The sequence below is a fragment of the Salvia splendens genome, chromosome 11 (assembly GCF_004379255.2).
Source record: "Salvia splendens isolate huo1 chromosome 11, SspV2, whole genome shotgun sequence".
In the NCBI taxonomy this organism is placed as follows: Eukaryota; Viridiplantae; Streptophyta; class Magnoliopsida; order Lamiales; family Lamiaceae; genus Salvia; species Salvia splendens.
This window is the reverse complement of record NC_056042.1, coordinates 17,147,091-17,219,179: the sequence shown is the minus strand read 5'-3', so window position 1 is coordinate 17,219,179 and position 72,089 is coordinate 17,147,091. Positions and strand designations below refer to the sequence as shown.

At 41.4% G+C, this 72,089-nt stretch overlaps 2 protein-coding genes and 1 pseudogene across 3 annotated transcripts; 2 read left to right on the top strand and 1 right to left on the bottom strand.

Annotated features, from left to right (window-relative positions):
• Positions 1-11,644: 11,644 nt before the first annotated feature.
• LOC121755212 lies at positions 11,645-38,956 on the bottom strand (annotated as a pseudogene).
• Positions 38,957-46,824: 7,868 nt separating this feature from the next.
• On the top strand, positions 46,825-48,033 carry LOC121754532. The gene is made up of 2 exons (XM_042149872.1): positions 46,825-47,706; positions 47,941-48,033. Exons 1-2 carry the CDS (start codon positions 46,825-46,827, stop codon positions 48,031-48,033), a joined length of 975 nt encoding a protein of 324 aa, XP_042005806.1.
• A 1,547-nt stretch (positions 48,034-49,580) lies between these two features.
• LOC121755886 (probable prolyl 4-hydroxylase 3) lies at positions 49,581-56,323 on the top strand. Of its 2 annotated transcripts, XM_042151310.1 has the most exons (8): positions 49,585-49,938; positions 50,025-50,118; positions 51,291-51,388; positions 51,495-51,592; positions 53,299-53,428; positions 53,505-53,683; positions 55,498-55,583; positions 56,018-56,323. In XM_042151310.1, the coding sequence occupies exons 1-7, from the start codon at positions 49,742-49,744 to the stop codon at positions 55,569-55,571; spliced, it is 870 nt and encodes a 289-aa protein (XP_042007244.1). In that variant the 5' UTR covers positions 49,585-49,741; the 3' UTR covers positions 55,572-55,583; positions 56,018-56,323. The 2 variants fall into 2 exon arrangements, with proteins under 2 accessions (XP_042007245.1, XP_042007244.1); XM_042151311.1 differs by lacking the exons at positions 55,498-55,583; positions 56,018-56,323 and adding an exon at positions 55,221-55,473 and having other exon boundaries at positions 49,581-49,938.
• Positions 56,324-72,089: the final 15,766 nt, after the last annotated feature.

Below are 72,089 nucleotides of genomic sequence, written 5' to 3'. Positions count from 1 at the left end.
TGGGAGGCAGCACTACCACTGATCGAGTTTGCCTACAACAACAGTTTTCAGGCAACGATAAACATGGCACCGTACGAGGCATTGTATGGAAGAAAGTGTAGATCGCCGCTCTACTGGGATGAAGTTGGCGAGAGAAGAATACTCGGACCTGATGCGGTCGAAGAGATGGTGGGAATCGTTCGACAAATTCGTGAGAGGATAAAATAAGCTCAAGACAGACAGAAATCATACGCGGATGTCCGACGAACTGACTTACAATTTCAAGCTGGCGATAAAGTTTTCTTGAAGGTATCTCCGTCAAAAGGAATAACACGATTTGGCGTCAAGGGCAAATTGAAGCCGCGATTTATCGGACCTTACGAAATTCTCGAAGGGGTGGGCCCCGTTGCATATCGATTGGCGCTACCACCAAACCTTAGAAATGTGCACAACGTTTTCCATGTGTCGCAGTTACGGAAATACATGTTCGACCCAAAGCACGTGATCCGTTTTGAGGAAGTCGCGTTGAATCCAGACTTGAGCTATGAGGAGAGACCCCAATCCATTTTAGACCGAAAGATCCAGAATGTGAGGAATAAACTTGTTGCTTGTGTGAAAGTGCTATGGGAAAATCATGGGCATGAAGAAGCCACGTGGGAGAATGATGATAAAATGATGGAATTGTACCCAGAACTCTTTACTTGAGGGTAGCAAATTTCGGGACAAAATTTCTGTTAAGGGTGGTAGGATGTAACGCCCCACTTTTTGTACCCTAATTTGTGAACCCGAAAGTACTTGTTTTAATGCTATTGTTTTGCGAAGATCCGTGATCTAATTGTGGTGAATTAATTGGTGTTGGACTGAGATTTGTGAAATAAGTTACATCGCGAATCTAAATAATTTCCTTTCCGTGAGGAATATTTATTGGACTCAATTCCATGTTGGATCCGATAAATAAAATAAATAATATAATAGTCCAGTCCGTGATAAATAAATTGTGTACTGCACAATTTAAAATAAAATACAATGGGCTGTGAATCAAGCTAAACTAATTAAAATAAAATATCTTTAATTCTAATCTTAATTAAAGATTTTACACAGATATTTCCTGCTCCGTGATGGAATTTTTCCTCCTCCGTGATGAGATATTCATCATCCGTAAGCTGCAAATAAAATACCAAAAACAAATCAAATCTCAACTAAATCACGTTTAAGAAAAAAGAAGAGGAATTCGAAATTTGCATCCCCTAATCCCACGATGAAACCGCTCCCTCTATCCCCAAATCTCTCCCATATCTGCAACCCCCTCCCTTCTATAATATTCACGTCAAAATCATCCTTCCTCCTATTCATTCTCTGTAATCAAGAAACCAAGACTTCTTCTTCACAACTTCAACTCAAGGTAACAATTTCTCTGTTGGTTTATACCTAAATTGCTCCTATTTCAGAATCTAACATCAACGATTACTATCAACAGAAATCAAAAATTTGCAGCTTCAAGAACCATTTGTTTTTTTTCTCTCAACATCCGTCTGCAATTGAAGGTAAACACCTCTCCCATCCTATTTTCAATTTCATTCTACTGCATCCATACACATTACACCCTACGATTACCACAATCTGCAATATACATTCTAATCGAATGAATCGAAGCAAAATAGTCTAAAGAAACAAATTTTAATCAAATAAAGAACTTACCTTCGGGGAGGAAATCGGGGCTGCGCGGTATTGATTCGGGTCGATTCGGGGCTGTTCGGAGTTGTTCGGGGTTGCGCGGTATCTGTTCGGGGTAAATAGGGACTGCCCCGATTGAATGACGGCGACAGTGGTTTGCGGCATGTGCGAACGGCGCTGCGCCTCCTGCTGCGGCTTGACCGTGCGACGGCGGCTTCCGGCGGGGAGCACAGCAGCGCCTCCCGGCAGCGACGGTAACAGCAGCGACCTCCCGGCGACGAAGGCAGCGGCTGGCGGCAGCAGCAGCTCCTCCCGGCGACGGCGTGACAGCGGCCGACGACGGTGGAAGCCGACGCCAGATCGGAGAAGAACGACAGAAAATTTCAAAGGTGGAGAGCTCTGTTTTTTTCGACGGGAGAGAGAAGAGAGAGAAGAGAGAGAACCAAGAGTGAGAATGAGAGGATTTGTTTTTGGGCCTCTTTGTTTTATTTAAGATTTGGGCTACTAATTGGGTTCACCAATTAAATTGAAGACTAATAGTGGGCTGGGAATTAATTTAAATCCTTGGGCCAATGAATAACTTTAATGGTGAAGAATATTTAATCTCCGGTATAATTCGAAGAGGGAATAATTTTATCTTACGTCGGAAATAGTTAATTCGAAGAGAAATAATTGCGGGGTTTTAATTACGAGCTCAAATAAATATTGGGGTTAATTTCTACATTTGAAGGAAATTACGAGGAGCCGTCGGAGCGATTATTGGCGTAAGCGGTCGAATAAGCAAAAAACTGAGAGAACAAGATAAAAGACTTCAAGTAGAGTGCATACATTTTATTGATTTAATTGGAAAGTATGTTGATATATGTATTATTTAAATTCTAAAGGTGAGACTTTGCAAGGGAATCGAGATACCAAAGAGAATAAAGTGTAGAGAATTATTCAATTGAGGTGGGCTTTCTTTTAAATAAGGACAACGTCCTAAATATTTTATCGATGGAAATGAAACTGTATTTATCATGCTATGATTTGATTTTTACGTGCCGCAAACCCTACTTGGGCTAGTGTACACCTATGGTAGACCGTGTGCTAGCGTACGGGCTGGCCGGTCTAGTGGCTTGGTTTGTGGCCACATTCCAAGTCATGTATTGGCAGATATGATAAACGTCTATGGGAAAATGACTGATCAGTCGATGTTTGAAATGGAAATGATTTTGAGTGCCTCGGGCATTTCTAAAGCTAAACCCCGATGGTTACTTGTGAATGGCATGATAAATTACTCTTTATTGAAAATGTTTTCGGCATGAGCCACTGGGTATTCTTATAATACTCAGCCCTGCATGTGTTTTCCCTATGTGCAGGTTGAGCGGCGACGAGGATGTGGTGGTGTTGAGCAAGTGGATTTAAGATTTTAATGTGTCGTTGAACCTTGAGTGTCGTTGTGTCTTCACACATGACGTCACTCTCTCTCTTGGTCGTTTCCGCTGTGACTTTCTGTTTATTCATGTTTATTTGGGTCGACAACTTTAATTGTTAGGATAATGGATTTTCTGAATTTCTTGTTGGATAATATTAAACTCTTAGTTATTTAATTGGATATTAATAGTTGGTCCAACTTGTGTTGAAATCCTAATCTTTTCCGTCTGTGTATTAAATTCTTTTAATCACGATCGCCCGTATTTATTAACCCTAAAGGGCGGTCGTGACAATAGGGGTGCCCCAACGGCCAAGGTCTCGAACTACATTAGGGATGGAACTTGGGACAAGGCTACGCTACTCCAATTTCACAACCAGGCCGGAATGCCACAAGAGGTTATCACACAAATCCTTGATACTCCAATCGTTACGGGAGAACCGGACGTCCCTCGATGGAAGCTCTCTCTGCTCGGGGAGTTCTCGCTGGCTACTACTTGGGAGGTTCATTGTTTGGCAGGTTCAAATGTTCATCTACAACAACATGGCCAATGGACACATCAAGCCGAAGCATTGGAAGGGAGTGAAACTCGGAATGAATCACCCCGAGACAAGGGGGCTGAGACCGCTAGTCATGCCGGTTAAGTGGTACCCCCCGGAACGCACGTGGATCAAGCTTAACACGGATGGTGCATTCTTCGAGGCAACAAACAAGGGAGGAGGGGGAGTTTAGTTCGGGACCACGATGGGAAGCTACTAGCAGCCTTCTCAACCCCCCTCGTCGCCCAATCGGCTCTAGAGGCCGAGCTCATGGCCATACACCATGGGTTGGAGGTAGCGAAGGCCTTCAACCAACCCATATGGATCGAATCTGATGCGGAACAAGCTATTAAGTTGCTCAATGGTACTACTTGGGGGCCGGCACAAGTTCGCCGCGTCATGGCCCGTTTACATGGCTTCAAACGTAGACATATATTCCGTGCCACCTTCATACATAGGGAGGGCAACAATGTGGCCGATATGCTCGCCAAAATGGGAGTGGAACAAGATACTTTCCAACATATGTCTCCACATAATGTTCCAAGAATGATCAGAGCCATCACCCGAATGGATGAATTGGGAGTCCCCAATCTTCGGGTGAGAGATGATGACCGTGAGTAGCTCGAGGCTCGGAATGTGGCCCCACCGATCTTGCTTCGTACCGGACGCCGTAGAGTATGTGGGTGTCGGTCCATCCTCGGCTTGACCCCAATCTACTCTTGTGGTGTAATTGTAATAGGGTGTGATGTAAATTGCTTCTTGTTCCCCTAGCATTAGAAATATTGGTCCAATTGTTATCATTCGCTTGTAATGGTCTTTTGTTGATATATAGGGATAAGGGACCCACGAACCCTCCACCGTGAAGATGTTTGATTGAAAAAAAAAATATTGCTTGAGGGCGCCCCCGGTTGGCTCGATCGCTTGGAAGATATGTAGAGGAGCCGCCTCTAGCGTACTTTTGATCAAGGTGAGTCTCCCCCCGAAGGAGAGGTGCCGATCGGCCCACCCGGATATCCTAGCCGCTATCTTTTCCCAGAGGAACAAAAACATATCCGTACGCTTCACTCCTCGAAAAATAGGGACTCCAAGGTAAAGGAAATGGAAAGTACCTCGGGAGAAGCCCCCTTCACTCTGGATTGCATTCGTCCAGCTTTCATGGGCTTCGGCAATGTAGAAGTTGCTCTTGCCAAGATTGATTTATTGGCCCGACACCTCGGCATAGTGGTCAAGGCATGCACGCAACCGTCTAAGAGAAGTCGTGGTCGCTTGAGTGAAAACAATGATGTCATCGGCATAGGTGAGGTGGCTGATTTCCAAGCTCCCTCGGGGGGCTTTGAATGTCATTTCTTTGTTTCCAAGAATAAGTCTATCAAGTGATCTCGAGAGATAATCCGCGGCCAAGACAAAGAGGGCAGGGGAAATGGGGTCTCCTTGCCTAAGTCTGCGGGTGGATGTGAAGAAGCCCACCGGGGCTCCATTGATGAGTATCGAGAACCAACTTGACCCAATGCACCTCTCGATGAGTGCCACCCAAGTCTCCGGGAATCCCATTTGCATAAGAACCTTGAGAAGGAAGGGTCATTGTACCCGATCGTAAGCCTTAGCCATATCAATCTTGATTGCGACGTTCGGGGCTGGGGTGCTTCTTTGGTGCTCATGAAACATTTCCTGTGCAAGGAGCACATTGTCGTTAAGAAGCGGGGACTTTAGTAATCACCTTGTTGATCACGTTGGCAGAAATGGGGCGAGTCTCTTCGTGAGGAATTTAGTAATCACCTTGTTGATCACGTTGCACAAACTGATGGGCCGGTAGTCTCCCCAAGTTTCGGGCAATGGCTTTTTAGGAATGAGGACGATACTTGTGGCCGTAAAGCTTCGGGGGAGAAACACCCCACAGAAAACTTGCCTAACCGCATCCACCACATCTGGTCCCACGATACCCCAACACGTTTGGTAAAAGGTCGCTGAGAAACCATCCGGGCCCTGGTGCACTATTGCCCGAAATGTCAAAGACTGCTCGTTTCACTTCATCCGCATCTGGCGGTTTGGGAAGATCCTCCAATTGCTCCGAGACGGGAATTTGTTGCAAAAGGCCAAGATTTGGTTCCGCAAGCTCCGGATAGGTAGGTGCAAGGAGGTTTTGGAAGAACTCTACCTCGAGTCTTTGATTTCACGGTCATCCATGAGTTCCCTCCCATTGGCATTAATCTTGTGAATTCGCAACCGAAATCTTTTCTGCTTCACCCTACTTTGGTGGAAACGAGTGTTTTTATCTCCCTCCTCCAGCCATCTAAGAGCCGCTTTCTGGCTCCAGAAGTCTTCCTCCATCTTGAGGAGGAGGATGTACTCAGCTATCTGTTTGTTAATCTCCACTCTGTTCCGGGCTGAGGGGTTTTCTTCAGAGAGACCATGAGGTGGTCCGAGATGTTCCTCGCATCTTCGAGGTCCAGAGGGGGGTCCGGCATGGCCGGAGAGAGGACGAGGCGACAAGGAAAAGGGTTTGGGTGGTTGCGGGTGGTTGAGCTTGGGGTCAGCCGGGGAACGGAGAGTGGAGGACCGTCGGCCGACGTGGCCGAGAGGAGGTGGTTAGGTGGTTCGCCGGGGGGCCGTGGGGGTGTGGCCGTCGGTGGTAGTGGGCGGAGATGGTTAGGTGTGGTACAATTAGGGCTTGGAGGGAGGTTAACTCTCATTCGACCCACATCATGGGGTTTCCCCTCGTGTCAATGCAACTCTCCCTTTGAGGTTTATCCCCCGAGCTAAATATCATCCTAGAATAGAGCTTTGCAGTCACCAATGATCCACCGAATGTGTGGTTGGGCCATTGGCCATGCCGATGCCAATCTCCTCCACGTTGGGCTACTTCGACCCGAGACTAAACCAGCCAAAGGAGACTTCTTGATGCAATATTTGCTATATAAGTGACTGGCCCATAGAGAATTTTGTTCCCTGAAACTCCACCATAACTTGATATTGAAGGCCTTGAGGACATCTTCAAAGCGTCTGATCCCTAGCCCTCCTTCCGCTGTGGGAAAGCAAACTTGCTCCCAACCAATCCAGTGAGTTCTTTTCTTTCCTTCAACCGATCTCCATAAGAAGCGCGCGATTTGTTACTCAAGAAGCTTAAGGGCCCCTTTGGTTGGCTCGATGGCTTGAAAGACATGGATCGGAATAGCTTCGAGTGTGCTCTTGATGAGGGTGAGTATCCCACCGAATGAGAGGTGGCAGTGAGCCCATCCCGTGATCCGTTTTGAGATTTATTATCAGAGGAAAAGGAACATGTCCGTTCGCTTCGCTCCTTTGTAAATGGGAACTCCAAGGTATAGGAGGGGTTGCAGCCTTGTTGCCTTCCCGGTGAACATAAGTGAAACGGGTTTGACATTGCCTTTGTGCAAGGATAATACGCGCCATCGTGTGCCTCGTGTGCGCCGGTCCCATAACCTTCGAGTTGATGAGGGAGATGGCTTGGGCTGCGTCTGACTCAACCCAAGTGGGAAGGTCGAATTCGATAGCCCTCTGAACGCCCTTGAGGGTGTTCAAGAGGTCTGCTTCAAGATCGCACGAGGCATGCACGGGTCGACGAAGGCTGCTTTAAGCCTTCCGAGGTGGTCTCGGAAAATCTGTCCGCCAGCTGTCGTTCCTGCTTTGGAATTGGTCGTACTGCTCGTGTTTAACTTGATCCAAGGGTAGTCCGGCGGTCTCCATTTAACTTGTATCGCCACAGGGAGATGACAACTTCTTTCTTCCCTCGAGGGAGGGGCAAATGACATTCGCACACCTTTCCATTGGGTAGGGGCCAATCTTACCGTTACACATAAGGTTTCGAAGGTGCATCTGAATCTGCCAAACAACATTGAAAGGCTTGAACCGGATATCACAGTGTCGGCTCTTGTTACGCTCGGACCATAGGAACCACAGAATGAGACAGGGGATGATTCTGCTCAAGTGAGTTTTGGAGGATTGTCCGCATCTTTTACTCCAGATTTCAAGTCTGTCTGGGATTGAGTCATTGTTATGGAGGAGGCCCTAGTGTCCGGGGAACCAGGGGTCAAATTCTCTCCATACTTTCACTGCACCTTCGCCTTGGATGAAGAGGTGCGACAAGGATTCGGTCCCGGGCCTAGCCACACAACAGTTGCATTTTGAGGCGAGTTTGATGTTCCTCCATTGTAGCTTTGTGTCCACAGGGATGCGGTTAGAGAGAAGTCTCCAGATGAAGATAGATATCGAGGTGGACAAGCCCGCACTCCAAATTTCCTCAAGAGCTGGAACAATAGGCCGATGTGATCTGATAGTGTCCCATGCGGAGGAAAGGGTGAAGTTTCCCCGGTTCGAGAGGAGCCACCTCGGGGCATCCCGATAGCCTTCCAGAATCGGGGTGTTCAGAATATCTTCAATAAACGGCAGCGGCATGCCAGCCTGCTCATGAATACACTGAAGTTTTGCCAGGTCCCAGTCACTGTTACACCAAAAATTGCGGACACGGTCAACTGGAGAGCCTCTATCATCCAGGCAGAGCGATCTTAACGATGAATTTCCGAGCCAGACGTCATCCCAGAAAAGAATATGTCCATCACCTAACGCCCACCTGATGTGTGGATGTGCTTGCGGTCGTGCTTTGGCAAGCCTCCGCCAAGTGGGGTTGCATCTGCTCGAGATGTTTGACAGCGGGGAGGATTTCCGGCAGTATTTAGAGTTGAGGTAGGCCACCCACAAGGAATTATTTTCCCTAAATCTCCACCAGAGCTTGATATTGAAGGCTCGCAACACCTCTTTGAAGCGCCTAATCCCGAGGTCCCCTTCAGCCGTGGGAAGGCACACCTGCTCCCAACTGATCCAGTGCGTCTTCTTCCTCTCATTGGTTGACCCCCAAAAGAATCTCGCCAACATTTGATCGAGTTGCTTAAGGGCGGCGTTGGTCGGTTCAATTGCTTGAAAATATGAATTGGAATAGCTTCGAGAGTGCTTTTGATGAGGGTAAGTCTACCCCCGAATGAGAGGTGCCGGTGAGCCCAGCCGCTGATCCTCTTGGCTATCTTTTCCCGAATGAAAAGAAACATGTCGGTTCATTTAGCCCCCCGATAAATTGGGACCCCCAGATACAGGAATGGGAATGTACCTCTGGAAAAGCCACCCTCTCGCTGGATCATATCCGCACACTCTTCATGTTTTTCGTCAAGTTAGAAGTTGCTCTTGGAGATGTTAATTTGCTGCCCAGAGATAGCTTCATACTTCGCGAGGCAGAGCCGTAGTTGTCTAAGTGATCTAGCATCCGCTTGGGTGAAGATGAGGACGTCATCGGCATATGCGAGATGACTAACTTACATGAAGCGGCGCGTCGCTTTGAACACCATTTCTTTCCTCCCCAAAATAAGTTTATCCAACGCCCTTGAAAGATATTCGGCCTCTATTATGAACAGAGCCGGTGAGATGGGATCGCCCTGTCTAAGCCCGCGAGTGGACTTAAAAAAGCCCGAGGGGGCGCCGTTGATCAGAACTGTAATGCAGGCTTTCATAACACAAAATATCCTCATGTACTTGAGGGTACTGTAATGCTGGGTTTCATAACACAAAATATCCTCAAGTACTTTGTTGTTAGGATTGGTATACTGAAAATATATTTCGAGCATGTTGTACGGATAGAATTGCTTTTTTTTATTTTACGGATAGAATTGCTTGTATACAATAAACTCTACAATCCACTAACCAAATGCGAGAAGCGAGAATAAGTAATTTTATCGCATTAAGATTAGTCTTTCTTGCTATTTACTGAAAGATGAGGTTTAGGTGATTGTTACTCCCTCCGTCTGCCATTAGGAGTCCCATTTCATGACGGCATAAATTTTAAGAAATGTTAAAAAAATTGGGTGGAAAAAGATAGTGGAATGAGGGTCTCACTTGTATATATTACTTTTAAATGAAATGTGAGTAGAATGAGTTAGTGGAAGGTGGGACCCTATTACCATTTATGGTAAAGAGAACCGGGACTCCTATTCGTGGGCGGACTAAAATAGAAAAACGGGACTCCTATTCGCGGATGGAGGGGGTATTTCTTAATCATTGTTGATATAGAATTGAGCATATGATATTGATTATGCACTACTTTGATTTATCAAATGGTACGGATTTTTTACAATCCAAGAATCCTGATATCTTGGGTAGTGGTGATCAATGTCTAGAGGTTCTAGTATTGTTATTGCAATGAATCGTGTGTTGGGAGAGTCCAGTTTGATAATATCCTCAAGAGGTGTTTGAAAAATATTTTATTATTCAGAAACCCGGCCGGTTGGAATTTATTCCAGAGTAATAAATAAATATTTTGAACTATACAACTCTTGGAAAAAGATATTAATTAATTAAAGTCAAATAGAAGACTAAAATTAATTAATGGATATTTATATCTTAAACACGGGAAATAATAAATTAAAGTGGTAAAGCCCGGATTATTCGTAATTTAGGATTGGACGGGCAATCAATATTATTATACTATAGTGGATGATAATAATATTCTGTTTGAATTTGAATTAAATTGGGGCTCAATTTAATTAGTAAAAGTCCAACAGGTTTGGCCCAAATCCAACATCCCCTAATCTGACCCATAATAACTCTATATGAAAGCAGATTAGAAAGGAGATTAATAGTAATTTTAATAATAATTTTCGTGGTCCCTCTAGGAGTGGACGAAAAAGTCAGTTCTTCACAGAACTGAAATTCGGTCTTCTTTCTAATCAAGCCCTTTTCGATTATGACAAGATTTGCCCACTCAAAGGTAATTATCTGAGTTCGGGATACATATTAGAAGGTTCATGGTTGAGTACAAAGAACATCACGTGGAGAAGGTGCAAGCAATCGTCAATTCTTTAGAGAATCAAAACGGTAATTTTAAACCGTAGGAATTCATGAATTAGGGTTTAAATTCATTAAACATGATTTAATGTGCGTTCTTGTATGCAATTATGTGTTTAACATGTGAGTAATTAATCCCATAATCAGTCAAATAGATCTGTAGATCGGATTTATTTGTTTATGCATGTCTTCCGCTGTGCAAGGGGCACCAAACCACAGCAATTGTGACTCAAATTGGATCTCTAATTCAAAAGACTTGTTTACAAGGAGTGGGTATGTTTTTTTTTAAATTAACTCCTATATAAGGGAGGAAATTACAAATTAACTCATATACTATAGATAGGAGGAAATTACAACTGATGTCAAGAGGGCTCGAATTCGGCACCTCATGCAATAATGTCTAAGCTCCTTGCCGCTAGGACAAAGGCACTGGACAAGGAGTGGGTATGTTCATTGTGGGGGTGGTGCTATTTCGTGGAAGCAACAAAAAAGACATGTATTGCTCGTTCCACCATGGAATCGAAGTTTATTGCATTGGATAAATAGGGGAAGAAGCTGAGTGGCTAAAAAATTTTCAAGAATGTATTCCATGCTAGAGAAGCCAGTGCCCACAGTAGTGATACATTATGACATCAAAGCGACTATAGATAGAGCACAAAGTGACATTTATAATGGTAAATCTTGATATATTCGTCACCAACATAATATTGTTAGCTAAATTAATCGAGAGATAGTTAATTTTAAGTGGTAAAGGGAACGATCATAACTAGATTGCACTCAGAGAGGGGATTATTAAAGCAACGCAAAATCTGAAATTGGATAAGTAATGAAAGGACATTTTGAGTCAAGTACTCTTACACCCTAGAACTCTATAGTCTAGCTATTCTTTTTATTGTTCCTATAAAAAATGTCAAATTTCTTTAGAAAATGTAAATCACTTTTAATAAATCCAATTACACATCTTGCTTAAAACCAATATAAAAAAATAGGATCCACTTTTCACTAACTTTTTCTACCAATTTCTTTTACAAATTCAAATAATTTTTTAAAATCCGATCCAGTTGAAAATGAAACATTTATTGGCGGATGGGGGGAGTAATGGTTTAAGGAATATGACTGTGTATACTATTAGCCTTCTGGATCGAAAAATTAAGGAGAAAAAAATTGTTGTAAGTCCGTGTACCAACAAAATAACGAGATTTGAAACAAACTTTTGAATTACTTTGAGATGAGAAATCCTAAAACACAAAAGTGACCTAAATCCGGTTGAGCTCGTGTGAAGAGACACCAAATTGGAAATAATGTTACATACGACTGAGTCATACAGAATGGGGAGAAAACATGCCTCTCTATAAATTCCGGACAAGTAAATCCTAATATTGTGAGTAAAACTCTATTTCCAAACCCTTTTATCAGTGTGGTTCAGATTCAAGATGTATACACAACTGTGCAAGAGAAAGTATAAGAATGGGTCTTGATTTATGTGGTCAATGCATCAGGCAGGCTGCTCGGCGCACCTAGCACCTTACCGCTGACATCGGGAAAGGTCTCCTGTCCTGGCAAAGGTTTTACCTTTCCGTTGGAATCTATTCTCACTGGATATTTAAGAATGTGGCCTTGTAATGGAGTGAATTGCTCTGTCATGTATCGCCTCCAGTTATCTTCTGCGATGCCATTGACGTGCCTAACACACTCCAAGCTTTCGGGTTTGTTGAAACACTCCTTAATGTTTCCAAGGTGCTCTGCCCATAGTGACATTCTATATCCATATACCTTAGGAATTCATTTACGATTAGGATAGATGATTTTTGTGAAGAATATAAACATAAACGGGAAAATACACTAGTTTGGAGTAATAACATAGTTTTGCGCTGCTATTAGATTAATAACTCATTAATACTTTATATAAGTCGTAGTTATTGGATCTTTGCCATTTTAGCTTAAAAGTAATTTGTTTATTCAGAGAGATAATAATGGGAATGAGGGGGCATCCATAATTTTAGTTTAGAAACGTTGTGCTAACCTGGCCACATGGATGTTCCTTTCTCTTGCTCCATGTGTAGTGAGGCTGATAAGCGCCCATGGCTATCTCCGTGTCTCTCGAACCAGCCATAGACCGTTGGTTTATGTTGGCGGAACCAATTATTACATACTCGTCATCCACTACCATTCCCTTGGCATGTACATATATCATGAAACGCCCATATCTCATTGCAGGTAATTCCTGGTAGAAGGTATATTTCAATTGAATGATCAAAAGCTTTTTCTTGAAATAATGAGATGTTAGGAGCATTACTGCATTTGAGGTCTGGCAGCTCATATCTGGTTCTTGTTTTTCAATGTGATCTTCATGATTGCCAAGGCAATAGAAATTAAGACAGTCAGTTGGGTGCGCATCTATTTGAGTCGTGTTGATTTCTCGAGCAATAATAGCGTACATCATCTGCATTGTTTGCCCCTACAAGAGTGGAAATCATAACAGCTAGATTTGAGATAGCTAAACTTCTATCTTTAACCATCTTTTTAACCCTAAGATATACTTGCCAATAAAGAATTTCTTGTACGAATGCACTGCTAGGAACACCCTATGGCCACATAGGGATGACCACGTACACGGTAAATCTCTCATTAGCCCTTATTTTACTGCTAATCTTTAGTGCGAGTTCAATAGGAATTAAGTTGTCCGCTCCTAAACAAAAGCAAAATGACATCATGTAAAAATAACCATAAGAAAAAGGTCTCCAATAATTGTCAATGTTAAAGAACTTCTAAACATCACTTATTGTACCTAAATTAGACACCTAAGTTGAATCAGCTAATTTATTCAAATGTATCCGGAATCAATTCATGGTATAAGATACAAGGATGTCAATCGCGTCGGCCCAACGGTCTTGGGCCAACCCTACTCGGGTTGCTGCAAGTTCAGGCTAATCAGATTGTTGTGATAAGGATCTTTGTGATGCTACGACCGGTGTCCAATACACAAAATATTTTTTATTGTAAAATTTGAATTTTCTAATTTATTTATCTACGTCTCCAAAGAATATGCACTTTTCGGCACGGGTTTTAATGCAAAATTAGTACAGTAAGAGAGGGATAGAGAGAAAAAAATAATTAATGTATTGTTAGTGGGAAATGGGTCACACCTCATTACAGAGAAAAAAAGCTTTCAAAATTGGAAAGTGCATATTCTTATGGGACGAACTAAAAAAGAAAGAGTAAATATTCTTGTGGGACGGAGGGAGTATTATATTAATAGAAGTATAACATATTTATATTTAATATTATATTATATTGCATGGTTATATTTTTTTAGTTATTTATATTATACGTGTCGAATTAGATGTCAAACAAACTATACCTTTGACAATTGGTGCAACTAGGTCCTACTTGAGTTGCGGGTTAATCGGGCTAATTAGATTTAGATTTATCGGGCTAGAAAATTTTAACAAAACTTATTAAATTTGATGGGCTATTCGGGCTAGCACACAGATTGCGTTTGTGCTGTCATCCCTAGATATAAATATTCAAGTAAAGTAAATTCTACCTGCGCTTTTGTAGTTCGGCCAAGCAAATGATGATCCAATGAAATATTGATTTTCAATGTATATAGAGTGTTGAGCAGATCTTATTGCATGGATATATGCCATTTGAATGCTTTTATCAATGACCAAATTCTTGGCGCATACTAGATTCTGCAAGAAAGAGAATTTTAAGTTTCATATATGTTGTAGTAGAAAAAATATAACAAGCATTGTTCTTGCTGATTAAAAAGCTTCTGCAAAGATGAAATGCAAGAAAACAAACATGGAAGTTTAGGCAATACTTGTTTCTTAGCTGCATGGACACTTTTTGGAAATCCCTTGAGTGATCCTGAATCTATAGATCGGAAAACCTGCACCGTCAAAATAAACAATCGAGATCAGCAAGTTTTATTTACTTATTCGAAAAAGAGAAACGATGAAAAGCAGTCTAGTCTAGTCTTTTAACCTGAACATGCCAGTTTTCTGGATAATCTTCTGCGGTAACCCATAATGAAGGATCATCTCTTGGGACATTTTGGGAAGGGCTATTTATCCAAGAAATACGTTCAATCTTAATTAAAGCATCATCATGCCAACGCGATATTTTTTTAAACCGACTTCCAAACTCAGCCCATTTAGTGGCTTTTTTCCACCTTTGCTCAAAGTTCATAAGCACATCATAAGCGGTCGGCCCTTCAATTTTGCAATGTAAATCGTGCCATGGTTGACGTGGAGCCATCTTTCCTGGCTGTTTTAGAATTATGGTTATAAAACATTGTATGAAGATATACCAAGGTGGAACTTAAGATATGCATCTCCGAGTGTGCGTTCACAGCATAGATAAATGCATTGTTGATAGTATGAAAAGATAAGCAGTTGTCTTACGGGAAATGTAGGATTATGAAAATCATCCTTAAAGACTGTGTCGAGATCACCAAATAACCGGTGCTGAGGAGTATCATATCGTCCATCACACATGTCTAGACCGCCAAGAAATGCAGTTATCTTTCGGTTATTGCCATGGCTTCGACTATCAACAATCAAACATTTTTTATGGTGAGTATAAAGGGTTCCGACAACCTGATTCAAACACAAGAATGTGCAAGTTCTCACTCTCTATTTTCTATAAATAACTAGATTTCTTACGCAAATGAGAAATAAATATTGCAGAATGTCTTGTTATCTCATTGATGACCAAAACCATACAATTATCTGTTAAGCATATCTTTGATATGTTCTAATCTAGAGCACGGTAAACATACAATTATCTTCGAACTTTTGCAAAACAATAGAAACAACGAGAATACAACTATAAGATATTATTAGTGTGCGCTAGTGAAGATCAATCCCAAGCATGACAACTGAACTTTTATGGGTTTGGAAGTTGTGATAGTTTTAACTATTGCAAGAGAATGGGACTTACCTATAATAGTAGCATATAAAATTAATCACAAATTAAGTTTTGGACTACTTAAAGCACAATATTTTACATAGAATAAAGCATGCCTGTTGCTTGAAAATGCTAAGCTGACTGCTCACATAACGAGGGGCCAGAACACATGTAACAGAGGAGTGCTTGAAAAATTTCCGAGTTTCTTCATCATGAGTTTGCATCACCCCTTCCTTCATCAAAAAATAGGCTCTGTTAGCTAAAGCTGTGTATATAAATTTTTGCAGAAGGAAAACACATAGAAGTAATTATAATTTTCTGACCGTTTCAATAAAGAACTTTGATGAATCCGCGAATTTCTGATGTTTGTAAATACTGGTAGAAGATAAAGACTACGACACAAAGAATTTACGTGGTTCGATTTACTGAAGTAAATCTACGTCCACGGGAAGAAGGGAGGGCAAGATTGTATTGCTTGATCTGGGATTACAGCTTACAACACAGACTTGCTATATGATCTTTTATCTCTAGAGTTAGTAAAAATCCTGGTCTATCAGATCTAAGTTCTATTTATATATTGAACTGAGATCGTGGCTTGCATCACCACCCTAAGTCGTGGAGGTCATGGAGGTCATGAGATCCTGCATGGCCACTAACTAGGCAGTGGCTTACATCATCAGTAATTATGTCGTGGATGTCGTGGAGGTCATGAGAGCCTGCATGGGTCCACCACTAGATAGATCGTGTAGTGGAGGTCGTGGCTCCCAGTTCGGTATTGCCGAGCAGCTTTTGCCGATGCTGAGACCGAACTGCTGAACTATTGCCGAGCAGCTTTGTAGAGCTTGATTGGTTGGCTTTTACCGAGCTATAGGCTGGGGCCGAACTCTTTGGTAACGCCGAACTGATACTCTTTCTTGGGCTTTAGGCTGATGGGCTTGTTTAGTACATACTCCATCACTACCCCCCCCCCGAAAAGCGAAGTGAATTACTTCGGCATTCTGGATAAAGGTACGGGGTAAGTTGATGTTTGTCCTCGGTCTTATGAAGTGAACTCTTCTTTGACCGGACTCGTCTTTGGTCTGATGAAATAAACATCTTTGACCGGACTCGTCTTTGGTCTGATGAAATAAACATCTTTGACCGGACTCGTCTTTGGTCTGATGAAATAAACATCTTTGACCGGACTCGTCTTTGGTCTGATGAAATAAACATCTTTGACCGGACTCGTCTTTGGTCTGATGAAATAAACATCTTTGACCGGACTCGTCTTTGGTCTGATGAAATAAACATCTTTGACCGGACTCGTCTTGTGTCCTAATTTGGCGAGTTTTATCGCTCGGATCGGACTTTCCGTTGTCCTAATTTGGGGATCGGACTTTCCCTTGTCCTAATTCGGCGAGTTTTATCGCGTGGATCGGACTTTCCCTTGTCCTAATTCAGGCAAGTTTTATCGCGAGAATCGGACTTTCGTTGCAGTTCGTTTCAGACGAAGTGCTTGATTCTTAAGCTGAATTGCGGTCTTGTATCCTCTTTAGAAGCTTGGACTTCACAATCGTTGGCTTATTGCAGCTCGTTTCAGACGAACTGCTTGTTTAAGCTGAATTGTGGTCTTGTATCCTCTTTAGAAGCTTTGACTCACAATCGTTAGCTTATATATGTTCTAAAAAGGGGATCAGCCTTCGAAGAACAAGATACCTCAGCAACATTTGTAAGAGACGACACGCACATAGACAGACAAAACGCACATAGACAAAACGCACATAGACAAAAAGACCAAGCAAACCAAAGAAAGCACATTGACCGAACAGGACTCAAGACTGACTGACTGACCGGACTGTCTCTTACAAATGGAACTTCTTGAGGTTGGAAATGTGCCATGTTCGGGGTACCTGTTCTCCTGACATGTGAGCCAATTTGTAAGACCCTTTGCCGAGGACTTCTGACACCCGATACGGACCTTCCCATGTGGGTTCGAGTTTGCCCAGCTTTTCTGCTCGGCTTACTTCGTTGTTTCTCAAGACGAGATCTCCCACTTGAAATTGCAGCTTTTTCACCCTTTGGTTATAATACCGGGCTACTTGCTCCTTGTACTTGGCTGCTTTTATGCATGCCAATTCTCTTCTTTCTTCGGCAAGATCTAGCTCGGCTCTCAGTCCGTCGTCATTCATTTCTGCTGAGAAATTTAGAGTTCGGGGACTGGGTATGCCGATCTCCACCGGAATCACGGCTTCAGTGCCGTACACAAGACTGTACGGAGTTTCACCGTTGGAGGTTGTGGGTGTAGTTCGGTAGGACCATAGGACTTGAGGGAGATTTTCTACCCATTGTCCTTTGGCTTGTTCTAACCGAGCTTTTAACCCTTTCACCAGGATACGATTTGTTACCTCCGTTTGTCCGTTTGCTTGTGGATGAGAGACCGAAGTGAACCGCTGTTGAATATTCAGCTCTTGGCACCAATTTTTGAACGTCTTGTCGGTGAACTGAGTCCCGTTATCCGAGATGAGGATGTGGGGTATGCCAAATCGGCACACTATGTTCTTCCAGACGAAGTCCAATGCCCTTGAGCTCGTTATCGTAGCTAATGGTTCAGCCTCCACCCACTTCGTGAAGTAGTCCACGGCAACGATAAGGAATTTCATTTGCCGAGGAGCTTGTGGTAGTGGTCCCACTATGTCTATGCCCCATTGCATGAAAGGCCAAGGGCTTTGCATAGTGTATAGATCGGTCTGCGGCATCCTTGGGATATTTGCATGAATTTGGCACTTCGTACACTTCTTGACGAGCTGCACTGCCTCTTGTACCATGGTTGGCCAATAATATCCCCATCTCAGAACTTTTTTAGCTAAAGCTCTGGCTCCGATGTGGCTACCGCACGATCCTTCATGAACTTCTCTGAGGATGTAGTCCGTCTCTTCTGGTCCTACGCACCGCAATAACGGCTGGAGGTAAGACTTTCTAAAGAGGACTCCTTCATGAAGTTCGTACCGAAGTGCTCGGCACGTGATCTTCCGAGCTTCTCTCTTATCCTCGGGCAACTGTCCTTGATCCAGATACTGCAAGACCGGCGTCATCCAGTTCGGCGAGCTGGATACTGAATGTACCTCGGCTTCATCAATGCTTCGATGCATTAATTCTTCCGCCCTTGAGCTCGGATCTGAGGCCAACTTACTTAAGGTATCTGCTCGGCTATTTTCCGCTCTGGGAATGCGGATTATCCGAAAATAGGAGAAACTTCGGCTGATGCTTTGCGCTTTGTCCAAATACTTCTTCATTCTCTCGTCACGAGCTTCACTTGTACCCAACATGTGATTTACTATGACTTGTGAATCACAATGGATTTTGAGAGACTTGATACATAGACTTTGCGCTAGCTGGAGTCCGGCAAGGAGGGCTTCGTATTCGGCTTCGTTATTAGTGGTTGGGAATGAGAACCGAAGTGAATAGGTTACCTCGTGTCCATCGGGAGCGATAAGCAGAATACCAGCTCCACTTCCCGTTTTATTCGAAGCTCCATCTACGAATCCGCTCCAGCAGTCCGGCGGCTCCTCTTCGGATTCCAAGGGCTGTGCTAGTTCGGCATTGGCAGAATTTTTCTGTTCGGCAATGACAGGGATTGCTTGATCGAACTTGGCCTCTGCAAGAAAATCTGCCAAGGCTTGTCCCTTGATGGCTTTCCGAGGTAGGTACTCGATTGAGTGTTCTCCCAGCTCTATGGCCCATTTGGCGATTCTGCCTGATGCTTCTGGCTTGGTCAAAATTTGCCGAAGAGGCAGATCGGTTAAGACGCATACCTTGTGAGCATAGAAGTATGGCCGCAGTCTCCTTGCTGCATTTACTAACGCCAGAGCAATTTTTTCCAGAGGTTGATACCTTGTTTCTGGACCTCTTAATGCTCGGCTTGTAAAGTAGATGGGAAACTGCTTTAGGCCTTCTTCTCGTACAAGCACCGCGCTAATGGTTTGATCGGATGCCGCTAAGTATAAGAAAATCACTTCGGCATCTGTTGGAGCAGAGAGAATTGGAAGCTCGGCTAAATAACTTTTGAGCTCGTCAAAAGCCTTTTTCTGCTCGGCTCCCCACTCAAACTTTGGTGCCTTTTTTAACACTTTGAAGAACGGCAGTTGCTTTTCGGCTGCTTGGGAAAGGAATCTATTCAATGCGGCTAGACATCCAGTTAGTCTTTGCACATCGTGTATGGACTTCGGCATCGCCATGTTCTGAATAACCTGAACTTTTGAGGGATTTGCCTTGAGTCCGTCCTTTGAAACCCAACAACCCAGAAATTTTCCCGAATCTACCAAAAAGGTACATTTTTGGGGGTTGAGTTTGAGGTTGGCTTTTCGGAGCACGTCGAGAGTGGATTTGAGGTTGTCTTCGTACTCCGAAGTGCTTTTGCTTTTGACAACTATGTCGTCGACATACACTTCAACCTGTTTTCCGATTAGGTGCCGAAAAAGCTTGTCTACCATCCTTTGATAAGTGGCTCCGGCATTCTTTAAACCGAATGGCATCTTTTTATAAGCGAAAATGCCGAAATCGGTAATGAAAGCTGTTTTCGGAGCGTCACTCTCATCCATCAACACTTGGTGATATCCTTTGTATAAATCAAGAAAACAGAAAATTTCGAAGCCGATCAAAGCTTCTACTTTTTTATCTATATTCGGAAGGGGATAGCAATCTTTAGGACAGTGCTTGTTTAGATCGGTAAAATCTATGCACATCCGCCATCCTCCTCCTTTTTTCTTGATCATCACAGGATTGGCCACCCAAGAAGGATATTTCACCTCGAATAGTACATCCGCTTTTAGTAATTGGCGGACTTCGTCATGGATGACTTGGCTTCTTTCTGCCGCAAAGAGTCTTTGCTTCTGTTTTACCGGCCGGATTGAAGGATCAATATTTAACCGATGAGTGATTACCTCGGGGGGCACTCCGGTCATGTCCAACGAAGACCATGCAAAGACATCTTTGTACTCCTTGAGGAGCTGAATGGTCTTTTCCCGGAGTAGAGGCGTTCCTGCGAAGCCGATCTTGACCGTTCTGGATGGATCATCTTCATATAACTGAACGGTCATTGAGTTCGGCTCTGAAGTGACTTCGGTCATCTCGCTTGCCTCTGACTCCGGTTGCTGTGATTGCTATGCTTGATGGTGCCGAACTGATTGCTCGGCACTTTTAAGCGCAATCTGCAGACATTCTTTTGCTCTCTTTTGATCACCTCGGATGACCGCTATCCCACCTTTAGTGGGGATCTTGATGGTGAGGTGATAAGTAGAGCAAACGGCCCGAACTGTGTTGAGCCAGTCTCTCCCCAGGATGATGTTGTACGGGGACCGAGCTTTCACCACAAAGAACTCGATCATCGTATTGGAGCTTGTAGGCGCTTTTCCCACCGTGATCGGAAGGCTGATAATACCTTCAGGGCGGGTGTCCTCCTGGGCGAAACTTTTCAGAGGAAGTGGAGCCGGACTGAGCCGAGCTGGATCCACTTCCATTTTATCGAAACATTCTTTAAAAAGAACGCTGACTGACGCTCCTGTATCCACAAATACTCTGTGGATCAGTTTGTTTGCCACTCCGGCTCGAATGACAATAGCGTCTTGGTGAGGAGAGATGGCTGGGACGGGATCGGCATCTGAAAATGTAATCACTTCGTCTTTCTTCAGCCTTTTATGTGTCGGCTCCTCTTGATTGGAACCTCTGCGTTCTGCTTTTAGGGACGACTTAGTCTTCCCGGCAGGGAGAGCATCAATAGTCTGGATTACTCCATCATATTGCGGCTCGTCGTCGTCTTCGGGATCTTCATGCCTTTTCGGATCCTGAGGATTGCAGTTCGCACCTCTCTGCTTTTTGTTCTTTTTCGGCTGCTTGCTTTGGTATTTTTTTAACGTTCCTGTTTTCACAAGAACATCAATACCTGCAGCCAAATTTCGGCACTCCTCGGTATACTGCTGAACTATTGCCGAGCAGCTTTGTAGAGCTTGATTGGTTGGCTTTTACCGAGCTATAGGCTGGGGCCGAACTCTTTGGTAACGCCGAACTGATACTCTTTCTTGGGCTTTAGGCTGATGGGCTTGTTTAGTACATACTCCATCAAACTTGCTGTGGGAAGTCTTATCGTCCCAAACCAAGAGCAAAACCCTGACCCCTTCTTGAGATTTGTATTTGAGTAAATCTCTGAGAGTCAAGTTGCCACCATTAGGCAATGGCCTGGTAGGCTCTCTGACCAACCTGACCTTATGAAAAATGGACTAGCCCACAATATACACCAAGTGATGCGCCTCCAATATGGCATGGCATATGTCCTCCCAGCATTTAGCATGCTCAAAGGTTTCCCAGGTGGGCAGGTTGATATGGGGCAGCATCCCATCAATGACATGTGATGGGGTACGAACTAAACCCTAATGGCAAGCCCAATAACAGTGACGGCCCATCAGCCCAGAGCCCAAGAAAGAGTATCTGTTCGGCACCAAAGAGTTCGGCACGACCAAAGAGTTCGGACTCAGCCTACAGCTCGGTAAAAGCCGACCAGTCAAGCTCTCCTCTCAGATCGGCAAGAGCTGATCGGTAAAGTCCAGCAGTTCGGTCTCAGCATTCGACCGAACTAGGAGTTAGTGGACTCATGAAAGGCCTCCACGACCTCCACTATACCCACGATCTATTTAGTGGTACGAAGCAGTTATTGAGCAGTTATTGCTCACCCACGATCTTGTTAGTGGGGCTGCAAACCACGATCCTAGTTCAATGTATAAATAGAACTTAGATCAGATAGAAAAGGGTTAAGCTCTCTAGAGATAAAATAGCATATAGCAAGTCTGTGTTGTAAGCTGTAATCCCAGATCAAGCAATACAATCTTGCCCTCCCTTCTTCCCGTGGACGTAGATTTACTTCAGTAAATCGAACCACGTAAATTCATTGTGATGGAGTATGTACTAAACAAGCCCATCAGCCTAAAGCCCAAGAAAGAGTATCAGTTCGGCGTTACCAAAGAGTTCGGCCCCAGCCTATAGCTCGGTAAAAGCCAACCAATCAAGCTCTACAAAGCTGCTCGGCAATAGTTCAGCAGTTCGGTCTCAGCATCGGCAAAAGCTGCTCGGCAATACCGAACTGGGAGCCACGACCTCCACTACACGATCTATCTAGTGGTGGACCCATGCAGGCTCTCATGACCTCCACGACATCCACGACATAATTACTGATGATGTAAGCCACTGCCTAGTTAGTGGCCATGCAGGATCTCATGACCTCCATGACCTCCACGACTTAGGGTGGTGATGCAAGCCACGATCTCAGTTCAATATATAAATAGAACTTAGATCTGATAGACCAGGATTTTACTAACTCTAGAGATAAAAGATCATATAGCAAGTCTGTGTTGTAAGCTGTAATCCCAGATCAAGCAATACAATCTTGCCCTCCCTTCTTCCCGTGGACGTAGATTTACTTCAGTAAATCGAACCACGTAAATTCTTTGTGTCGTAGTCTTTATCTTCTACCAGTATTTACAAACATCAGAAATTCGCGGATTCATCACTGGCGCCGTCTGTGGGAAAACAGAGAACCAAATCTGTGATAAAGCGAATTTTTGATCCTTTTTCCACCACTAAAAAAAAAAAAAAAAAAAAAAAAAACGCATACCAGATCACATAACACCCGTGCCTCCGTCCGTGATAACCATGAGGAAGCTAATCCAGCAGCCCATAGGCCTGGAAAGCAGCCTCGTGAGACATCTACCTCCGGTTCTCACGAAAAAGGAACAAGCCACTCCAGGAGTCATCGCACCGAGTCTTCCCAGCAGCCCGATTTAAATGAAGCTGTCAAGCTGTTCTTGGCCGAGAAGCAGGAGGAGTTCTTAACCTTCCTGCAGAAGAGCCAACAGCCGGAGAAGACAACGGCGGATTCTCCCTCCTCATCCAGACATGAAAGTCACTACCGCAGTAGTGACGTGTCTTCCAGGAGAAAGAATCCTCAACCACGACATGTTCCTGTTCCTCCTCGGTACCGGAACCACAGGAGAACTCCATCTCCTCCGTACCGAAGAGATGTCGGGTTCGCCATGTACGGAGCATTAAAGACTCCGTTCTCGGACGATATCACCCGAACTCCTTTGCCGCGGAACTACCGGACACCGTCAATGACTTATGACGGGCTAGTGGATCCTCATGACTTCTTGGGATGCTATCAATATAATATGGCGAACCAGGGTCTCAATGAGGTCCATATGTGCAAGCTGTTCCCCGAGCTGCTCATCGGGAACGCCAGAAGGTGGTTCGACAGCCTTCCTCAAGGCAGCATTAGATCCTACCGAGATCTAATGGATGCTTTCCATAGGAGGTTCTTTCAGAAAGCGGAAGCCCGAATTACTTCGGCTCAGCTGCTTTCTATACGTCAAGGTCGCGACGAAAAGATCAGCGACTTCCTGACGAGATTCCATAAGGAATGCCTACAAGTAGATAATCTCAATGATCTACTTGTCATTTCGGCATTCCAAAATGGAATCCTGCCCGGAGCTCTCTACAGAAAGCTCGTGGAGTGCGGTCCGCAAACAGCTCAAGAAATGTGGGACATTGCGGACCAGTTTTCCCGTGCGGATGAGGCAGACCGTCGAAAACGGTCTTTAGACAGCTCATCCCGAGAAGAGAAAAAGAAGCCCGATCAAAGCGGCCAGATGCTTCCTCGCCGAACTCCTTTTGAAAGAATTCAAAGGGCACCGGTACAAGGCAGATTGGGACCACGTCTCAATCCTGAGAAGCCGCCCGCTCAGTTCGTACCATTAAACAAGTCAAGAACGGAAATTTTCGAACTACATTCCGATATGTTCGAAAAACCAAAGCGGATGACGAAATCAGCCGCGCGGCGACCTCAGGATCAATATTGCTCCTTCCATCAAGCCCACGGTCACGATACCGAGGAGTGCCGAAATTTGGCTGCAGGTATTGATGTTCTTGTGAAAACAGGAACGTTAAAAAAATACCAAAGCAAGCAGCCGAAAAAGAACAAAAAGCAGAGAGGTGCGAACTGCAATCCTCAGGATCCGAAAAGGCATGAAGATCCCGAAGACGACGACGAGCCGCAATATGATGGAGTAATCCAGACTATTGATGCTCTCCCTGCCGGGAAGACTAAGTCGTCCCTAAAAGCAGAACGCAGAGGTTCCAATCAAGAGGAGCCGACACATAAAAGGCTGAAGAAAGACGAAGTGATTACATTTTCAGATGCCGATCCCGTCCCAGCCATCTCTCCTCACCAAGACGCTATTGTCATTCGAGCCGGAGTGGCAAACAAACTGATCCACAGAGTATTTGTGGATACAGGAGCGTCAGTCAGCGTTCTTTTTAAAGAATGTTTCGATAAAATGGAAGTGGATCCAGCTCGGCTCAGTCCGGCTCCACTTCCTCTGAAAAGTTTCGCCCAGGAGGACACCCGCCCTGAAGGTATTATCAGCCTTCCGATCACGGTGGGAAAAGCGCCTACAAGCTCCAATACGATGATCGAGTTCTTTGTGGTGAAAGCTCGGTCCCCGTACAACATCATCCTGGGGAGAGACTGGCTCAACACAGTTCGGGCCGTTTGCTCTACTTATCACCTCACCATCAAGATCCCCACTAAAGGTGGGATAGCGGTCATCCGAGGTGATCAAAAGAGAGCAAAAGAATGTCTGCAGATTGCGCTTAAAAGTGCCGAGCAATCAGTTCGGCACCATCAAGCATAGCAATCACAGCAACCGGAGTCAGAGGCAAGCGAGATGACCGAAGTCACTTCAGAGCCGAACTCAATGACCGTTCAGTTATATGAAGATGATCCATCCAGAACGGTCAAGATCGGCTTCACAGGAACGCCTCTACTCCGGGAAAAGACCATTCAGCTCCTCAAGGAGTACAAAGATGTCTTTGCATGGTCTTCGTTGGACATGACCGGAGTGCCCCCCGAGGTAATCACTCATCGGTTAAATATTGATCCTTCAATCCGGCCGGTAAAACAGAAGCAAAGACTCTTTGCGGCAGAAAGAAGCCAAGTCATCCATGACGAAGTCCGCCAATTACTAAAAGCGGATGTACTATTCGAGGTGAAATATCCTTCTTGGGTGGCCAATCCTGTGATGATCAAGAAAAAAGGAGGAGGATGGCGGATGTGCATAGATTTTACCGATCTAAACAAGCACTGTCCTAAAGATTGCTATCCCCTTCCGAATATAGATAAAAAAGTAGAAGCTTTGATCGGCTTCGAAATTTTCTGTTTTCTTGATTTATACAAAGGATATCACCAAGTGTTGATGGATGAGAGTGACGCTCCGAAAACAGCTTTCATTACCGATTTCGGCATTTTCGCTTATAAAAAGATGCCATTCGGTTTAAAGAATGCCGGAGCCACTTATCAAAGGATGGTAGACAAGCTTTTTCGGCACCTAATCGGAAAACAGGTTGAAGTGTATGTCGACGACATAGTTGTCAAAAGCAAAAGCACTTCGGAGTACGAAGACAACCTCAAATCCACTCTCGACGTGCTCCGAAAAGCCAACCTCAAACTCAACCCCCAAAAATGTACCTTTTTGGTAGATTCGGGAAAATTTCTGGGTTGTTGGGTTTCAAAGGACGGACTCAAGGCAAATCCCTCAAAAGTTCAGGTTATTCAGAACATGGCGATGCCGAAGTCCATACACGATGTGCAAAGACTAACTGGATGTCTAGCCGCATTGAATAGATTCCTTTCCCAAGCAGCCGAAAAGCAACTGCCGTTCTTCAAAGTGTTAAAAAAGGCACCAAAGTTTGAGTGGGGAGCCGAGCAGAAAAAGGCTTTTGACGAGCTCAAAAGTTATTTAGCCGAGCTTCCAATTCTCTCTGCTCCAACAGATGCCGAAGTGATTTTCTTATACTTAGCGGCATCCGATCAAACTATTAGCGCGGTGCTTGTACGAGAAGAAGGCCTAAAGCAGTTTCCCATCTACTTTACAAGCCGAGCATTAAGAGGTCCAGAAACAAGGTATCAACCTCTGGAAAAAATTGCTCTGGCGTTAGTAAATGCAGCAAGGAGACTGCGGCCATACTTCTATGCTCACAAGGTATGCGTCTTAACCGATCTGCCTCTTCGGCAAATTTTGACCAAGCCAGAAGCATCAGGCAGAATCGCCAAATGGGCCATAGAGCTGGGAGAACACTCAATCGAGTACCTACCTCGGAAAGCCATCAAGGGACAAGCCTTGGCAGATTTTCTTGCAGAGGCCAAGTTCGATCAAGCAATCCCTGTCATTGCCGAACAGAAAAATTCTGCCAATGCCGAACTAGCACAGCCCTTGGAATCCGAAGAGGAGCCGCCGGACTGCTGGAGCGGATTCGTAGATGGAGCTTCGAATAAAACGGGAAGTGGAGCTGGTATTCTGCTTATCGCTCCCGATGGACACGAGGTAACCTATTCACTTCGGTTCTCATTCCCAACCACTAATAACGAAGCCGAATACGAAGCCCTCCTTGCCGGACTCCAGCTAGCGCAAAGTCTATGTATCAAGTCTCTCAAAATCCATTGTAATTCACAAGTCATAGTAAATCACATGTTGGGTACAAGTGAAGCTTGTGACGAGAGAATGAAGAAGTATTTGGACAAAGCGCAAAGCATCAGCCGAAGTTTCTCCTATTTTCGGATAATCCGCATTCCCAGAGCGGAAAATAGCCGAGCAGATACCTTAAGTAAGTTGGCCTCAGATCCGAGCTCAAAGGCGGAAGAATTAATGCATCGAAGCATTGATGAAGCCGAGGTACATTCAGTATCCAGCTCGCCGAACTGGATGACGCCGGTCTTGCAGTATCTGGATCAAGGACAGTTGCCCGAGGATAAGAGAGAAGCTCGGAAAATCACATGCCGAGCCCTTCGGTACGAACTTCATGGAGGAGTCCTATACAGAAAGTCCTACCTTCAACCGTTATTGCGATGTGTAGGACCAGAAGAGACGGACTACATCCTCAGAGAAGTTCATGAAGGATCGTGCGGTAGCCACATCGGAGCCAGAGCTTTAGCTAAAAAGTTCTGAGATGGGGATATTATTGGCCAACTTTGGTACAAGAGGCAGTGCAGCTCGTCAAGAAGTGTACGAAGTGCCAAATTCATGCAAATATCCCAAGGATGCCGCAGACCGATCTATACACTATGCAAAGCCCTTGGCCTTTCATGCAATGGGGCATAGACATAGTGGGACCACTACCACAAGCTCCTCGGCAAATGAAATTCCTTATCGTTGCCGTGGACTACTTCACGAAGTGGGTGGAGGCTGAACCATTAGCTACGATAACGAGCTCAAGGGCATTGGACTTCGTCTGGAAGAACATAGTGTGCCGATTTGGCATACCCCACATCCTCATCTCGGATAACGGGACTCAGTTCACCGACAAGACGTTCAAAAATTGGTGCCAAGAGCTGAATATTCAACAGCGGTTCACTTCGGTCTCTCATCCACAAGCAAACGGACAAACGGAGGTAACAAATCGTATCCTGGTGAAAGGGTTAAAAGCTCGGTTAGAACAAGCCAAAGGACAATGGGTAGAAAATCTCCCTCAAGTCCTATGGTCCTACCGAACTACACCCACAACCTCCAACGGTGAAACTCCGTACAGTCTTGTGTACGGCACTGAAGCCGTGATTCCGGTGGAGATCGGCATACCCAGTCCCCGAACTCTAAATTTCTCAGCAGAAATGAATGACGACGGACTGAGAGCCGAGCTAGATCTTGCCGAAGAAAGAAGAGAATTGGCATGCATAAAAGCAGCCAAGTACAAGGAGCAAGTAGCCCGGTATTATAACCAAAGGGTGAAAAAGCTGCAATTTCAAGTGGGAGATCTCGTCTTGAGAAACAACGAAGTAAGCCGAGCAGAAAAGCTGGGCAAACTCGAACCCACATGGGAAGGTCCGTATCGGGTGTCAGAAGTCCTCGGCAAAGGGTCTTACAAATTGGCTCACATGTCAGGAGAACAGGTACCCCCGAACATGGCACATTTCCAACCTCAAGAAGTTCCATTTGTAAGAGACAGTCCGGTCAGTCAGTCAGTCTTGAGTCCTGTTCGGTCAATGTGCTTTCTTTGGTTTGCTTGGTCTTTTTGTCTATGTGCGTTTTGTCTATGTGCGTTTTGTCTGTCTATGTGCGTGTCGTCTCTTACAAATGTTGCTGAGGTATCTTGTTCTTCGAAGGCTGATCCCCTTTTTAGAACATATATAAGCTAACGATTGTGAGTCAAAGCTTCTAAAGAGGATACAAGACCACAATTCAGCTTAAACAAGCAGTTCGTCTGAAACGAGCTGCAATAAGCCAACGATTGTGAAGTCCAAGCTTCTAAAGAGGATACAAGACCGCAATTCAGCTTAAGAATCAAGCACTTCGTCTGAAACGAACTGCAACGAAAGTCCGATTCTCGCGATAAAACTTGCCTGAATTAGGACAAGGGAAAGTCCGATCCACGCGATAAAACTCGCCGAATTAGGACAAGGGAAAGTCCAATCCCCAAATTAGGACAACGGAAGGTCCGATCCGAGCGATAAAACTCGCCAAATTAGGACACAAGACGAGTCCGGTCAAAGATGTTTATTTCATCAGACCAAAGACGAGTCCGGTCAAAGATGTTTATTTCATCAGACCAAAGACGAGTCCGGTCAAAGATGTTTATTTCATCAGACCAAAGACGAGTCCGGTCAAAGATGTTTATTTCATCAGACCAAAGACGAGTCCGGTCAAAGAAGAGTTCACTTCATAAGACCGAGGACAAACATCAACTTACCCCGTACCTTTATCCAGAATGCCGAAGTAATTCACTTCGCTTTTCGGGGGGGGGTAGTGATGGAGTATGTACTAAACAAGCCCATCAGCCTAAAGCCCAAGAAAGAGTATCAGTTCGGCGTTACCAAAGAGTTCGGCCCCAGCCTATAGCTCGGTAAAAGCCAACCAATCAAGCTCTACAAAGCTGCTCGGCAATAGTTCAGCAGTTCGGTCTCAGCATCGGCAAAAGCTGCTCGGCAATACCGAACTGGGAGCCACGACCTCCACTACACGATCTATCTAGTGGTGGACCCATGCAGGCTCTCATGACCTCCACGACATCCACGACATAATTACTGATGATGTAAGCCACTGCCTAGTTAGTGGCCATGCAGGATCTCATGACCTCCATGACCTCCACGACTTAGGGTGGTGATGCAAGCCACGATCTCAGTTCAATATATAAATAGAACTTAGATCTGATAGACCAGGATTTTACTAACTCTAGAGATAAAAGATCATATAGCAAGTCTGTGTTGTAAGCTGTAATCCCAGATCAAGCAATACAATCTTGCCCTCCCTTCTTCCCGTGGACGTAGATTTACTTCAGTAAATCGAACCACGTAAATTCTTTGTGTCGTAGTCTTTATCTTCTACCAGTATTTACAAACATCAGAAATTCGCGGATTCATCACATTGTGTCGTAGTCTTTATTCTCTACCAGCATTTACTAACATCAGAAATTCGCGGATCCATCACTGGCGCCGTCTGTGGGAAGCAGAGAACAAAATTTGTGATAAAGCGAATTTTTGCTCCATTTTTTCCACCCAAAAAATGCATACCAGATCGCAGAGTACCCGTATTCCTGCCCGTGAGAACCAGGAGGAAGCCAATCCATCCCATAGGTCTGGAAAACAGCCTAGGGATAAATCCACCACCAGTTCTCATGGCGAAGGAACAAGCCGCTCCAAAAATCGTCCCACTGAGTCTTCCCAGCAGCCCGATTTGAATGAGGCTGTCAAGCAGTTTTTGGCGGCGAAGCAGGAGGAATTCTTAACCTTCCTGCAAAAAAGCCAAAAGCAGCCGGAGACGAAAACGGCGGATTCTCCTTCTCCCTCCGCACAAGAAAGTCACTACCGCAGTAGTGTCGCATCTCCCAGGAGAAAGAATCCCCGTCCCCAACATGTTCTAGTTCCTCCTCGGTACCGGAATCACAGGAGAACTCAATCTCCTCCATACCGACGAGACATCGGATTCGCCGTGTACGGAGCACTGAAGACTCCGTTCTCGGACGACATCACCCGAACTCCCCTACCACAGAACTACCGAACTCCGTCGATGACTTACGACGGGCTCGTGGACCCTCACGATTTCTTGGGGCGCTATCAATATAACATGGCGAACCAGGGTCTCAACGAGGTCCACATGTGCAAGCTGTTTCCCGAGCTGCTCATCGGGAACGCGAGAAGGTGGTTCGATAGCCTCCCCCAGGGCAGCATCAGATCTTACCGAGATCTAATGGATGCCTTCCACAGGAGATCTAAATAAGCACTGTCCCAAAGATTGCTATCCCCTTCCGAACATAGATAAAAAAGTAGAAGCTTTGATAGGCTTTGAAATTTTTTGTTTTCTTGATCTGTACAAAGGATACCATCAAGTTTTAATGGATGAGATTGACGCTTCAAAAACGGCCTTCATTACTGATTTCGGCATTTTCGCTTATAAAAAGATGCCATTTGGTTTAAAGAATGCCGGAGCCACTTATCAAAGGATGGTAGACAAGCTTTTTCGGCACCTGATTGGAAAGGAGGTCGAAGTGTATGTTGACGATATAGTCGTCAAAAGCAAAAGCACTTCGGAGTACGAGCACAACCTCAAGTCCACTCTCAACGTGCTCAAGAAAGCCAACCTCAAACTTAATCCCCAAAAGTGTACCTTTTTGGTAGATTCGGGAAAGTTTCTGGGTTGTTGGGTTTCAAAGGACGGACTCAAGGCAAACCCCTCAAAAGTTCAAGTTGTTCAAAACATGGCGATGCCGAAGTCCATACATGACGTGCAAAGGCTAACCGGATGTCTAGCCGCACTGAATCGATTCCTTTCTCAAGCAGCCGAAAAGCAACTGCCGTTCTTCACGGTGTTGAAAAAGGCACCAAAGTTCGAGTGGGGAGCCGAGCAGAAAAAGGCCTTTGACGAGCTCAAAAGTTATCTAGCCGAGCTTCCTATTCTCTCTGCTCCAACCGAAGCCGAAGTAATATTCTTATACTTAGCGGCATCGGATCAAACCATCAGCGCGGTGCTTGTACGAGAAGAAGGCCTAAAGCAGCTTCCCATCTACTTCACAAGCCGAGCATTAAGAGGTCCAGAAACCAGGTATCAACCTCTGGAAAAGATTGCTCTAGCATTAGTAAATGCAGCAAGGAGACTGCGGCCATACTTCTATGCTCACAAGGTATGCGTCTTAACTGATCTGCCACTTCGGCAAGTGTTGACCAAACCAGAAGCATCAGGCAGAATCGCCAAGTGGGCTATAGAGTTGGGAGAGCACACAATTGAATATCTACCTCGGAAAGCCATCAAGGGACAAGCCTTGGCAGATTTTCTTGCAGAAGCAAAGTTCGATCAAGCAATTCCTGTTATTGCCGAACAGAAGAATTCTGCCAATGCCGAACTAGCACAGCCCTTGGAATCCGAAGTAGAGCCGCCGGACTGCTGGAGCGGATTCGTAGATGGAGCTTCAAACAAGATGGGAAGTGGAGCTGGTATTCTACTTGTCGCTCCCGACGGACACGAGGTAACCTACTCACTTCGGTTCCTATTCCCCACTACTAATAATGAAGCCGAGTACGAAGCCCTCCTGGCCGGACTCCAGTTAGCGCAAAGTCTGCTCGTCAAATCTCTCAAAGTCCATTGTGATTCACAAGTCATAGTAAATCACATGTTGGGTACAAGTGAAGCTCGTGACGAGAGAATGAAGAAGTATTTGGACAAAGCGCAAAGCATCAGCCGAAGTTTCTCCTATTTTCGGATAATCCGCATTCCCAGAGCGGAAAATAGCCGAGCAGATACCTTAAGTAAGTTGGCCTCAGATCCGAGCTCAAAGGCGGAAGAATTAATGCATCGAAGCATTGATGAAGCCGAGGTACATTCAGTATCCAGCTCGCCGAACTGGATGACGCCGATCTTGCAGTATCTGGATCAAGGACAATTGCCCGAGGATAAGAGAGAAGCTCGGAAGATCACGTGCCGAGCACTTCGGTACGAACTTCATGAAGGAGTCCTCTTTAGAAAGTCTTACCTCCAGCCGTTATTGCGGTGCGTAGGACCAGAAGAGACGGACTACATCCTCAGAGAAGTTCATGAAGGCTCGTGCGGTAGCCACATCGGAGCCAGAGCTTTAGCTAAAAAAGTTCTGAGATGGGGATATTATTGGCCAACCATGGTACAAGAGGCAGTGCAGCTCGTCAAGAAGTGTACGAAGTGCCAAATTCACGCAAATGTCCCAAGGATGCCGCAGACCGATCTATACACTATGCAAAGCCCTTGGCCTTTCATGCAATGGGGCATAGACATAGTGGGACCACTTCCTCAAGCTCCTCGGCAAATGAAATTCCTTATCGTTGCCGTGGACTACTTCACGAAGTGGGTGGAGGCTGAACCATTAGCTACGATAACGAGCTCAAAGGCATTGGACTTCGTCTGGAAGAACATAGTGTGCCGATTTGGCATACCCCACATCCTCATCTCGGATAATGGGACTCAGTTCACCGACAAGACGTTCAAGAATTGGTGCCAAGAGCTGAACATTCAACAGCGGTTCACTTCGGTCTCCCATCCCCAAGCAAACGGACAAACGGAAGTAACGAACCGGATTCTGGTGAAAGGGTTAAAAGCTCGGTTAGAACAAGCCAAAGGACAATGGGTAGAAAATCTCCCTCAAGTCCTATGGTCCTACCGAACTACACCCAAAACCTCCAACGGTGAAACTCCGTATAGTCTGGTGTACGGCACTGAAGCCGTAATTCCGGTGGAGATCGGCGTACCCAGTCCCCGAACTCTAAATTTCTCCTCAGAAATGAATGACGACGGACTGAGAGCAGAACTAGATCTCGCCGAAGAAAGAAGAGAATTGGCGTGCATAAAAGCAGCCAAGTATAAGGAGCAAGTAGCCCGGTATTATAACCAAAGGGCGAAAAAGCTTCAATTTCAAGTGGGAGATCTCGTCTTGAGAAACAACGAAGTAAGCCGAGCAGAAAAGCTGGGCAAACTCGAGCCCACATGGGAGGGTCCATATCGGGTGTCAGAAGTCCTCGGCAAAGGGTCTTATAAATTGACTCACATGTCAGGAGAACAAGTACCCCGAACATGGCACGTCTCCAACCTCAAGAAGTTCCACTTGTAAGAGACAAAAGTCCGGTCAGTCCGTCTCGTGTCTAGTTCGGTCATAGGGTTATATGTTTTTATTTGTTTGTTTTTTACTTGTACCTTTTACTTGTCGTTTTTTAAAAAAAAGTTTAAAGTGTTTTTCTTTCGTCTTTTTCATTTTTTCTCTATGTGTTTTGTCTCTATGTGCTTGTCGTCTCTTACAAATGGTACCAAGGTATATCGTTCTTCAAAGACTGATCCCCTTTTTAGATCGATTATTAAAGACTATTGTGAGTCCAAGCTTCTAAGGAGGATATAAGACCACAATTCAGCTTAACAAGCAGTCCGTCTGAAACGAACTGCAATAAGCCAACGATTGTGAGTCCAAGCTTCCAAGGAGGATACAAGACCACAATTCAGCTTAACAAGCACTTCGTCTGAAACGAACTGCATTAAGCCAACGATTGTGAGTCCAAGCTTCTCAGGAAGATACAAGACCACAATTCGGCTTAAGAAATAAGCACTTCGTCTGAAACGAACTGCAATAAGGGAAAGTCCGATCCACGCGATAAACCTCGCCGAATTAGGACGACCAAGTTCGGTCAAAGAAGTTTACCTCATAAGACCGAGGACGACCATGTCTAGTCAAAGAGGTTTACTGCATAAGACCACTTCGGTTAACTGGGAAAGTCCGATCCACGCGATAAAACTCGCCGAATTAGGACAAGGGAAAGTTCGATCCCGGCGACAAAAATCGCCAAATTAGAACACAAACCAAGTCCGGTCAAAGAAGTTTCCTTCATAAGATCAAAGACGAGTCCGGTCAAAGAAGCTTACTTCAAAGTCCAAATACGAGTCCGATCAAAGAAGCTCACTTCATAAGACCGATGACGAGCACGATGAAATTGTTTCGCTGAACTGTAAGTAAGCAGTGATAAAAGCGAAAGGAAAAAATTTCATTTATTAAATCTCGTTCGGCAGACAATTCAGCTCCCCTACGAGAAGGCATTACGCCATTACAAAGGACTATTCTACTGTCCTCGGTTGCTAAAGTTAAGCCACCTATCTGCAAAATCCTCTGGAAGCCGAGTTCGGTTGTTCCGAGCAGATGAAGAATAAGCAGGTCGACGAGATGCTATCCTCGACCCAACACCTCTTCCGCGAGCCCCAGAAGCTCTAACCCCTCGGCGATGAAGAGTCTCTGCAATAAGCATCTGCTGATCTTGCTCGCTCATAGTCACAACTCCTCGGCGAATTTCAGTCCGTCCCTGTCTTGACGATTCCGGTTGCTCCTGAGCCCGTTCTCGTCTTGACGTTTCCGGCTGTTCCGGAGTTCGTTGTTGACTTGGAGTAGGATTTTGAACAAGGGAACCAGAGGCTTGATCTGGAGTGCGAGCATCTGTTGGCGGGAAATGCCTAAGGAATCTCTCGATTGAGGGACGCCGGGAAAGAATGATGTCGTACCGAGAAGCCCAGCGCCGTAATGATTTCACAACTTGTTGGCAAGCCGAGCTCTCCAGCGCATTGTTCCTCCGGAGTACATGATATTCCTCCCACAGTTCGTCAACTCGACTCTGAACATCTGATATGGTCACTCCCCCGCGCACACGGATGTAATCCTCGTACGCAGTCCTCTCAGCAATGGTCGTATTCAGCTCGGCCTCCAGATCCTTCTTATCGGACTCTAAGTCCTTATTATCGGCCTCCAGCTTCACTAAACGAGCCAGAAGCTCGTCATTCTTCGTCTGATCGGCTATAGCTCTTTTCTCAGCTTCGTCTAAAGCCGAAGAGTACAGCCGTTTCCAGTGAAGTATCTCCATCTCCTTGAGTACAAAGCAGCTATATTAGTTCGGCAGCTGTACCGAGCAGATAGTAAAATACAACAGGAATAAAGGCGAGTACGAAAAGCTATACGAAGACAAGTGTAGGGAATTTTTCATTCACAAGGAAAATTTTTTACACTAGGAGGGCTTCAAGGCCATTTTACAAGGAAGAAACTAGACTAAGAGAAGGGAGACGAAATCATACTCCGCCAGCTTCGTCTCCGGCTCCTCGGTCTGGTACAGCTTCTTTCTCCTGAGCTACCTCAGCCTCGGCCTCGCATCCTGCCGGCCTCGCCTCCGCCTCCTGATCGGCTTCCTTCTCCGGATGCCCGGCCCGCTCGACTTCGGCCTCCTGCCCCAGCGGCTCGGCCTCACCCTCTCCGTTGTAAGTCGAAGCGGGTGAAACGGGTCCCACGGAGGCAAAGATAGCCTCCAGGTTCTCGTCCCGATCAGCTCGACAACTCCGGACTCGGTCTGCAGAAAGCAGGACCGAGGATGAAGCGAGCTCCTCAAGGAGCGGCAGATTCTGAAGCCGAGCTGCTATCTCTCGGCTGTACAGAGGCAGCACGACGTCGGCCCCCTGCTCGCCCTTATCGGTAATTAGCCTTACCAGACTACCGACAAAGGCCGAGAACTGGCTGCTCAAAAAGAGTTTCTCCGTGTAAACACGGAGAGCCTCCCCCTGGGCAGCCACGGCGGCTGCCTCCTTCTGAGCCTCCCGGTGCTTCGTCTGCTCTCGCAGGATGATGAGCTGGTTTTTGGCTGACCGAGCTTCATCCTGAGCCGAGATCCTAGCAGCTCGGGCCCTCTCAAATTTGGCCTCAGCCTGTTCGGCCAGACTACGAGCAAGATGCAACTTCTTCTGCATCTCCTCGTAGTCGTGGGATGCTTTGGAGAGCTCCACGGAGACGAGCTTCGCTCTCTGAAGATGAACAAGGAAAAAAGTCAACAGAAGGGCCATCAAAAAATGTGGAAAAGAAGCCAAGTCAGAAAGCTTACCTCCACAAAATTCGTCGGCCATTGAAAAGACTCAGGGACGTGTTCCGGGATGTCTGCAACCACCTCGGAGATGACCAGGTCTTTCCCCGGCACTCTTGGGGACTCATGAAATTTCCCCTTCCCTTTAGCCGAAGACGGCTCCGGCTCTTTCGGATCCGAAGAAGAGGTTTTTTGCCTCTTCGGATTCTTTTCGGCTTCAGACGCCGACCGAGGGGCTCTCTGCCTCTCCGGCCCCACAAGCTCGGAGGATTTGCGGACGGCCTTGTTCAGCAAGTTCACTGTCAAAAAACAAAAAAAAACAAAGTCAGATTTTCTTCGTTAAAGCAGTAGAGCATAAAGAAAGAGAAAGCCTCACCCTCGGCCTCTTCGTCCGAAGACGAGATGTCGAACATGACGTCGCCCTTGACGAGCTCAGACTCCGTGTATTGTTTCCTAACTATGGGAATCTTGTTGAGCTCGCCATCGAGCTCGTCCAACGGTTCAGGCCGAGGATGACGGATAACGGACTTCGGCCCTCTCCAGGGAAAACTAGGAGCCGCGGTTCTATCATAGTAGAAGAAGCGGTTTTGCCACTTCGGCCACTTCGTTTTACAAAAGGCCCTAAAGGGCTGTACAGGGATCAAGTAGAACCAAGACCCCTTCCTCTTAAATTGAAAGAATTTAAGGATCGCCTTCAAAGACAAATCCCTTCCTAACCTACGGAGTTCGGCAGCGAAGGCCGACAAGTGCCTCCAAGAGTTCGGAGTCACCTGGCCTAAAGGAAGCTGAAAAAAATCTAGTAAATCTATAAAGGCAGAAGGGAGGGGGAAACGAAGCCCGCATTCTAAGCAGGCCTCGTACACGGTGGCGTAACCCTCCGGCGGGGAGTCAGCCCTATGATCACCGTCAGGTACCACCGCCTTCCCCCCAGGAAAAAAGTATTTTTCGGGTAGGGATATCACAGTATCCTTACTCAAAATACTATGGAAATACTCTACGGTCTTCTCTCCGGACTCTGTCCGGCCAGAAGACCCCTTACCGCCTCTCCTACCGCTACCCGACTCCGAAGAAGAAATAGAAGCCATTTTTCTTACTTTTTGAAGGTGAAGAAAGTCTGAGGAAGCTCTTGAAAGTGGAAGAAAATTTCTCGAGAAAGAGAGAGTATAGAAGACGCAACAGCAAAAGTGTTCAAATGAGGAAGAAAGAGCATATTTATCAGATTCGGGAAAGATTTCGAAATCGTTGCGCTGTTTCGAATCCCACCTTTTTCAGGATTCAACGGCCGGATTTTACTGTCGCATTTAATGCAGGCACGCGCAAGGCACGTCCCCTGACGTCAGCCTCCCCCTTACCGTTATCCAGAATGCCGAAGTGACTCACCTCGCCGAAGTGATTCACTTCGCTTTTCGGGGGGGGTAGTGATGGGGTACGAACTAAACCCTAATGGCAAGCCCAATAACAGTGACGGCCCATCAGCCCAGAGCCCAAGAAAGAGTATCTGTTCGGCACCAAAGAGTTCGGCACGACCAAAGAGTTCGGACTCAGCCTACAGCTCGGTAAAATCCGACCAGTCAAGCTCTCCTCTCAGATCGGCAAGAGCTGATCGGTAAAGTCCAGCAGTTCGGTCTCAGCATTCGACCGAACTAGGAGTTAGTGGACTCATGAAAGGCCTCCACGACCTCCACTATACCCACGATCTATTTAGTGGTACGAAGCAGTTATTGAGCAGTTATTGCTCACCCACGATCTTGTTAGTGGGGCTGCAAACCACGATCCTAGTTCAATGTATAAATAGAACTTAGATCAGATAGAAAAGGGTTAAGCTCTCTAGAGATAAAATATCATATAGCAAGTCTGTGTTGTAAGCTGTAATCCCAGATCAAGCAATACAATCTTGCCCTCCCTTCTTCCCGTGGACGTAGATTTACTTCAGTAAATCGAACCACGTAAATTCATTGTGTCGTAGTCTTTATTCTCTACCAGCATTTACTAACATCAGAAATTCGCGGATCCATCAACATGCGCGTCTTGATAGAGCGTGACCTTCCCCCCATGGCTCAATGGGAAGAAACTCTCCCTCAAGCCATAATAGCTAGCTTGGTAAAGGGGATTCTGATGGAAGGGGGTGAACTTTAAGTTCACCCTAATTGCAGAATCATGTTTTGGACATGACGTCCCTACAATCTGAAACCATTCATCTACCAGCTTCCCTGAAGCAATTCTCTCAGCTGACACAGAGGCAACGCCAATAAGGTCCGCCCCAAACACGTCGTTGTCCTTCACTTGGAACTCAACCTAAATTAAATTAATTGCTCCCATTTTAATTACCAGAGTATATGCTGCAAAAACTTTTGATTATATTCTAAACCTGAGAAACGGGATGAGCTAGGGATCTTGAAATGCTCATTCCAAACGGGATCCTGCGAATTGGCGAGGACGCGGGTGCGGGCAACCACGGCGCCGCCGAGGCAGACGGTCACGTAGGGGTCGCTTGTTATGATATTGCGGTGATAGTAGCGATCACGCCGCTTGTGGGTCATGAAGGGGCGCCGGCAGTCGAATACAGTTAGGAAGCAGCGGAGGCGCTCCGAGACCAAATCCATATTGGGCAGGCATTGAGCTTCTATGATTTCAAGCTCCAGGTCGCCGTGGAGGCAGATCACCATACCGGCACCCTCGCCCACCATTTATTGTAAGCTAGCGGTTGCCGGCTAAATCACACTATTTATTATGGGCAATCAATAAATATTACTCCCTCCGTCCCTTAAAATTTGGTACCATTTGACCCGGCACGGATTTTAAGAAATGTAATACTCGAAAGTAGATTGAAAAAGGTAATGGCATGTGGGTCCTACTTTTATATATTAGTTTTAAAATAAAATGTGAGTAAGAATAGGTTAGTGGAATGTATGTCCACTACTAAAAAAGGTAAAAGTGAGAGATGACAAATTTTTAGGGACGGATGAAAAATGAAATAAGTGATAAATTTTCAAGAAACGATAGAGTAGTGAAATTTGAGGGGCAGGCGGTGGAAAATGGACAGGTGGGAGACTCCTTTTATAGTACTCCCTCCGTCCCGGGCTACTCGCCCCTTTCCTTTTCGGCACGGAGATTAAGGAATGAGTGTATAGGAAAGTCAAAAATGACGGCTGTAGGTGAAAATTTTTACTAAAAATTGAAAGAGTGCAAGTAACTTGGGACGCCTAAAAAGGAAATAAGTGCGAGTAGCTTGGGACGGAGGGAGTAGTATCTTATAATCTCATCTCCCAACTCACACCATTTTTTCAATTTTTGTTCTTTAGTATTAGTTCTAACTAATATTCCTCGTAAAAGTCAATTAATATTTACTCTATCCATCCCATTAAAGATGATCTAGTTTTCCTTTTTAATTTATCTCATTTAAGATGATTTATTATTAAAAATAAGAATCTATTTATATCTACTTTATTCCTTCTCTCTTACTTTGTTCTCTACACCAAACAAATAAAATAAAACTGCATAAAATCCCATGTTGCTCAAGGAAATGGTCATCTTCCTTGGGATGGAGGAAGTATTTTTCTTTTTTCATCATTTATGTTAATAAATAGTTCATTTTATTTATACTATTTTTTATAAGTAGACCACACATTCCATTAACACATACTCCCTCCGTCCGCCAATAGATATCTCACTTCTTTCTGGCACGGATTTTAAGAAATGTTAAAAAAAGTGAGTGAAAAAAAAGTTAGTGGAGTATGAGTCTCAGTTGTATTTATTAGTTTTAAAAGAAATGTGAATTGAATGAGTTAGTGAAATGTGAAACTCTATTACTATTTATAGTAAAACTGAATGCGAGGCTCTTATTCGTGGCCGAACTAAAATGTAAAATTGGGACTCAGTTGTATTTATTAGTTTTAAATTAAATGTGAATTGAATGAGTTAATGAAATGTGAGACCATGTTACTATTTATAGTAGAACTGAACTGGGACTCTTATTCGCGGCCGGACTAAAATGGAAAAATGTGACTCCTATTTACGGACAAATGGAGTATCACACATATTTTATTATAAAATCAGGATTTGTTTGGTTTTATGGGTTGGATATAACAAGATGATCAGATAGAATTTATGGGCGAAATGAAGATAATGTGAGATAGTATATTTAACGATGTTTGGTTTACAAGATACACTACAAAAAAATGCAAGTTAATGACGGAATTAGTGACGGTAGCAGAAATTTCAAGAATTAGTGACGGATAAATGACTGAAAAACGTCAGTCACTAATTGGTGACAGAACAGTCCGTCGCTAATCTGAATTTACCATGGAAGTCACTTTTGATTTCCGTCATTGTTACTTTAGTGACGGATATTTCCGTCCCTAATATTTTTTAGTGACAAGCTTTTTATTGACGGACCCATCGATAATTTATCTGTTACTATTTCCGTTAAGTGTGTAAATCTCGCTAATTAGTGACGGATAATTCTGTCACTAAATTGCGAGTTTTTTTGTAGTGATAGTTCTTAAAATTAAGGCTGACAAAATCACGAAGCAAAGGGAGAAGAGACAAGGATCCCCTATTGTCCCATCAACCACAGCAGAAGTTGTTGTGAATCCAAACGCAGACACTTCTGTCACTAAATTGCGATTTTTTTTGTAGTGATAGTTCTTAAAATTAAGACAGACAAAATCACAAAGCAAAGGGAGAAGAGAGAAGGATCCCCTACTGTCCCATCAACCGCAGCAGAAGTTGCTGTGAATCCAAACGCAGAGCCTTCTTTTAATTAGTTATAGTATTTTTGTTGTAGGAATCACATTGATTATTATTGTTTAAATTTTGTAGAAAGTATTATTCCAACAAAATTAATAAAGCTCAGTTAACAATTTCTATGCACCTTCTTATATTGTTTCTTTTTTGTTCATTTTCACAATTGTTTTTAGCGATGCTCGTACAACCGTTATCTTATCATATCATTAAGGATACTTTGTCTGCTATACCCAAAGAATTCTAGAGAAAGATGCTCCTCCTTCTCTCTACCAATCTCACCTCCGTTTGATAATCTGGCCCTCCCCACCCAAGGGATTCCTTCACCCGCCGTCTCCCAACACCTCTCGTCGTCAACCTCCACCCCGGTGCGTCATCCCTATCTCTCGCGGGACCAGCCATCCGTGTCCGCCTCTCAGCCGGCCATGCCGGATCCTACCTTGAGCCCCATCCCGGCCCCGCCGGATCCCGACACGGCAAGTACTATCCCGGACCAGCTCATGGTCTTCCACTCGAATGATGCCTCAAACCCGAAGCTTTCGGCCAAAGATCTGAAAATGAAGAGTAAGAAGAGCCGGGTTAGCGCGAGAAAGAGCACACCGGCTCCCCCCACCAAAGGTCATGGCCGGAAAAGGTTCGTGCCTTCACCACTCCAGGAGGACAAGCAACTTCGGAAGAAACTCACCTTCGGATCGGATGATAGCCCCGTCATTGAGGCCGCCGATATGAGCTCCGACCATGACAATCCAAGTTGTAAGTCACTCTCGTTCCCATCTTGTCCCAATGACGTCTTGGAAGCAAAAGGGCCGGAAAACCACCATTTGGCCCACACTCCTCCGGAAGGAGACCACATGGAGCCGGTGGCCCTTGCGATCTTGCCGGCAGGTGCACCGGACCCCCCCTCCGACCAAGGTCCCGCCGTGAATGAGACGACCGTTGGGGAAGGTGACGCCATGCTCACTTGCGTATCCCAAGAGGGTGGGGCTGAACCATGTGCTCCAAAAAGTACCTTGGAGAGTGGGTTAGTCAACTTACCCGAAATGTGCATAGAACCAAAATACCTTTCCGAAAACGCCTTTGTCCCTTACCAACAAGAGAAACCATGTGAAGATTCGTGCCACCCCCTCCCAATGCAGCAAATGAAGCCAAAAAGGAATGATATCTTGCAAGTACTCTCTTTGGAGGCGGCGGAAATCCTTGATTCCGCGGCGGCACAACCCCTCCTCTCTGGCCCGCCGCCGGAAACTGCCTTCCTGTCGATGGAAACCCCGCTCCTCCTTGAATTCCAAAAAGAGATCACTCCCCCCACCCCCTTATTTGTTGATGGCCCCACCCTCTCCGACTTCCCTCCACTTGAGCGAGGGAGAACTAGGAAAATCCGGGACAACTTTGAAAACGGCGCGTCGAGTGATGGGGTGAGGCCGTCTTGGCCGAAAGACAAGATGGAATCCAACTCCGTGCGGGCCACGATGGCTCTCGCGGCCCCGACCATGACCCCGACAAGCTCCGAACGGCCCAACGCCACCTTGGGGACCCCTTGGGACAAATTTACCCCAATGAATGTAGATGGTTTGGCCGTAGGACCTCAAGGGGATGGCTCAAGTGGAAACCACCCCCCCAACGAGATCATTAGGCCGATGAATCACACTCAAGGGCGAGAAAGCGGGGCGGCCGAGAAGGTACCCATCAAGCCGATTACCATGGCCGACATGGTTCGAGGGTCCCCAAACCCCGAAGGTCCGCAAGCCTTCCTCCCAGAGAACATCCAAAACATTGGGTTTGCCACCACATCTAACGGCATCCCGGCCATCTACTTCTCCGGGGTGGAGATTCAAAAGTTGGCTACAAACCTAGGTCACGCCATTGTCGGTAAGTTCTCCCACTCAATTCCGTCATCACATCAAATTCAAAAGGCCTTGGATAACATTAAATTCAGTCGGGGTTTCACTTGGAAATTTATTAATGCAAAACATGTTTTTGTGCAATTTGAGGATATGGCGGACTATGCACGGCTCCTTAGTGGCCCTAAAGGCACTCCGGTGTGGTTCATCGACCGACATCCGATGAGAGTCTTTAAATGGACACCCGATTTTGATGCGTATTGTGAATCCCCAATCGCGGCGATTTGGTGCAATTTAATTGGCCTCCTAATTCATCTATTTGATCAATCGTCCCTTTTTGCCATCGGAAAGCTCCTAGGGACACCTATTCAAGTGGATCGTGCCACGGCCAACAAGTCACGACTTTCGTTCGCCCGCATTTGTGTTGAGATCGACATCACCAAACCACCCCCTAAAGAGATCATCTTAGATATTTGTGGCCGAGAAATGGTTCAACAAGTGAAATGGGACAAGATTCCATCCTATTGCCGGGAATGCAAACACGTGGGCCACAAAAGCAACGTGTGCTATGCGGCGGGTAGAGGGGAACGACCCCCCAAACGTAACTACAACGTAGCCCCTCCGAAACAGCCACAACAAGGGGACCGTCAAGCCGGGAAAGTAAGTGAGGGTGCAAGGCATGATGGGAACTCGGAATGGATACAACAAGGGAAGAACAAGACAAAGGTACACCAACAACGGCTTAACCCGAAAGCAAATGCGCACAATGGCCCGAATTGGTCGGGGCCGGACATCATGGGGGAAATGCAAAATGAAGGGGGCATGGAGCTAGTCATCCACCCCATTGAGGAGGATCATAGCGCTCATCATTGCGCTAAACACACTAGAGATCCGATTGCTATTCCCTCCTCTTCCGGAGGCGGCCGAGGAGGCTCACCGAAGGGAGCGAATAAGGGAAGGTACCTTGCGCCCTCGGCATCGGGTACTCGAGAGAAATCGAAAGGCTCTTTCCTCCCTTTTAAACCTCATCCAACCATGACTCGGCCCCCGCAGCTCCACCTCTCTCGCAGCTCTTCGCTAATCAAACACTGATATTCCAGAATTAATATAAGAACATGGTTGTTCTTTGAGAATCTTCCTCCTTGGTTGTTTGTCGTGAATCTTCCTCCATTAGTTGAGCAAATGCAATACAAAATCGGAGACGCAAGATAATTCACGATGTAACTTAGAAGCAGAATGAAAAAAATCATCGATTATATAAGAAGATTCTGAAGATGTTTTCCTAATTATGTGGCTTGATTTAAGGGGAACTAATAACTGTATGGATAAATGTCTTCCAGGTACACCCTTCAACCAATTTTTAACATTAAAAAAATTAAATTTGGTTGATTTATTATATCCACAAGATTACAAAATTGGATGGCTGAAATTTGGTCTCTGGATCGATCTTTAATATTAGTTCAACATTGAATACAATCCTAGTAGAAAATAATAAATCTATCTCCAGCATCAACACAAGGTTCGGCCTCATCTCCATAATCAAGAACCACAATATATGTAATTGGTATTTTCGGTATGATAAAGCTAGTATATCGTCATTATAGTATTTTCCCAGTCTTAATTAAAACACGTTTTGCTTTAAATATTTCTATTTTTATGAGACGAAAGGAGTATGAATTAATTTTTATTCATACTCACTCAGCCCCACAAGAGCATGCACTTTTTTGGTTGGACATGAATTTTAACACAATTGAAATTAAGTGAGAGATAGAAAGAAGAAGTAATTAAAGTATTGTTAGTAGAGAATAAGTCCCACCTCATTAAAGAGAAAATAATTTTTAAAATAAAAAAAAGTGTATACGACAGACTAAAAAGAAAAAAATGCATACTCTTGTGCCACGGAGAAAGTATAATAATAGATAAATGAAATGAAAAATTAAGTATATAAGATAGATTTTTAATTATAATATATGTATGTTTTAAAATTATGAAAATATGTTTATGCGTATTAATTTTTAATTACAATATATTTTTTCAATGTATCTATATGTGATGTGTTATATTGCTAACTTACCCTTAAATTGTAGCCTATAACTAAATGATAAGCATTGAATCATTAAATCAGCATATAAGATCATTCAGCTACGAGTATCAATACAGTGTAAAAAAATACCTCCATCCCACAAGAATATGCACTCTTTCCTTTTTAGTCCGTCCCACAAGAATATGCAATTTCCAATTTTAGAAACTCTTTTCACTCTAATGAGGTGGGTCCCATTCTCCACTAATAATACTTTAATTACTTTTTCTCTCTACCTCTCTCTTACTTTCCCAATTTTACATTAAAACCCGTGACGAACCCAAAATGCATATTTTTTTAGGACGGAGGGAGTATCATTTAAGGGTATCAATATCAGGTGACAAAAAATTAATTATACCAAACTTTTAAAAAATATCTCAAAACTTTAAACGATTATAACTATCTCAATTTAATTTATTTTTTTACACAAAATATACTCCCTCCGTCCCCAAAGAATATACACTTTGGGGTCGGCACAGATTTTAAAGTAAAATTGGTAAAGTAAGAGAGAGGTAGAGACAAAAAGTAAGTAAAGTATTGTTAGTGGAGAATGAGTCTCACCTCATTAGAGATAAAAGACTTTCTAAAATTAGAAAATTCATATTCTTGTGGGACGAACTAAAAAGGAAAGAATGCATATTTTTTAGGGATGGAGGAAGTATCAAATTAAAGATAAATTTTATAAGTCTTCTAACGAGATATTATTTGCATATGTTCTAATGTCAAAATTTGAAAAAAAATTTCTTGAATTTTCGTATTTTTCAAAAAGCAGTTGAATGTCAACACAACTATCATAATATGTCAATATAATGCATATACAATGTCAATGTTAAATTGTGTTAACATATTCAAGTAATTGTATTGATATATTTACTACACTAAATTGATAATTTGATTAAAATCCTAATTTTGGTAGTTTTCTTATCTTTTTAAATTTAAATAATAATAAAAATGAAATTACACATGACAATTTATAAACACTAGGTCTCTAAAAATCTTATGGTCTTAAATTAGTTATAGTAGTTAACAATTAAAGTTTGATTTAGCAATTGATCACATCTCGTATCTATATTTGTCATAAGCTACTTTCATACTCCATATGTTCTATAGTAGTAGAGTCATTTTTTCTATTTTGGTATATTTCATAGTAGTGAAGTCATTTCTTTTTTAGTAAAAGTCCATACTTTTCTTCTCACTTACTTCTCTTTCTCTCTTATTTTATTCTCTCTACTTTTTCATCTCTCCTACTTTATTACTCCCTATGTTCCTTTATAGTTGAGTCATTTTTTCATTTCGGGAAGTTCCCTTATAGTTGAGTCATTTCTATATATAGTACTCCCTCCGTCCCCGATTAGGAGTCGTTGTTTGACTCGGCACGAGTTTTAAGGAAGTGTTTGAATGGTTGGTGTAGTAAATGGAGGTAGGTAGTGGAATGTGGGACCTCTTTGACTTTTGGTATAATAAATGTAATTGAATCAATTCAATGTTTAATTTAAATTTCATGTTCAATTTACATTCAATGTTTACTGCCAAAAACAATGCAATTAAATTTAATTGTATAGTCATTAACTAAATTCAATGTTCATTGCCCAAAAATTGAATGAAAAAAAGGTGCAAGTTGCACTATAATTGCAAAATTAAAGCTGTGCAATGGAAATAGAGAGGGCACGTTGCATATCAATTCAAACTCCTCCCAAAAATTGAGAGGGAAGGCCACTTTCATTTAATGGAGGGAATTCTTACAAGTAAGGAGGGAAAATGTACAAGCAAATTCAAAGTGTTCACCAACTCCTATAAATACATTCATTTCTACTCTTCAGTTAGTTCCACCAACCAAAACAAAAAATAGGAAAAGCTATTGGTTTTGTATTATACCCTCAGAAAATTTTTGTCACTGGGTAATGGAGAATGAGGTGGTCCGAGTGTTGGTCCCTGATCAAGAGCAGCAGGGGCAGTGGCAGGGGCAGGGTGGATGGCATCGGCCTACATTAGCATTGACTAGCCCTCAAAAAAACCTCATTGCGCAGTTTCTTCTACAGCGAAGTACGGATGGAGTGCTGCCAAGAGGTTCTTGTGCAGAGGCTGCCAAAAAATTCAACATCCACAAAAGGACAGCAGAGAGAATATGGCACATTAGTAAGCAGCAGATAGACAGAGGGGAACCTGTCATGATGCAAGGCAAAGTAACATGTTATCAACACAAAGATAAACTCATGTTAGATGAAGACAAGTTTAGAAACCTGTCCATGCTTGAGAGATCAACCATAAGGAAGGTTGCTTCTAAGATGGAAGTAAGCAAGACAACAATTGGTAGATTTCTTAAGAGTAATCAATTGAAACCTCATACAAGTGCTATCAAGCCTAGACTTATTGAAACCAACAAAATTGCAAGGATGAAATGGTGTCTTTCTCATATTCAGCCAACACTCGCTGAAGGTAAACTTCTTTACCATTCAATGCACAACATGGTTCATATTGACGAGAAATGGTTCTACATGACAAAGACATCAGATAGATACTACCTGTTGCCGGATGAAGATATGCCATACAGGTCCTGTAAGTCCAAGAGATTCATCACTAAAGTGATGTTCATGGCTGCTGTGAGTAGGCCACTTTGTGGGCCTGATGGAGACATCATATTCGATGGTAAAATAGGGTTATTCCCATTCACAAAACAGATACCGGCCCAAAGAAGTTCAAAGAACAGGCCAAAAGGGACAATGGAGACAAAGCCTATTCAATCAATTACCAAGGAAGTCATGACACCTTGTCTCCTAAACCATGTATGCCACTTTTTATGTCAATAAAGCTATCAGACAGTATTCATATCATCACTTTTTATGGTGAGAGATAGCTTGGAGTATCTAAAGCTGCCTGAAAAAACACTGGGGACACATATGACATAGGGCGGCTTAACCATGCTTTAGGGTACTAGACATAAGTTAGGGACTGGAGTTTACAGTGTAAGCACCAACATATGTTAATGTTTAAGATGTAAACTCTTTTTTTGTGCATAGGCTGCATTTTTTATTACTGCCATCAGAAAAGTTTCATCACATGGCATCAGCCTCCAAACCCTTTATAAGGGGGTGGCTTTTTTGGCTAAATAGGCTCCATTTTGTATAAACATCATCACTAGAAATCCTAGTAATTAATCAGTGAATATTTTTTGTATCTTTGCTTCAAATTAGCCTCCAAACCCTTCATAGGGGTGGCTTTTTTTGCATTTCCCTCAGAAAGATTTCATCCTAGGGGTGGCTCAATAACAACATGGGGACATCAGAGGGATCAATTGCTTAGGAATACACAAATGCATATGGACACCAGAGAATAAATACATCAGCCTCCAAACCATCAACATACGTGTGGCTCAATAACACATAAACATGGACCAACATCACATTAAAATCAGCCTCCAAACCATCAACATAGGGGTAGTTCAAAATCACATAAACATGGACCAATATCACATTAACATTGAGCAATGCACATAAGCATAGATTACATCAGAAAGCCTCCAAACCCTAAAAGGGGGTGGCTCTGAATTAGAAAGAAACTCACAAATCAGAAGATATCCTTCATGCAAGGAAACATGATTAATAGCATAGCTTTTTCATTGCCGGTGTACTCTCTATTTGGCTCAACCGCCGGCTGCATAGCTCCTTCCTCGATGTCATCCAAACCAAGACAAGGTGATTCGCTTTCCAGCAAATTCACAGAACGTGAAGGCAGATTGGTCCAAGATCCGTCAAAGGGGGCAAATGGAGCTTGAGTTTTAGATCCGTCGAGACCCTTACCCGGATCTTCAGTTTCAGATCCGGAGGTTAATGGGGACAGAGGTAGACTGTCAGAAACGTAGAAGCCCTCGGACGGAGGCTGAGTTTGAGAGCCATCGAAACCCTTAACCGGCGATTCGGTTTCAGATCCGACTTCAAATGGGGACGGATCTAGGGTTTCAGAACCGTAGAATCCTTCGGACGGAGCTTCAGTTTCAGATCCGTAAAGGACCAGATCGGGAGGTGTCGGCTCTTCAGCCCCGTCGTCGTCTATGAACGGTGGAACACCATGAACCACCGACCGACGACAACTTACGTCGTAATCTACCCAGTCCGGCGGTGTTTCAAGCAAAACGGTGTCCATCGCGTCGGAGGGAGGCGGACGGGGAGACTGATTGAGGCGGAGGGGGAGAGGATTCATGAGTGAGAGGGCCGACAGTGAGAGAGAGAGTCGAGAGTGCGTAAGATGAATCGAGAATTAGGGTTGACTGCAAACCCTAATGGGTTTGCAATTTCTTTTTTTTCAAGTGTAAATAATGGCATTCTCAGTAAATTTGCTAAACATTAAGGGTGATTTTGATGTCCTAAAATGTAAGTGGGTAGAGTGACTCTTATTGGGGGACATCCCGAAAAGGAAATTAGCGACTCTTATTCGGGGACGGAGGGAGTAACTTTATTCTCTTTCTTACTTTATTCACTTTTTACTTTATTCTCTTTACTTTTTTCCTTCTTTTATTTATTTATATCTATTTATTTAATACACTCACCGTCTCTTTTTAAACTTCGCTTCAACTATGAGGGAATTGGGGGAGTATTTTTATGGGAAAGTCTGCGCTTTTTATAATTTTACTATACTGGTCAAAATATTGTGCGCGTTTTGGTATTTTTGACGCCTTCGATTTTAATATCTTTCTCTATACAATTTCACACAATTTCAAATCCCAAATGCTACGATTTAGCATAGAGAAATTTAGTACTCTTAAATCGTTTGCCGTTAATTAGGGTTGTAACTCAATTCAGTTTCAGTTCAGAGAAAACGAAAATGGCGAAGGCGCGGGGAAATCGGCACCAAGGCAAGAGATCGTCTACGGTAGTTTTGGTGCTCTCGATGCTATTAATGCTCTCAGTCGTTCTATTGATGCTTCTCGGTCTAGGAATTCTCTCTCTCCCCATTCGCTCCGATGAAGGATTGTCAGCGATCGGAGATCATATCAAATTGAAACGCTTAAAAATAGACGTGTAAAACTTTTTCTTTTTTCAATTTTTGTTGTGGTGAATTTTTTAAATATAATGTGAATTGTAACCAATTATTTTGTTGATTGCAGAAAAAAAGAAGGGAATGGATTGGGGGAAAGAACGGAACAGTGGACTGAGATCCTTTCGTGGGAACCTAGGGCTTTCTTGTATCATAACTTTTTGGTGAGCTTTTAGTGTGTATCTGTACTTTGTTTTTGGCTTGATGTATTCCTATTTTTGGTGTTCACGTTTGATGATTATCGTAATTTGATTGGGGTACAGTTAGAAGTTCTATCTCAATACCTATTTATAATATACCTGGTTATGAGTTCTATTCAGCGATTCATTGCTTAGGAGAGTGAATTGTGTGGACAAGCGGAAACTACTAGTTCTATATATCATTTTGTGTTAATGTATGCACCACTGTTTATTTATCCATTTCATGGATCTGTAAATCTTAAGACGTAGGTAGTTAAAATTGTTTGAAGCTTGTTGGAGATGTATCATATACAGTTAAAAATAACTGCATCAGAAAACTTTACCTACTACCTTCGTAGAAAGCAATTATTTCTTTCTCTTTTTGATAATATATTACTTCTAGTGATTTATGGCCCTTGGTCAATATGAAGTATAGATGACATCCTATCCTATACGTAATAAACTTCAATTCTCGATCACTTGAATCAGTACATCTCATGATATGATTAGTTAAGTGGAGCTTGCTTCTGCAATGTGTACACTCAAACACACATCATCATCTTTTAAGAAAGCCCTTTGCTTGACTTGCTTTGAATGGGTAAATCAATCATTTGTAAGAAATAAACTTTTGTGGAAGACATTTCTATAACAATCTCAACTATAGAACAAAGTTGAAGGCATGAATGCATTTTTTGGTTAATCTTGTGTCCTTATTACGCTTATTAAGCTTTATATGCTTTAATTTTGATAACACACATACTCTTGATTGAGCAATTTGTATTCCTGCTAACTATTTGATAAAAGAACACACAACAATAACAAGGATAACACACACACAAAACTTTGCTGATGAATTAACTGAAAGGAAACTATAAATAAAAAGTACAGATATTGCACCTATCACGAAGGCCTTGGCCTTTGCCGAACAAACTAAATTCAGGACATGACCTCTTCCTCTGAAAACTCAAAGGGTATTTAGACTAAAAAATCTTGTCCTATAAGAGGAGTGCTATTCCGGGAAGAAAAATCTAGACCTTCGGTTGGACTTGGGAGCCAATATCTCCCTTCATTTTCAAGTTGAATTATTTTAAGAAATATTTTTCGAGTAACACTTAAATTTTGTCTTAATTGAACTAAAACTACTATTTTTACCACAGTCCGAGGAAGAATGCGAGTATCTGATAAATCTTGCTCGGCCGCACATGGTAAAATCAACAGTTGTTGATAGCAAAACTGGCAAGAGTAAAGATAGCAGGTTGGTTCATCTAAATGTCTTGATTAATTGAGCTTTCATTTCTATATTTTATTTCATCATGTAAGAATTGGTTTTGGAAACCCTGCATCCTTGTCATCATGTTCAGGGTTCGAACAAGTTCTGGAACGTTCTTGAGGAGAGGTCGGGATAAAGTTATCAGAAATATTGAAAAAAGAATAGCAGACTACACTTTTATTCCCGCAGGTAAGTGGTAGAGATAGATGTTCCACTCATTGCGAAGAAAAATGAATAGCTGAACAATTAACTTCCTATGGTAATAGCGTAGCTGCTTTAGAATTATTCTGGGTGGTAACAACAAGAATAATGATTGTAATTGGTTTATAGATCATTAGGCTTTTATTGGCTTAATGGAGTTCTGGTCTTGGTTCTTTTCTTGCATCTAGTTCACCTTGCTTTCAATATTACTATATCTTATACTCCTTCCGTCCCATTGAAATAGGGTAATTGGGGATGACACGGGTTTTAATGTGTAATTGGTTAAGTAAGAGTGAAGAAGCAAAAGTGGTTGAAATAATGTAGTGGATGGAGGGGCCCATAAATGATAAAGTAAAAAAGGAGAAAAATGTGTCCATAAATAGATATGAACTATTTCTATGGGACGGACGAAAAACGAAATTCGGCCCATTTATATCTATGGGACGGAGGGAGTACTATTCTTTTTTCAATATTTGATTGCTTTATTAAGTTTATAGATTAGTCTTAAATTGCAAAGAAAACATGTACTTTGTCTTTAGTAAACTTACTACGCCATTAACTCAGTGTTGTCAAAAACGCGCCCGGGGCGCGCTCGGGGCGCGGGTCGCCATGATCGAGCCCGGTTTCGCCCCAACATGGGTGAGCCGAGCGAGATACGTGGGGCGCCGTCGGGGCGCGCTCTGGGCGGTCGGGGCGACTGGAGCGAGAGACGGATCGGGGGCTTACCTGTTGCCGTCCGCCCTGGTTCGCCGGTTGGCTGCAATTTTTTTGCTTTTACAGAGAAAAAAGAAGAGGGATGGGAGGGGAGGGGAGGGGAGAGAGAGAGAGATAGATAGTGACTACATTGGGAAATGAAATTACTTTGTACTCCATCAATTATTGTTTATTTCTATTGTTACCCCATCAATTATTGTTTATTTCTATTGTTATTATTTGTATAAGTAACATATTTTTATTAATTCCTTATATTTATAATTTAATTTTAGGTTTATATAAAGCTAATTTAGTAATCTTTAGAACATTACAATCTCTATTTATGGAGCTTTTCATTTTACCTAATTTTATTTTATGAATTAAATGAAGAGAAATAAAATAATAATTATATGTTTATTTGATAATTTGTTTTATGAATTAAATGAAGAGATTTAAAATAACAATTATGTTTATTTAAATGAAGAGAAATAAAATAATAATTTATTATTTTTTCCAATCTTTCATCTTTTTCCAAAATGACTCTATTATAAAATCCATTAATTAAATATTATAATAAGTAAATTGATTATAATTCCTCCAATAATTCTTTTCTACCCAATGTCAAAATTGAACTTTAAAAATATTTTTTACCTGTTATGTAAATATACTATTTATATTATAGTGAATTATCTTTAATCATTATTATTACTAATATATAAATAATAAATAATTTTGCGCCCCGATTCGTGGGTCCCTCGCCCCGGCGCCCCATCGCCCCGCGACCCGGGGTCCAGCCTCATCGCCCCGGACCGACCCGCGACCCTAACAACACTGCATTAACTAGAAGCATTTTGTGCCCTTTAATTTCAGTGTTCTTGCTATATTCAGAAAGCTGATCCAAGTAAATTTTTCTTAGTAATGCTGATCTGAATTCAACTGTTTCACCGTTTGTGAAACTTCTAAAAAATTTAGCTTTATCATGTTTAAATTAAAATTTACAGAGCATGGAGAAGGACTACAAATTTTGCGCTATGAAGTGGGGCAAAAGTACGAGCCTCACTACGACTACTTTCTTGATGAATTTAACACAAAAAATGGAGGTCAACGCATAGCTACAGTTCTTATGTATTTGTGAGTACATTTTCTGTGTCTTGATGCTTCCACAGTGTTAGACATTTATGTATATTTATTAAGGCTCCTAGTGCAGGTCAGATGTTGAAGAAGGCGGTGAGACAATTTTCCCTGCCGCCAAGGGAAACTTTAGCTCTTCTTTAGGTCTGTCAGAGTGTGGCAAGAAAGGCCTGGCTGTGAAACCGAAGATGGGCGACGCACTACTTTTCTGGAGTATGCGCCCTGATGCTTCTTTAGATCCATCAAGCTTACATGGTGAGTTGCATTTGTGACCCCCTTCTGATTACCATTACTCTGAAGTTTGAACCCATCTTTTTTAACTTTATTCCTAAGAATCAAGATATTAGAACTGGGTTGAGAAATAAGATGCAAACAGAGTGAGAAGCATTACGGACACCACAACCTGTTCTGCGTAAATTATGGTACACAACTAAAATTTATGCTGTATAACACATCGCGACTTCTGATCTTTATGAAACTTCTCCTGGGTCTAGATTCCTTAACTTTTAGCCTTTAGGGAAGCATTTGGCATCGACTTTACTTTCTAATTTTTGGATCTGGGTTATTTATTTCCTGGAGGTTATTCTGCCTGCCAGATATAAACAGGATGCATGCCAGTGATACAGAATCAGACACTGAGGGGACAGCTTTCTGGTTATGTTGTATCAAATATGCCTTCTGGTCGATCTCATGAAAGTATAGATCAATGTTACTAAAACAACCTACATGGTTCCGTAGCGGGAAAACGCCATCGCCATGACAGTTTGTGCCAGATTTTGATGGCTGCTGTCGTGGGCGTGGCGCAATGGTGTTTAGGCAGCATTTTTGACAGCCTTAGCCTTAAACCTGGCCCAATTTCCCAAATGATCTGGCCCATTTGCTAAAATCTGACCAATTTTCTCATTTGAAATAAATTTCAATATCTTTTCAGATTTTCTCCATATTTGAACGCAAACCCTACTACTTCCTTATCTATATATCCATCCCTGCTGCCTACGCTCTGCCTTCAGGGACTCTCTGCCATAGTGCTGTTCCGTCTGTTCACCTCCTGCGCCGCCAACACCGCCACCACCTTCTATTCTGTTGCCGACACTGCCGCCCAATTGCTGTCAACACCACCGCCTCCTACTCAACCCCCAACACTGCCACCCAAACGCTTTAATTGATGTTCTAAGATTTGAAATATTACAACCTTATGTTTTAAATTGTTGTTCTAAGATTGGAAATATTATGTTTTTATCATTTTCTAAAATTTCACTTTGTACATATTTCATATGTAAATATATTACTCCCTCCGTCCGCCATTTACAGTCCCATTTTGACTTGGCACGGGTTTTAAGAAATTGTTTGACTTTGTGAAGAAAAATAGAGAAATGAGTTAGTGAAATGTGGACTCCACTTTTATATATTGGTTTTATAATAGAATGTGATTGTAATGAGTTAGGTGAATAGAGTGTCCCCTTACCTAAAATGTAGAAAAGCAAAAGGGACTTTAAATCGTGGAAATCCCAAAATAGCAAAATGGGACATTTTTAACGGACGGAGGGAGTAATAATATTTTTAATTTTTTATGTATCAAACGCCATATCTTGCCATGCTGACCACCATAACCTTCTGGCTTTTTGGTCAACAGCTATAAGCTGCAATACGCCATTCATAACATTGGTATGGATATTGTTCCTATGTTTTAGGCTGAGTTGTGCTTGAGCCTCTGGTTTTCTCTTTTTTAGTGATATATTTGACTTTTAACATTTAGTTTCTGATTTTGTGGAGCTCTGTTATTTGATTCCAGGAGGCTGTCCTGTCATCAAAGAGATATGTTGTCATTTACAAAGTTGATCCATGTCAACGAATAAGAAGTCCGAAACTAATTGACAGGGCGGCCTCCTTTTTATGCTGTGTTGATGATAGAGATTTGCAGTCTCATACTGAATTTTCATGAAGTAGAGATATTCTTCCTATATCTTTTAGGCAAGATCTGTGTTTGACCCACTGCTTTTATTTTTAGTAATTTTATTTGGTTTTATGTTTTGGTTTCCGATTTAACAGACCCTGTAATTTGATTTTAGGAGGCTGTCCTGTTATCAAAGGGAATAAGTGGTCATCTACAAAGTGGATGCATGTTGGTGAATACAGAGTGTAGTGAATCTCTGAGGTAGGCATGTAACTTTTTGTAGTTTGGTCTTCTTCACACCTTTGCTTTATGATTGCAATTTCACTGCATGCGTTCTTCAAAATTTGGATGCTCACCTTTTATGTCCAGTCTCGAGCCTTTGATACATTACTAGAAACAGGCAGGAAAATGGTGGTAGTCTTTGTCGAAGAACTACATGGTGGTTCAGAATTTTGTCCTATCACCTAGGGGTCCAGTGTCGAAAGATGAATGGGTGGGATAATAATGCCTCATTTTCTATCTTCCCTGTCACATCTCAAGTTTCCCCACCACACTGGCAACGTATTTGGCGGGTTGCTTCTTGAAGCATTAGGCTTCAGCTTGTAGAGGGACTGGTTTTGATGTTATGCAACATAAGTAGTAATAGGTTGTTTCAGATTCATCACCTCAAGTAATTCTGGAGAAACGTGTTGCAGGAGACGAGATTTGGAGAATTCTTCTCTGACGAAAATGGCCTGACTGCTGCTGTGCTTACTGAAGATTAGCGTTATTAGCTATCCTTCATACGAGAAATTTGTGAGGTTGAGTGTGTGTTAGATGCGCGGCACCGTACAGCATGCTTGATTAAAATGATAACTGGCTATATTATAATAGAGTGTGTAAAACATCATATTCTATGCCGTACCAGCTTTTCCTTGGGCTGGAAACTTCTTTGATTCATGTTACTATGTTTTTCACATGATAACGACATAGTAGTAAAGAAGTAGAGATTTATTTGTAAAGGACTAAGAGCATCCACTGCGCCGTCCTCCCACCGTCCCTTAAACTACTATTTGAGGGCCCCACTGTACTTTTTTACTCCATCCCTTAACTAAGGGACGGAACCTGCAATGCTCCGTCCCTTAAATTACTATTTATTCAATTTCATTTTTTAATTTTTTTTCCAACAAATTCAATTAAAAAGACGCACTTCATTAAAATTAAAACAACATTACAACTTAAAATTCAAAAAAATAAAAAAAAGACATAATTAAAATTCTAAAAATATAAAATGACATAATTTAATTTTCTCCGCCAAAGTTTTTCCAAATGTGCTCAATTAGATCCTCTTGGAGTTGGGCGTGGGCGCTAGAGTCGCGTGTCCTTGCCCGAATAGACAACCGTGCTTGTATAGACGGATGCGCTCCACTTCGCAGCGGACTACTTGCGGTTGAGCTTCCGGGGGATTCGGGGTCGAACCAATTTCCCGCCTCGGGTCCTTCGTCTTGGACAATCATGTTGTGCAAGATTATGCACGTATACATGATGTCAACCATGCTCTCCATGAACCACGAACGAGTCGGGGCTTTGATGACATTACCGTTTGAATTTTTTATTTATTAAAATTCAATTTTTTTTTAAAAAAAATGAATTATTGCGTCATCCGTGACGACGCCCACTCGCGAGCCAGCGAGTGGGCGTCACGCATGCATCGGGAGCTCGCCACGTCGCCTCGGCACTTGGCGAGACGTCGCGTCCCGCGTCGCGCAGCGGTGGGCTGGGGACGGCACGCACCGCTGCAACGCGTCCCGCGGCGGAACCGTCCCTCCAGAACGGAACACGGGCTGGCTGCGGCACGCGTAGTGGATGACCTAAATGCCTTTGTGAATTTTAAGAAATGTAACTTAAGTTTGTGAAACGTGAGTTCTAATTTTATAATAGAACACGTATGGATTAAGTTAATGTAATTTGAGATTCATGTATCGAAAAAAAAATTAAAATATGACATTTAATGGTTGGGATTTAATAATAAAAATAAAATATAACCTTTAATGGTCAGATGTTACAAACACGATAATATAAGATAAGTGATAATTGATGGGAACAAAATAATTATAAATTTTATAATTCGGTAGGTACGGTATACCTTACCAAAATCACCATATCATGTATCTTACTGTAAATTCGGTATGCGAAAAAAATCATACTATTACCTACCAAAATTTTTGTTATATTGTACCGAAGTTCGATATATCGTATTTTTGTGATATACCTGACTTTCAGCATCAATGAAAATAGATAATTTGAATATTTAGAATATTATTTATTTTACAATTTAAAAAATATATTAAATAAATTTTAATCATAATTATATTTATATTTCACAATAAATTTTATAATTTAAGATATATAAAGTAGAAAATATATTTATATTTCATAGTAGATTTTATAATTTAAAAATATATAAAATATATTTATATTTCACAATAGATTTTATAGTTTAAAATATATAAAATATATTTTATATCATATATAATTATATTTATATTTAACGGTATACATGCCTTAATTTTGTAGCCATTTGTTATGTTTTACGTATTGAGGCTCTTATATTTAACAACAATTAATTTTATGGATTAATTATTTATCCATTAGTACATTCTATTTGCTTTAAAATTCAAAAAGTGGTGTATTTTATATTATATGTCAAGCTATGTTTTCAAATTATAACTATTAATTTTGATTGTATTCTAATTGTTTATATATTTGTTTTTAGAATAGATATTTATGATTAGTTGTAATAACAAAAATAATTAGGGCATGATAATATATTATATTGACATCATTATGTAAGAACTAATTCTAATATTTTGGTGCAAGTTATGTGAGAGGATCCATTGAATGCTCAAACATTTTAGTGAAGTTGTTATAGATTCAAGTTTATTATATTTGATTAAAAACAAAGGTATATATTAATTATTTTTTTGTTGTTTAAGCCAAAAGTAATAAAAATAATTTTTAAGTTCTTTTAATCTTTTATTATCAATTATATTTGTATTATGTTTTTATTTCAATAACGAAAAGCTATCTATTCCTCGATTTGTTCATTAATTTGTATTTGTAAATTGCTATTTTTTCACGCACGCTATGTTGAAATCATCTTTAAGTTTATATGACCGAACATTTATACAAATAAAATTCACTTTTATATAAAAGAAATTTGAAAATTAAAAAACTCAGAATATAATAAATAGTGAACTATATAAATAGTATTTCCTCCGTCCTACTCAAGATGATCATATTCTTGAGTGGCACGGAATTTTAGGTGGCATAGTTGTTTGTGATAAAGTAGAATGGAAAAAGTAATTGAATTTTTTAGAATGATGCTAAATGGCCATATTATTGCCAGCCATAATTTGTCTTTTAGCTAAAAATTAAATGAGTTCACTTAATAATTAACTCACCTTAAAAGTATCAAAATTCTTAAGACAACTCTACTCCTACCGTAGTTTATAAAGTAAGTACTTTATATTCATCCATCCAACAATGTTTTTATTATTTTTAGAAGATATTTACGTTTCATTAGAGTACTTTATATCCTTTTGCTTTTTATTCAGATTTTTGTTTAAAATAATATTACTCGACATATACTGTAATCTTAAGAAATATTTTTTATCATTACTTTTATTATTATTTTTATTTTTATAAATTAAGTATGACGAAAAAAGCTATCATAAATTCATAATTTAGTTATAACTAAATATTAAGTTTCAATACTATGTTGTCATAATATTTCACAATATAATAAACGTATATCATAGTACAATATAATATATTATTATTAGATTATAATACACCTTAGTGTTTAATACATAAATTATTGATAGGGCTCGTAAATTGTGCATAAATTATTATGGAGAGAGAATATTGTAAATTTAAATTTGAAGTAAAAAATTGGGAAAAGGGTAATTAAGTAAAATTATCTTAGCACTAACTATTACTATTAATATATTGCATTGACTTTTATAATTATTTACAAAAATGTCATTGTGTGGCTGGCCACATTATGGCTGCATAGCATTACTCAATTTTTTAATGAGGACAGAGGAGAGAGAGATTTAATTCCAAATATAAAAAGTTGACATCTTGAATGTGACAAACTAAAAAGGAAAGGTGGATATATTGAATGGGACGGAGGAGTACCTGATATTTCACTTTCGCACATAAATGATACATGCTATTTATATTATATCGTTTTGGTACCTATAAATCAAATTTTTGGTACCTGATGCAATTTTCACCTTAAAATGCCCTCTAAACAAATACATTTTCCCGTTTGTGTCATAGAAGATATTTTGGGCATACAGAAAACTAGTACCAAAAGTGATATTATAATATCTTCTCTCATTCTCCTCACTCTTTATACTATTATTATTAATCATATTAATATTATTATGTTATAAGTTAATAATTAATTTTTTTTTTAATATCATTCAAATATACTTATTATAACTAAGGATTGTTCTCTTGGGCGATTACATTGAGCGACACTTCCTTTTTTCATTTTATTTTTCATTTTTTTATTATTAAAGTTTCTCCTCTTTCTGGACAAATCTAATCTCGAGCACTATCAATTTAAATTATTCATCTGCAAAAGCTTTTTAATGCATAACATATCTGCTCAATTCTCCGGAAACGGATCCTGTGCTGTTCTTTAAAACACAGCACAGCATGCTGTGCTTGAAACGCAAAGAATAATGAACGAAACGCAGTAATATAACTTCTAACTTGTTTCTTCATTTTCAATCTTTTTTTCAGTAATTATCTTTAGACAAATAGTACTAATTCACATCATTCTATCCACATGGCCCCACCACACGAGCCATTATCTCTTTAGCCAATATACATAAATATTTTTTTACAAATGCTTTTTCATTTTTTTATCACTAACTACTAAATTGATTTGTTTTATTGATATTTGCAGAAATACTATGTTTTAGTATTTAAAATATATTATGAAACTATTAAGTATTGATTTTTATGTTGAATAATATTTCTTTATGGTAATATATTTTATATATCTATACTAATATAAAATGCATGTTTTGGGCATAATTTTAAATATTTATTAATTTTGGGTGTCATTTCAATTAATCTAAATTTAATGCATTTAGAAATTTAAAATCACATATGGCAGTTTCATATGTACTACTAGAAATGTAATCCACGATGTAAAAAAATTAATTTTCCCAATCATGCGTTTAGGAATTTGTATTAGTATTATGCAGTAGTAATGCCCAATTGAATCGGATATAATTTGCATATTAATTATTAAATCAATGTGATGCCGTTGCGCAATTGAAATTAATACTAGTAAATGCTAATAATGCTCAGCTATTGCACCGTTGCTTCATATGTATATTTAAATATCGAGTTCTCATTTTCAACCTCCAATTTTATGGTTATTTTCTTTCAAGTTTTCTCTTTTGTTCTTTTCTTATTTGTTTATGCTTTCTAATTATGTTTATTCGTGTTTAGGTCTAACTTTTAGAGGTTATGAATTCTGCTTCAAATACAATTGATATGACACCAGAAGAAAAAAGAGAGCAACAAGAGGAGCAGGGACGGACCCAGATATTTTATATACCTGGGGCAAAAATATAGATAAAAGCATTTTAAGAATTTGAGAAGGGGCATATATAAGGGTATTTCAAACAAAATGTACAAATAATGCTCAAAATAGCACAAATGAATTTTTTTTGAGGAGGGGCATTTGCCCCTTGTGGAACTAATGTACATCCGTCCCTGAAGAGGAGGAAGTTTTGCATGGCAGCAGTCTCTATATTCTTTGAAGGAGTTATTTTTTCTATTATCTAAATTTTGTTTTGTTGTCCTTTGAATGTGCAAGGCTTAACGCAAATGAGAATGCATTCCATGTCGACGATAATGAAAAATGATCATTTAACGACAAGGTCTTGCAAGGTCAGTAGTTGGGATAACAACAAAAATAGGATTTGTGCAATGTATTCATGCATCCATGATGTCGATATCTTATTGTGTTTCCGTTTGTTATCAATCCTTTATATATTTGAAAATCTTATATAACTATCTATTACTTGTGAATTCTGGCATAATCTTATTTAGGCTATTTCATGTTTGGTTTGAAAATTGCATAAAATTAAGCGTGAAGCACAAGATGGAGGCGCTACAAGCGTGAAGAAAGGAAGCTATCATTTTTTAAAACCTGATTGACTCTATTAAATAGAAATAGGTCAATTTGATAGTTAACTTAATTCAATTAGTGGGGTTCAATATAAATTGGCTCAATTTATAAGATTCAATTTATTATTGTAAAACTGTATTCGGCTAAATTATTTAATGCTAAGAAATTATTGTAGAAGGATTTAGGTCTTAGAGTTTTGGGTTTCCATAATTTTCTGTATAGATTTAGGTTTTGAGTTTTAGCATATGGAACCCAATTATAATATTTTGAAAAAAAATTGGGACTTTAGATGCAATAAAAGGTAATATTGCTTTTAAATATTTCTCCCTCCATTCAATAGTAGTGAAATCATTTTATCATTTTGATACTTCCATAGTAGTGGAGCCATTTATCTTTTTAGTAAAAGTCAATACATTTCTCCTCACTTAACTCTACTCTCTTTATTTTCTTTTCACATCTCTACCTTTTTCATTTCCTACTTTATTCTTTTTTTACTTGAATCACTTAACACAATACTTTCTTAATCTCCGTGCCGAAAAGAAATGTCTCAACTACTATGAAACGGATGGAGTACTATATATTAAAATCACATAAAATACATAATTAAATAGAATTAAATTCTTTACTGAATATCTTATTCAATGTATTTCTATGTGACATATACTAAAAATAGAGTACATATTGTATGGATATCTTATTCAAACATACGAAATATATCAAAATAATGTTGCAGCAATAGAGAGAAATGAAGAAAATAAGTTAATGCAAAATAAATATAGAATGACCTATTTATATTATATAGGTGACTAATGAGAAATCAATTAAGAATAAATTATATAAAGAAAAACAGAATTATAAATATATAACGTAAGAAAGAGAATAAAATCTCAAATTTGTATTATACAAATGGATTAGGAAATTGCCTAACCTGTGATTAAGAATTATCAATCTGATAAGTGCACTGACAAATATGTGCACATTATTAATTATAGTGGTGAATGAATTAAACTATAATTTATATTTTCAATTCTACTGACAAATTGAATATATGAGTTTATGAAATTTAAATTCTTAATTTTCTGTGATTAATATACAAAATTTAATTTAATTTAATTTTAGGTTTAATACTCATACTCAATATTTGTGTGTTATATTACTGATGAATTTCTTAAATTTATTACTATTATTTTGTATAAGATTTAACTATTATTGCATACATATTTATTTGTATCAATTTCTTATAGCATGTAGGTCTAGCTTAATTTTTAAAATTTTAGACAAATATATAAATTAATGATCCGCGCATAGCCAGGGTGTTACACTAGTTAGAATAATAGTACTCCACTTAGTTTTATAACATGGAATAGGCGTAATTAACAAAAATTTAGTGTTAATGATTTTTACATGATATTTTATCCTAAAGTGTAAATGATGAAATTTTTGTGATAAAAAAAACTAGTATAATCATGGTATATGAGATTTCATCACTATTTACACTTTTGAATAAAACAAATCAACTTAGTAGTTAGTGATAAAAAAATGAAAAAGCTTTTATAAAAAATTATTTACATATATTGACTAAAGAGATAATGGCTCGTGAAGTGGGGCATGTTGATTGAATGATGTGAATTACTATTTGTGTAAAGATAATTATAGAAAAAAGGATTGGAAATGAAGAAACAAGTTAGAAGTATATATCTGCGTTTCGTTCATTATTCTTTGCATTTCATGCACAGCAAGCTGTCCTGTGTTTTAAATAACAGCAGAGGATCCGTTCCCCAATTCTCCCTCCATCGTTTTCTTCTCCAAATTGAAATTTCACAAAGTATTTTTCTCTAAACTCAAATTCCACAGCACATTTGCTTGTAAGTTCTCACTCCTATTACTATTTAAAAAATCTCAAATTTCCGAGAGATGAAAACCCCACGCAGAGAAATTGAGATTCCACAACTTTTTTCTCCAAACTCAAATTCTACGATGAATCGGAAGACAAGAGATATGAATCAGATAAATTGAGATTCCACAACTTTTTTCTCCAACACAGAAATCTCTATGAAATCTGAGAACTTTTTTGTGAAAAATCCATGCAAAAGTATCAAATTCAAATTTGAGGCTAATAATTTAAAAAATTGGAGAGTAAAAATTCTCAAAGATGGTAATCGAGAGAGGCGGTATTCCTCTTGCTAGGCATTTGGGATGTAAAGCATTAGGAGTAGAGATGGGTTGATTGTATATTTCATTGATGTGTTTATGAAGAATTACAATCCTCATTATATAGGGAGGATTTGCCACTATCTATGGAAACTATACCAAGTTATTCTAGGAAAATATATGATTTACATAATTCCATAATTCTTGTCTATCAATTATTCTTGTAATCTTTTCCTTCCGTGGATATCTCCTTTGATGTAGCTTGACACTCCCCCTCAAGTTGAGCGACGGTATCTCCGATACTCAACTTGTCCAGAATTTCCTTGAAGACTTTCAGATGAACTGCTTTAGTTAGAATGTCTGCAAGTTGTTCTTCTGACCGAACGAACGAGAATTCTATGATTCCGCCTTCGAGCTTCTCCTTGATGAAGTGACGATCAACTTCAACATGTTTGGTTCGGTCGTGCTGTACTGGATTTTCTGCGATACTGATTGCTGCTTTGTTGTCACAGAACAATTTGCTCTTCCGTGTAGGTGGAAAGCCAATATTTGTCAACAACCTTTTTAGCCACATGATTTCCATCAGCCCACACTCGAGAGAGCGACCACCTTCTGCTTCTTACTTCTCCAGGTGACTAAGTTTCCTCCTATAAAGGTGAAGTATCCCCCTGTGGATTTTCTGTCGACTGGGTTGCTTGCCCAGTCAGCATCAGTATATCCATCGATTTCCAGGTCATTCTTCTTCGCTAGGAACACTCCATAGCCAATGGTTCCCTTTAGGTATCTCACAATCCTCAAGGCAGCATCCATGTGGTTGACTTGTGGTCGGTGCATGAATTGACTGATAATACCGACTGCATATGTGATATCGGGTCTAGTATGTGAGAGGTATATGAGTCTCCCGACTAACCGTTGATATCTTTCTCTGTCTGCAAGATCAGCTCCCTCTTCTATCTTCAATCCATGGCTGGGAATCATTGGAGTTTCTGCAGGCTTGCAATCCAGCAACCCAATTTCGGCGAGTAGATCCAAAACATATTTTTTCTGCCTTAGGAATATTCCGTGTGTAGATCTCAACACTTCAATTCCAAGAAAGTACTTTAGTGCTCCTAGATCTTTCATCTCAAACTCTTTGAACAGATTTTCCCTCAAATTTTGGATTTCCTCAGTGTCGTCTCCGGTAATGATCATGTCATCTACATAGATGATCAGACATGCCATCTTGCAGTCCCTTCTCTTTGTGAAGAGTGTGTGATCCGAATGGCTTTGCTTAAACCCATGTTTGAACATTGCTTGACAGAACCTCCTAAACCAGATTCTTGGAGACTGCTTCAATCCATACAGTGTCTTCCTTAGGCGACAGACTTGTCCGGCTCCAAATTCCGCTGAACATCCAGGGGGTACTTCCATGTATACTTCTTTATCCTTCTCCAATTCACCATGTAGGAATGCATTTGTCACATCAAATTGGTGTAGAGGCCAATCCTTGCATGCTGCCACGGAAAGTAAGGCTCGAACAGTGTCCAATTTGCAACTGGTGAGAAGGTCTCTTCATAATCTACTCCATACACCTGTGTGTATCCCTTGGCCATGAGTCTCGCCTTATATCTCTCGATTGAACCATCTGCACGCCGTTTTATAGTGAATATCCATTGGCATCCGACCGGCTTCTTTCCTGTCGGCAGTGTACACTTCTCCCATGTCCCATTTTTAATTAGAGCATCTATTTCTTTCTTCATAGCCTCTCTCCAATGTTTGTGTTTTGAGGCTTCCTCGAATGACTGTGGTATCTCCTCTTCTTCATATAGGGCAGCTTCAAATGCACGGGCCATTTCAGACAGTTGTCCTTGAGCAATGTTCGCCACTGCATATCTGGCTTTTCTCCCTTTCCAGTCCTTGGAGTATCTCCGTGGAGGTACCCCTCGTGTACTCCTGGGTGGCAATTCATATGATTGCCTTGTGTCTCCGTTTCCACTACTGGTGGAATTGTCATCTCCACCGTCCCTGTCATCATTAGTACTTTCTAACCATATGTTATCCGGATCAAAATCGTTTACCTCTGGATTCAAAAACGGGGTTGACGGTTGAGCAATGTCACCTAACTCCTCGTCTTGTTCGATGGGATTCGACCGCCCGGCGGTACCACTACTTTCCTCTGTTAGACCAACGTCTGTGACAGGACTTGGCCTAGGCTCGTCTTCTCCCCCTGACTGGTTTCTCCCCTGGTTAGGCATAGGTGTAGGGAGCCAATTTAGTAGGTCACTAGTAGGACTATTATCCGGTTGACTCTCCCCCTGACTACTAGATTGGCTATAGAAGTATTCTTCTTCCACAAAGTCACAATTCATAGTTGTGTGCATAAGGCTTGTGGCCGGATCATAGCACCTATAACCTTTCTGATTTTTTCCATACCCTAAGAAAACACATTTGAGGGCACAAGGTGAAAACTTAGTACGCTCATGTTTAGGAATATGGACAAAGACTGAGCAGCCGAAAACTCTTGGTTCAAGTGACAGTGAAGAGGGTAATTCAAAATGTTTGGAGAAAGTATCTAAGGGAGTTTTGAATTGTAGGATTCTAGTAGGTAGGCGGTTCATGAGATAGACATCGGTGGCAATGGCTTCGGGCCAAAAAATTTTAGGTATTTTGGACTCGATTAAGAGGGCTCTGGTGAATTCAAGTATGTATCTGTTTTTTCGTTCTTCTACCCCATTTTGTTCTGGAGTATATGCACAAGAAGTTTGGTGGACTAAGCCCTTTTCTCGAAAAAAGTCTTGCATTTTCCCATTCACAAACTCTCCCCCATTATCTGATCTAAGGATTTGGATGTTCTGATTGTATTGGGTTTGGATAAGTGTATAGAAATCTGTGAATTTTTCAAAAACTTCAGACTTATTTTTCAAAAAATAGACCCAAGTCATACGAGAATAGTCATCCACAAATAACATGAAATAACGAAATCCTTGACTCCCAGTAACGGATGCGGGGCCCCACACATCAGAGTGAATTAATGCAAATAGTTTTTTCATTCTAGTATTGTTCAACTTAAACGAGTGTGTATGGCTTTTGGCCAACAAACAAGTTTCACAATGAAAAGATTGCATGGAAGTAACTAATTTAGGGTAAAGTAGACGAAGATATTCTAGAGATGGGTGTCCTAACCGACGATGCCAAAGCCAAGCCTGCCTGTCTGTCTGTCCGTGAGTCAGCATCGCAGCACTCTGTTGGGCGATCTCATCCACATAGTACAGTCCGCATCGTTCAGTGCCACGCCCAACTATCGTCCCCGTCTTGATATCCTGCAGCATACAAAATTCCGGTTGCATCAGTAATTTGCAGTTCAGTTCCTTAGTCACATGACTAATGGATAAGAGTTTATGTGATAATGACGGAACATAAAGGCAGTTAGACAGGCGCAGAGTAGGAGAAATATTAATTATTCCCGCCCCCCGGACATGCGCTAGGTCTCCACTAGCGGTTTGGACATAGGTTTTTTTTTACTTTGAAATGGATAGAAAATCTGAGGCATCAAATGACATTGTGTCGGTAGCCCCGCAATCAAAAATATCCATTGGGTGTCTTTGGTATGTGATTGTGGGGTAGAAGAACATGCTAGGGATTCAAAAGAATTTTTACACGGGATAAATGACTGAATTTCGGGCTGTTTTGGTAGTCGGGGAGCAATCTGCAATGTTTTGGCCGTTTTGGGGTCATTGTGAGTTTTGGGTAAAATTCGTGGGCCATTGTAAGGTTTAGGAAAGGTCTGGGGTGGTTTTTGGTGTATTTGGGAAGAATGGGGTCGGTTTTGGGGTTTTTTATTTCTCGTGGGTGGTTTTTGGGATTGGGGATAGAGTTGGGGTAGGATTTGTAATATAGGAGACTTGGAGGGGTTGAAAATGGGTTTTGTAAGATTTGGGGTATTTGATCGAAGAACCCTCCCCATCTCAACCCAAGCCGCATTGGTAGACCGCCGACGGGTGGAACAGTCGCCGCCGCCGCCGACTCTGTTGTCTGTGACGGGTGGATCAGCGGCATCCGACGCCGACTTCTGCGTGGCCTGGTCCAGCGGCGTCTTGACATCCTTAATGTCTCCAAAGGGGATGAAGGGGGCTTGGAGTATTTGCTCGTTCACTTCCTCGACCAGACCGCCGATGTAGAGCGTGTTCCTCTGCACTCCTTCATTCATGGCGATTTCTTCCTTTCTCCGCTGCACAGCCCGACTGGTATTGCTTCTTCCGCCGCCATCGCTGCTGTCTGGAACAGCCGCCGCCGTCGCCGACTCTGCTTCAGCTCTTCTTCGGAGTAGGGGTAGCCGAGTTGGAATTTTGGTTTTTATTTGTGTAGGCTTTGTACAAATCAATTAGATTTGAGATTGTCTCGATCAATAGCTCGAGAGTATGTATTTGGTTGACCTCCATTTGAGGTTTTTCATTGATTTCCTGCTCTGATACCATCTCAAAGATGGTAATCGAGAGAGGCGGTATTCCTCTTGCTAGGCATTTGGGATGTAAAGGATTAGGAGTAGAGATGAGTTGATTGTATATTTCATTGATGTGTTTATGAAGAATTACAATCCTCATTATATAGGGAGGATTTGCCACTATCTATGGAAACTATACCAAGTTATTCTAGGAAAATATATGATTTACATAATTCCATAATTCTTGCCTATCAATTATTCTTGTAATCTTTTCCTTCCGTGGATATCTCCTTTGATGTAGCTTGACAAAAATTTGAGAATAAATCTGACATTCCGCTTAGAGCATCCCCATCAGTGCTCTTGCCAAAGAGCACGGATGTGGGCCTAGACCCACTTTTATTACTTTTTTACTCCCTGCTCTTCCCCAAGGTGGAGTTCGGTTGCCATGACTAATATCATGAGACTATCCATCTAGGATTAAGTTGTGGGATTATTTTAGTTGGAGGAGGGAGGCTATGATTAATTATAATGAGACTATCCATCTAGGATTAAGTTGAAGGGTTCAATCTTATGAACCAAACATGATACATATTTAATCATGAGATTTAATCTTGCCAACCGAACACCCCCCAAGAGTACAACACCCACATCCATGCTCTTTCGCAAGAACATGCTCAAAGGTCTCACCATTCCATTATTTAATTTAAATACTTCAATTACTAAAAACATTTCCACAATATTAAAATGCAGTAAAAATACCCGGAATACTATTACAAATTACAAAAAAATTAAAAATTACATAATTAAAATCCTAAAAATTAAATTCATAAAATTAAAAAACCCACTACTCGTGGCCGAATTTCGCCCAAATGGATGATGAATGTGTGTATTTATAGATTCTTTTGGGATTAAATTTTTTTAAAAAAAGTTCAAAAAAAATTCAAAAAACGGTAATAAAACGACTATAATTTTGGGAATCCGAAAATATATATTTTTTAATTTTTGGTATTATTTTCGATTTTTTTAAAAAAAGAAAAAAAAGAAAAGAAAATGCCAACGACCAATAGAAACGCGCCACGTCGCCCTGCTCAGCGACACGGACGTGCTCGATGCATCTAGCAGCACCGTTCTAGCCGCAAGAGCACAGCAGCGGACAGGGGGTTGCCGCGCCAGCGGCACGGACGCCTTCCTTGCGGGAGAGCACCGCTGCGAATGCTCTTAGGGGTTCAAAGTTATCGGTGAATGGCAATTGACCGAAGCATTATTGAGAGAAAATTAGAATTGAGCAAGAGAAAATAGGCATAGAATTGAAACTGGAAATTATATAATGAAAAAAGACAGAGAAAATGAAGAAATTGTGAACGAAAAATACAGAAAAAGAGTGAGAATTGAGGAGGCGCTCATTTTGAGCTCCCAGCAAATATTCCTAGATTATAATTATAGTTATAGCTATATTTAATTATTATTATTATAATATTACTGTTATTATACTAAAAATTAATACTAAAAATTAATAGTAATTAATAAGTAATTATAGTATAAATATTTAAATTATGAATCATATAATATTATATATTAATAATTATTATTATTATTTATGTTAAATTAATTTAAAGAGTTGAATATTTTAGTTAGGTGTTTCAACCCTGAAATTAGTATAAAATAATTTAATAAAAAATATTTAATTGATTTAATTACTTTAAAATAATTAATTTAATTAGGTGTTCTTGATTTTTATTATGAATGTAATTAAATGTATTATAAAACAAAGAAGAAAAAGAAGAAAAAGGAAAAAAGAGAAAACATAAACTATGGAGAAAAATGAAAGATGAAAAGAAGATAAAATACTAAAAAAAAAGAAAATGAAGAAAAAAGAAAGAAGAAGAAACTAAAGAAGGAAAAAAGAAATAAAAAATGAAGAAAAAATATCACATATTTTATACTATTTAATTGAAAATTTAAAAAATATCCTTCAAAATTAAAAAATATCACATGTTTTATAACTAGGGTTATTTTTGTCATGGGTACCAAAAATGAAATAAAATAAAGATCAGGTACTATTTATGTGCGAAAGTGAAAAATCAAGTACTATTTATATACTTCACTCTATAATAAATTGTATTTATATTTATTAAATGTAAAGTTGTTTACTATCTAAAAACTGAAGTTATCTTTAATAATTAATTTACTAATTAAAGTGAATCATGTATGGGTATGTAAGTTTGATTGCAGTGGGAGTAATAAAAAATTAAATAAATAAACAAATATTCAAATCTTGAAGTGCGTTCCAAGCTGGATGCGTTTCGTCTTTGGTCGAGAAATAAAAAGCGATCCACACATTCAGAAGATCCTCCATGTTAAGATGGGAAGTGGAAGGTCTTAAAGATGGTAATCGAGAGTTAGGCGATTCATAGGGCAGTTCTAAGTGATAAGAGAGTTTCTAGGAGAAGATTATTCTTGTATTTGATGATTTTTGGAGTACACGGCCATTCCCTCATTATATAGGGAATATGTACAATGTAAATTTGGTAATAGATCAATCTATTTCTAGACTATGTATTACACATTTATTCCATATCAATTTAATATCTTTCTCCTCTAATCATGCTTCTTCATTTGGTAATTCCTTGATTTGGGATATTTGACACTCCCCCTCAAGTTGAGCAAGGATATCTCCAATTCTTAACTTGGCCAATACTTCTTTGAACACACTTGGATGGACAGCTTTGGTTAGTATGTCGGCCAGTTGTTCCTCTGAACTGACGAACGGGAATTCAATGATGCCTCCGTCTAGTTTCTCCTTGATGAAGTGTCGATCAACTTCCACATGTTTAGTTCTATCGTGTTGAACTAGATTTTCTGAGATACTGATTGCAGCCTTGTTGTCACAGTACAACTTACTCTTTCGAGTAGGTGGAAAGTCAATTTCTGCGAGTAGTCTTCTTAGCCATAGGATTTCCATGAGTCCACTTTTCATTCCTCGGAACTCGGCCTCGGCGCTAGATAGAGCCACCACTTTCTGCTTCTTATTTCTCCAGGTAACCAAGTTTCCTCCTATGAACGTAAAATAGCCCCCCGTAGATTTCCTATCCACCGGATTGCTTACCCAGTCAGCATCCGTGTATCCATCAATCTCCAAATCTTCCCTCTTGGCTAGGAATACTCCATATCCTATAGTGCCTTTCAAATAGCGCACGATTCTCAGTGCGGCCTCCATGTGATCAGTTTGAGGTTGGTGCATGAACTGACTTGCAATGCCAACGGCGTATGCAATGTCGGGTCTCGTATGAGAGAGATAGATGAGTTTTCCGATAAGTCGTTGGCACCTGTCTCTATCTGCGAGTTCTGCTCCTTCCTCTAGTTTTAAGCCATGGTTGGGAATCATTGGAGTTTCTGCTGGTTTACATTCAAGGAGACCAGTTTCAGCCAGCAGGTCTAGGACGTATTTTTTCTGCCTTAGGAATTTTCAGTGTTTGGATCTCAACACTTCTATCCCCAAGAAGTACTTCAGTGCTCCTAGATCTTTCATCTCGAATTCCTTAAACAAATTATCCTTCAAACCTCTGGATCTCTTCTACATCATCTCCAGTGATAATCATGTCGTCAACATATATGATTAGACATGTTATCTTGTCGCCTCTCCTTTTTGTGAGGAGTGTGAGGTCGGAGTGGCTTTGCTTGACTTCGTGCTTGAACATAGCTTGGCAAAATCTACCGAAGCATACTCGTGGAGATTGTTTTAGGCCGTACAAAGTTTTTCGTAACCGACATACTTTTCCTTCTCCAAATTCTGTGGAGAAACCTAGTGGGACTTCCATGTATACCTCCTTGTTTTGTTCTAGTTCCCCATGGAGGAAGGCGTTGGTCACATCAAACTGGTGCAAATTCCAGTCTTTGCTTGCCGCTACGGATAATAGTGTCCGCACAGTTTCCATCTTTACCACTGGTGAGAATGTTTCTTCATAATCCACTCCGTAGACTTGGGTGTATCCTT

Bases quoted from the DNA above. Each gene is read 5' to 3' on its own strand.
- LOC121754532 (XM_042149872.1), top strand. From the start codon at position 46,825: ATGGAGAATGAGGTGGTCCGAGTGTTGGTCCCTGATCAAGAGCAGCAG. The intron at 47,707-47,940 runs GTATGCCACTTT...TTTTGTGCATAG, and splicing joins CACCTTGTCTCCTAAACCAT to GCTGCATTTTTTATTACTGC.
- LOC121755886 (XM_042151310.1), top strand. From the start codon at position 49,742: ATGGCGAAGGCGCGGGGAAATCGGCACCAAGGCAAGAGATCGTCTACG. The intron at 51,593-53,298 runs GTAAGTGGTAGA...TAAAATTTACAG, and splicing joins CTACACTTTTATTCCCGCAG to AGCATGGAGAAGGACTACAA. The intron at 53,429-53,504 runs GTGAGTACATTT...CTCCTAGTGCAG, and splicing joins GCTACAGTTCTTATGTATTT to GTCAGATGTTGAAGAAGGCG.